Below are 72,089 nucleotides of genomic sequence, written 5' to 3'. Positions count from 1 at the left end.
AAGAAGGGGGGGGGCTGACCGCTAGGCATAGCCAGCATGCTTTAGTCATTTCAGGATTGGAGCCATTTAAGGCGTAGTAAGCTCCCCGTACTAAGTTAAACAGTCTGTGCCATCTTTGCCCAGTAGGCACTGCGGGAGGCCAAATGTCCTTCAGAGAAAACAATCAAGGTAAAGAGATATATTTCAGGGTGGCCAAATCTTGATCTCCCACAGTCCCGCCTTTGAAACTAAAAGTTTCACAGTCCTTTTGAAACTTAAAGAAGTTTCATAGTCCAGAAGCTGAGTTGGTAGATTGTTTTATCTCACTGAACACATTTCATAGTCCTGATGATAGATCAGTTCAATTGAGTTCCTTTTGGAAGGTGGTGATGCAGGTGGGCTCTCAAGGTTACGCCTATATTATGGTATTAAGTCTATCAGCTTCAGTTTGTAAGGCTTCAGGAAAAAGGGCAGGTTCAGTTCTCAGTGATTCCAAATGAAAATGATGGAAAAAATCAAAAACGTTAGTTTGGAGATCTGTAGCCAGATATTTCAGGAGACTGGAAGAAATCAGGATCCAGTCTAGTCAACAGATATAAAAAATAAAAACCTCAAAAGACAATTAACAAAACTAGGATCTAATATCTGCAAATGTATACTATAGTTTTATAGTTTTTACTGAAATATAATTTTCTTCTCTCTAAAATTACCCTCATTTTTATTAAGATAGAGTTGGCCCAATTATTAACATAAGTACAGCAAGAATAGCAATTGATCACATAGGCTCTTTTAAATCTGCTTTGCTGGAACTTTTTATAAGGAATCTCACATTGAACTTCAAAGGCCTCTCGAGGCCAGGAAAGCCAAGCCAAGGATTTTGTCATCAGACTTTGCCTGCAATACCTATAAATTTGGGTGAATTCCTCTATTCTGAGGTTTCCCCAAAATATTTCAAGGTTCCTTGTACCTGCCAGATAAGTGACATTCTTTACTTATCCTGGTAAGTGCTGCTTGGAACACAAGGTACCAGGCCAATATTTCCACGTGGCTTTATTCCATAAAGTCCAATCTTCATTCCTCAAAAGCTGTATGGTTATATCGCAAATATGATGTTCCAGTCATAACCTTGGTAATATAACCAGTTTTTTCCAATTGTGTCCTGTTACAAGGAGAACAGATTCTTATTGAACTTATGCAAATAACTATATTGCCATGAAAACAACAATACTCACTGAGTTTCCAAATTCGAGGGATCAGATAGAGAGAAAAAGATAAACATTTCAATTTTACTTACAAAAGTATTATTTACCAAATTGCTATAAGTCATAGCTAGCTCAGGAGAAAAGAGAAAAAGTTTTTCTTAAATCTGAAAAAACAAAACATTAAAAATTCAGCAATACTTCAAATGAAAAATCATAAAAATTATAATCAGTTCATTCAGTCCAGTCCTGTGTAATCCATTCTTGATCCCAATCTTTTGTTAGCAGCTTCATGAAGTTATCAGTCTCTCCAACAGATTTCTGTAATTTCTTATCAAGTTCAGTTTTATGATCAGAAAGTTTATCAGAAGCCTGTACTTCAGTGTAAATGTCAGAGTCCTTTCTATGAATTTTTCTGAAGTTGAAACATTTTGCAAAAGCATTAGAGCAAAGAAATAAGTCTGTAAAGAACAAGACCTCAAAATGGCAATTGACAGAGAAATTTGGTTAATTTTGTGACATACAACATTTTAAAATAATAATAACCAGAATTATGACTGATAATCAGGACAGATCAGCATTTCAGTAATGTTGTACAATTTTAAAACACCTATATCAATAACATTTACCCACATAATAGCACCTAAGCAGACTTATCATCACTTGTCTGACAATCTTTTCCATGTAATTTAACATACTGAATCAGCCTAATAAGTTTAGTATCTTTCCCCTTATAGGAAGAGAGCAAATTCCTTTGAGAAGTTCCAGGGCCCTTTGAAAATTCTCAAAGAAAAAGTAAAAAAAGACTTTACGATATGAATTTTGGGGGAGCTTGTCAAAAATATAAACAGTCAAAGCAAACATAGCATTAACAGTCCAAAAAGCCTTAATAGAGAGACCTCAGTCTTTTGAACACAGGAAATTATTTTAACAAAACATAGAATTTTTGTCTTTTAGGTAGACACTCAAAGGTAAAGAAAATCTTTTGTAACCTCTTTATCAAGTTTAAGAAAATTATCTTTAAAGAAAAATAAGACCAAATTATAATTTTGTACCAGCTTATTTTTGATATTAAAACTCATTTATTTAATTAAATTTATTTTAATCTTAGCCAACTTGACCATGTAAAAACTCTTTTTCCAGAATTTCTCTTTCACAAACTTATAACTTTCTTTTTACATTCAGAATTTGTCCCATGTCTTTCTTTTCCCTTCTAGTACTTGAGGACAAATTTATCTTTTTTAATCGACCAAACAAAACATTTCCATTCTTTGTTCCTTCTTTATATATCTTACTTTTCTTGTACACAGACATATTTTTCTTAATTTTTTAGTAGCTTCAATCACATATATTAATTAGAAATTTTAACCCTTATAGACTTTGACTTCTAAGTAAAAACTAAGTAAGCAGTTATAAACTTTTTTACATTAACATTTTGTGGATTGGAAAATTTATGAACACTTTATAACTTCTAGAAATATGTTACTTTATAGTACAATCTTTTAATAAAACACATGTTTACCAATAGACCTAAAACATCTTTTAGTTTTCCTGTAATGAAAAGCCAAAAGTAGACAAATGTACATTTAGCAATCAATGTCTAATATCTTATTTTATTTGGAAATGATGATACTCAGAGAATTTCCATCATAAAATTTAGCAAAACTCTAAAGTTTTAAGTTACCAGAAAGAGTTTGGAAGCTGTAACCACCATAACACATAATTATTGTATAAAGTTCATCCAACGTTCATCTTTTTACAACTATTTAGTTACATATTCCCAATAATTATTTAGATTGACTACAAGACTTCATAAGCCTTCAGATAAAATTAGCCATCATTTTTTTTCCTACAAAATTTCATGCAGTTTTCATCACTTCTTATACCTTTAAACACAGTCATCACTAAGATTTTTATCAATAGGTCTTGGTCTTATAATCTTGGACCAGGGGAGCATTCCCAGTCAGACATTTTAAAACATATTCAGGCAAGGTTGATGCAACCTCTCTATACAAAATCAGCTCAAACATTCCAACCTTTATAATCTCATCAACATTTACACTTTTACATGTTCTCAACTCAATTGTAACCTGAGTCAAGGTCTTAAGACTAGTCAAATTTTTTCCTTCCTTTTTCTAGCCTTAATTTTTAGGTACCAATTAAGCAATTATGTGAGAGCTCTCAAAACACTTTTTTTCCCCCAATTTAGAAGTTTTTCCAATTCAAAGGATCTGTCGTCTGGCCATTGACGAGTGGGATCTTTACTTGTATATTTATTCTAATAGTGACTTGAACCAATAAGCCTTTCTAAGGAAAGACCCGGAGGTAACTTTTCACGCTTAGAATAAATCTTTTCCATGGACGCAAGAGGCATCCCTGGTGAGGGCACAGATGATGTAGCCCCCATGATCCACAGAATTCACTCCCAAAGATATTCAGACTCCCCTGAGAGCTTGGCACAGCCGGACAGAGACAGTTCGGAACCCCAGTGTACTCGACTGGCCACCAAGGTGCACCCCGGTAAATGCACCTTCTGTATGGTGGAGACCAAGGAGAATATTCTCACTGGTCACAAAGCCAAGTTTTCTCAGGACACAGAACAAGACAGAAGGAAAAACCTCATCCGGTTTTTTTTTTTTTTTCTTATGTGCACAATGACAGCTTTAGCCACGCCTTAGGTCTCTTGGAGCCAGAATAATACCTGGGGGGGGAGGTGCCGCAGGGTTGGGGACTGTGTGCTTTTACAGAGTACCTCGTCGTTGCACGGACATTTTTCTTGCAGTTGGCGGGGGAACCTGTGTCATCTACCCCGTTCCGTGACCCAACTTATCCTGTCACGGGAGTCTTCTGAAACTGGCGAGCGCCCTAATGGCTCTTAACTGCTCGACCCGCGCCCACTTAAATTTGCGGCCTTTTTGGCTTCCAAGATGCCCTCGGCAATGACCTTCACTTCATGTGCATAATAACCCACAGCAAAGTTTGTAGACGCCGGTCTGGTGAGACCCGCAAACTCACCAGTCTGTGGGGCCGGCCCGGACAGCAGGCTAATAGGGCCTATGCCTGCGTCCTACCCTATGGTATTCCCTTCTTATGACAAAAGACACAGACAAGAGAAAAACAGAAACTACCTTTGGGAGGAAAAGGGATCAAGATCAAAAACCAAGAGTACTCTACCAAATTTAAACCAAGAGTCACTAAAAGCCCAAGAAACTAGTTTCCCAAATATTTTCTCCTGCCAATCTAAATTTAGAAAGAGAAAAGAATTCTCACCATTTCCTTCCGCCGGACTCTGCAGATAGAGATTCCGGGAGGCTGACGTGGTAAGAAATCTTACCTTTTTGCCGGCTTTTGTCAGGCGTTCCCGTATCTCATCATCTGCAGTAGTCCAGGGAGAAGGCAGGTCCTCCAGCTGTAGGATCTCATCCCGTCAAATGAGGTCCACGTGACGAACAAAAACAGAACAATGAACATCAAAGACACACCAAAACAAACAATCTCGCCCGGTTGGCGTCTCTACAAACCAACCGAAGGCGGCTTCAGATGGGAGGGGTTTCCGCATCCTCCCTGGGAAAAAGAGTGCCGTTTCTTTTTCCACCTGAAGGGTGGTGGTCAGGCTTTCCTGACTCCCCTTGTCCCTTGGGGCATCCCCCAGGGTTGCAGCCTGCAGTTCCCAGCACGTCTGCCACTGCAGCCGCTTGGCCCTCACAGCCCGAAGCGGCGGCTGCCCAGATACCGAGACCAAAATAATGCTTCGCGGCGCCGCACACACTCACACACCCAGTCACTCAGGCTTACCTCCAAGGGGTCTTCGGAGTCTGGGGTGACCGCGCCGATCCCGGACGAACCCCCAAATGTAGGATTCCAAAAAGGAAACCCCAACTCCAGTCTCGGGAAGGCGCGGACCCACAGACACAGGAGACCGAGCTTGATGCAAACGCAAGAGGTGTATTAAGCGGAGCTCCGGGTCGACACATATCTCTCGCAGGAGACAGAGGAGTCGACCCCGGACCTTAAAGGGCAAACTCTTATATAGGGTTTGGAAGCACAAAGCGGGAAAAGGTTGGCGCGGTCTTACATGATTGGCTAATTTAAAACATTTAAACAGTTACATTTTATGGCGCGAATTGCTATGGCGCGAAGCGATTATCAGGTTACACACACGCGTCCCCATCTGGACCCCCTCCACCCCGACCCTCCCAAACTTATCCCTCTGGAGCACTCTCTTGTTCTCAATTCTTCCCCGAACAGTTTAGGGTGGGTCTTTCATGAATAGAGTCAGTCAGGGTCGATAAACGTTCCCCCTTATACCAGGAATCCTTAGGGCGTGGAGGTGCCTGTCTCTAAGGTAGTAACTTTTAAATTTTTAATATAATTTACTTCCTTCAGGACTAATCTCGTGTGCTGAGAAATGAGGGTGATTGTTGATTTAGTACCAAGGGATTAGTTACTGTCAGGGCTTCTTCAGGGATTGTTTCTGCTCCATCTGAAAGTTTGATCTCTTTGAATTCAAGTTATATAGACTCAGGTATTGAACAAACAGCACTACTAAAGAGAGGAAAACTATCTTCTCAGGTGTTGAGATGGGAGATGGAGGTTGGAGGATCTGGTTTCCATGTTTGGGAAGTGTATTTACAGAGTTAAAAAGTGCCCAGCTTCCTGCAAGCTGATGCTAGACTCTTACCACCTGCTTCCTCCACTTGGGGAGGCAGCACTTCATGAAAGGAGGTGTGCTGTGCAGCCTGAGTCTGGCCTTCTGGGGACAGGGAGTGTTGGCAGAGGTGGAGGGAAAACCACAATAAGTCCTCATTAACCAGTGCTGCTTGGAGTCCTCCCTGGAGGGTTCAATAGGTAACTTTTTAAAAAAACGATGCTTACTTTTCTGTGAAAATGAAAGCAGTCAACAGGGACCTTATATTGAAAGAATCATACTTTTTCAAAGAGCAGGCTAATGAGAACATCTCAGGAGGATAAAACCCTGTGGCTTGCTAGTAGCCAATTCACTCAAAATGGATCATATTTATGTTTATATGCATACATACATATAGCATATATATGGTCTCATCTAGCACCAATGAACTCATCTTTAATACAACTTACCTCATCTTCCTCCCTTTTTCCCATAAAAACCTCAAGCCCTTCTCCTGTAATTGAGACACTGCTTGGGTTTCTACTTGAATCTGTCCTCCAGGAATTGCAATTCTTTGATCCCAAATAAATGATTTGCCTCTTAAACTGTTTTTGTTTTTGAAGGTTGACAAGTGCTAGATGAGGTAAGGCTAGATTTGTGCTGCGTAGATTGGCTTGAGATTCTGTCATCAGGCAAAAGTCTAGACTGGTCCTTCATTGATTGGTTAGTGATTCAGTCATCAGCAAAGTCCAATTTCATCAGTCATTACAAACAGGATATTCTCATTCTTAGTGACTTCTTCTAATGTTGTTGGTTTTGTCCAGTTTGGAAGATAAGACATACAAAGCAATTCTTCTGAAATTGTTACTGCACCAGGTCTGTTTTTACCTGCTGCCCAGAAAGCCAAACACTGAGATGACGAGATTGCAGTAGATGGAGAGGGTTTATTAATCACAAGGCAGCCAAGTGAGGAAATGGGAGAATGAATCTGAAATCTGCTTCCCTGAGTATAGAGGCTCAGGGATATATATGGGGTCTGGGAAGAGGTAGTCTGAAATTATTGGAGGTGAGGGGATATGAGGTAATTGATGATCTGTGCAAGTGTAGTCAGCTTCATGCCTCTTCGTAGGATGCATGTTCACAGAATGGTGGCATTAGCATGCCCTGAGGGTGGAATTTTAACCTCTTGGTGTCAAAAGGTTGCTTATCAGACATATGTCTGCGTGGGCCCAGTTGATGGGTTGGTGGTCTCAACCAGCCTGAAGTGGACAGGGGGTTCCAATTCCTGAAAAAAGTAGCTCAAACACCCATTACCATGGTAACCTCAGCTGAAGGGAGATGTTATGTACAGGAACCTAGTGGGAGTCAGATAGCGTATTGCCTAAACAGCACAGTTAACAATGGGTAAGTTTATCATGCAGATTTAGGTCCTCTCCTTTCATTCTGATAAGTTTCTGGGTAATGTCGTCCTCCCCTTCTTCCTGGTGCAGGGAAGAAGAAACCTTTACAAATGGAGATTTCCTTTATGAATGTAAATGTCTCTTACAAAGGGTAACCAGAACTAAGAATGGGCTTAGCAAGGACCCTCCCAGATACCTGGAGGTGTCTATTGTGATGGCCTGTTCCGGGGGCAGGCCTTCCATCCCAAACTCTTTTGGTCAGTTAGTGGGGGTTGGAGTCAAGGTGTCTTTCAGGCAGAGAGATATTTTGAGGTGACCAATTCTGATCCCTCGTAGTTACTAGCTGCTTAATCATCAATGGCTAACTATTTGCAAGTTTCAAAATGGCTGCTCGTCTCTGTTTTAATATGGGTCCACTCATGTCATCTTTCACACCAGGAATGCTCAATATCCTATAATCAGAGTTGCCAGATTTAGCGAATAAAAATACCTGTGGGTAGGATCTCCAGATGAAATACAAGACTCTCAGTTAAAATTTAATCTTACAATAACACCGTTGTTTATCTGAATTTCAAATTTAAGTAGGTGCCCTGTATTTTATCTGGTGATGCTACCCATAATGAGACAAGAGGTTTTCACATATTGGGGTATATGGGGTAACTATTCAGGTTCAAAACTGATAAAAGCCTGACTTATGGCCAATCAAACATACATTGTACATCTGCTTAACCATTAAAGTAAAGAATACACTCTTTTAAGATAAGAATGCATAGTTCCCCTCCTATGCCCTTGTGGGAGATCAAGATTTGGCCACCCTGAAATCTATCTCTTTACCTTGGTTGTTTTCTCTGAGGACATTTGACCTCCCTCACTAACTGCCTAAAGAATTTGACATGGTGGCTCCTTCCTGGAACAGATCTATCACAATGGCTGTAAAGATAATGTAGGATAAATGTTACAATAGGAAAGGCACCAACAAGCCCATCTTATTGGAAGTTCTGTCTCTCTGGCCGCATTCTCTGGATGGCCCTGCGAGGAGTTGCCAGACAATCATTTACATTTATAAGGGAAATCTCCATTTGTAAAGTTATCTCCCTCTCTGTTTTGGGAAGGGGGGGGATGGCCTCATTTCTAGAGACTTATCAATGTGGAAGTTGAGGCCTTAAATCTGCATAATAACCTTACTCTTGTTTACTGTGCTTTAGTGGTAATCTCCTGTAACTGACTCCCCCCACCCCCAAAATCCTCCTTTGTCATTGGCTGAACATGGTATTTAAGACGAGAATTTCTGCTATTGTGTTGAGAAACGCAGTGTCCCTGCTTTCTCCCATGTATACATGTTATTAAACTTGGTATTATTTTCTCCTGCTAACCTGTCTTGTTAAGTATTTGGCCAGCCATAAGAACCTTAAGGGAAAGGGCAGAGGGAGATTCTCCCTCTTCCCCCAACACCCTATTGGTAATGCCTGGATTAGTCCCTTTCCTGACATCATGGTCATATTGACCTGCTAATTTGCAACTGAATACCTCTTTGAAATTTTGATAAAAACGTATCCTGGATGTGTTTAATGTATGTTCCTTGTTCTAAAAAGATATAAAACTGTACATGCTTCTCCAAAATGCTTTCTAAGGCCATCCTGGGTTATAATCCTCACTCTGGCTCAAGTAAACTCACCGATTTCTCTTATCTATAGCATGGTTATTGGTTATTTTGTGTCAACATTTCTTGGCGTAGTCATGGCAGGATTTCAGAGAAACCCACTGGAGACCACCTGGAATCTACACTGAACTGGCATTTGGGCCCATTGTGATCCCCCCGGATCATTGCATTCTTCAGATGACCCTGGTGAGTTCTCCTGATGGAGCTCCTTATTTTTAGTCGACAGTCCAGAGTTTATTTGAGCTGTTTCAAACCTTAAGACTAGGTGTCTTAAGGGGGTACCTGAACATACCCTAGGTCAGAGGAACCTAGGGGGGGACTTCCTAGAAAAGAAAAAACAGGGGGAATTTCCTAGGCCAGGGGAGTCTAGGGGGGAAATTTTGGAGTTAATGGGGCAGGCTGACCTTTTTAATTTGGCTTTAAATTGGAAAGAATTGTGTTTTTAAAGTCTGAACCCACCACTTGATAGAGAAATGAGAGTCTGAACTTGTTCAGCTCTGCAGAGAAGGAACACCAGCTCCTCCCAGGTGAAAAGCATTCTCAGGTGACTGAGAACCTAGTGGGAGTGTCTGAGGTTGAGCCTTGAGATGTGCAGTGGTCCCATAGGGAACTCCACTATCATTCATGTTAATTACTTAAAGGTTCATCTGGGGAAGCGCCTATGAGGGTTGGTCACCCATGCACTCTGAGCCCCCACAGCTGTCTTAGATTGCCAGTGGGAGAAACTGAGGCACATAAGAGAGTGTTTACAACCTTTCTTTAGGGCATAACACTCACAAGCAGCACACTTCTGTCCCACTACACTGTCCTTAGATGTCATTCAGACTTTATAGCAAAAGAAAACTCAAAGAAAAGCAGGAAATCAAGCTTCTAAAAGCACAAACAGTTCCCAAATGGCCAGCCTTCCCTCCAAACTCTGTAGACTTGCACAAGTGCTTAACAAAAGGGGCCTAAGACTGAAAGAAAGAAAAAGAAATGGGAAAAGAATCTTTTGCAGATGCAAACTGCTAAAATTTTTAAAACAGAGGCTATAAAATCTTTATTGCATCTGTCTGTTGTTTATGTGTGTGCCTATATGTATGTTATACGTGTGTGATATTTTACCTCCGAATGGTATGGCTAAAATTAAGAGCTTTGTTTAATTGGCTTAAAGTAAGTGCTTACAAAAATTATTCCTAAATGCAATTGACCCAAATGTCTTTTGAGTTAACATGATATGAAATAATCTTTGGTAAATAACAACTTGTTTAAGTTTGTTGGTTTGACTAAAATAGGCATGTCCTCAGTTATCAGCATTGGATATGATGCAGACCTGCAGGCTTTATTCTACCTTTATGGGTTAAATAAGCTGATGTTATCTCCATTACAAAACTGGTTAACAAAAATAATAGCTTTAAATGATAGCTAATTTTGCCTAATGTCTCATGAAGTTTTCATGGGAACAAATGATTTAGATAGATGAAAATGAGTAAGAGTTTTGGGGTATGATGGTGCTCAGGGCAAGCTACCCCAGGAGACACCACTCTGGTATGTGGATTATTTCGAGCTGAAGACAATAAGGACTCAGAGAACTCAGAAAGAATATTTGAGTTTCCCCTCCCAAACTGCCTAAAGAATTTAAAACAAAAGATCTGTTTCAGGAAAGAGTTGTTATCATGATGGCTATAAAGATAATGTAGGATAGAGGTTACAATAGGAAGGGCACCAAGCCTCTTTTATCAAAAACTCTATCTCTCCCTGACCACATTATAGATGACCCTGAAAAAAATTGTCTTCCTGCCCTCTGAAGTCCCAGGCCACTACCCACCCCCAACACATGCCTCACCTTTAGCTGCAATACTTAAGCAAGCAGCTTAGACAGAGGGACGAGTTGCTCATTTCTGAGTTTCTCCCATGTATACATGTTGTTAAACTTGGTATTATTTTCTCCTGCTAACCTGTCTTGTTAATTATTTGGCCAGCCATAAGAACCTTAAGGAAAAGGGCAGAGGGAGATTCTCCCCCCGACAGGTACAATAATTATGTCTTATGGTCTGTATATTTGAGAGAAACAATATAGCTTTGAAAATCTCTTTGGTAACAGAAACTTTGAAGTTTTGCTACATTAAATTAAATGATAAAAATTCATTAAGTATTTAGACCATTTTCAAATAAGATAAGATATTAGATAATAACTACTAAAGATAAGATCACCTACTTTTGGCTTCTTATTACAGAGAAACTAAAAAGTGTTTGGGTCTATTAGTAAGCACGTCTTGTTTTATTACTATAAAGTAACATGTCTCTACAAATTATGAAAAATGTGTATAAATTTGTCAAGCCACAGAACGCTAATGTAAAAGACAGCTTATATTTGCTTACTTAGTTTTTGCTTAAAAATTAAGTTTTCTGAGGGTTACAATTCTACTATGTAATGAATGCTACAAGAAATTAATAAGGAAAAGGTGTCTGTGTTCAAGGAAAGTAAGATATGTTTTTAGTAAAGAAGGTATGAAGAATGAAAATATTTTTGTTTGTTTTGTTAAGAAAGATAAATTTGTCCCAAAGTCTTAGGAGGAAAAACAAGAAAGAAAGGCATGGGACAAATTCTGAATGTGAAAAAAGGTTATAGAAGGTTTGTGAAAGAGGAATTTTGAAAAAAGAGTTTGGTACATGGTCAAGTTGGCTAAGATTAAAATGGATCTAATTAAGTAAATCAGTTTTAGTGTCAAAAGTAGGCTGGTGCAAAATTAGAATTTGGTTTTTGTCTTTCTCTTAAAGGGATAATTTTCTTGAACTTGATAAAAAGGTTGTAAAAGGTTTGTCTTTACCTTTGAGTAAGTCTACCTAAAAGACGGAAAAACTATGTTAAAATAATTTCCTATGTTCAAAAAGACTGAGGTCTCTCTATTAAGGTTTTTTTTTTTTAAAACTGTTTTAATGCTCTGTTTGCCCTTGACTGTTTCTGTTGTCACTTTGAATGGATAACTAAGCATTGTTTCACTGTGACAAGATCAGCAGCCCCTTGATCTTGTCTGACCAAATGTTTTAAAACCTTTTGATATTTTTGACAAGCTCCCCAAAATTCATATCCTAAATAAAGTCTTTCTTTTGACTTTATTTTTTGAGAATTTTCAAAGGGCCCCAGGACTTCTAAAAGAAATTCATTCTCTCTTCCTATGAAGAGGGTGATACTAAACTAATTAGGCTTGTTTCATATGCTAAATTGCACGAGAAGCGTTGTCAAGTAAATGATAAACCTCCTTAGGCTATATTGCATAGGTAAATATTATTCACTCTTTTAACCCCGCTACCTTGCTTCCAACATCACAAGAGGAAAAGACCACGACTGAATTCTATTTAATTTGGTTTACAGATGGGTCTGACTTAAATGATAAGCAAGACATTATCAAGCTGGATATACTATCCAGCCTCGAGAATGCCTACTACTTTCTATTAACTCTGCTAACCCAGTAAAAGATTTCTTTCTACAGGCTCAAGAAATCACCACGAAGAAGAGAAACAGACACGACATTCAAAAGGGGGAATTTTTGAGGCCCCCTCACAGATGTGGTTTGGGCCCAATAGGAAACCCATAGTACCTATTGGAGCACAATTGCCACTGCTCCAGGATATACGTCAATTAACCCATTGGGCACCTGAAAAGGTAATTTTGTGGGGAAAGCAATACTTTTGAAAACTCTCCCACAGTGGCCCATACAGCCTATACTCGTTGTGTTATATGCCCAAAATATAATCTAGGGAGACTATTTCATGAGTCACAAGGCCACTTTCCCCTTTCTGGGGTACCCTTTGAGGTATGGCAATTGGACTTTGTCCCAATGTCACCATCTTAAGGATATAAATGTATTTTAGGATGATCTGTGTGTTCTCACATTGCGTTAAGGTCTTTCCTTGCAGAAGAGTGATGGCTTTAGACAAATTATTAATGGAGAGAATAATTTCTGTTTGGGGAATCCCTACTGAGTTACATAGTGACCAGGGGACTCATTTCACAGGACAAATAATTAAATCTATTTGTAATATTTGGCCAATAATGCAGCATTTCCACTGCGTTTACCATCCCCAATCCTCAGGATTGACGGAAAGAACTAACAGCACAATCACAACTCAGTTGACAAAGCTTTCAGAAGCATTTAATCTCTCATGGCCAAAAGCTCTTCCGCTAGTGCTCCTCTGTCTTAGATCTACACCCTTTGGTAGACATCAGCTGTCTCCTTTCAAGATAATAACTGGACTTAGAGGAAGAAATGTATGAACCAACTTTGCTTAAAGGAAATATCTTAATTGCTCTCAAGGTCTCATTGAGACACTTAAAAAAAAATGATGAGAGGTTAGTAGCCGATTCTTTTCACAGAGAGCTCCTGGACCTTAAGGATCATGGACCTGGAGAATTTGTTTATCAGAAGAGGCATCAAATAAAAGACTCTTCGCAGCCCTGTTGGAAAGAGCCATACCAGTACTTTTAACCAATTTATGCGCTGCAGAATCAAAAGGCATAGACTCATGGATTCACATTTCTCGTTTTAAAAAGAGGCTTTTCCACCTGAGTGAGTTTCAGTTCCTATTTCTGATGCCTGCCTTCAACTGACCAATGCAAATATCTCCAAACTAGGATGAGAAGAAGATGGCATCTGTTGTATACAGCTGTCCCAAGACTCCAGACCAGGCCTGTATTCCCAACATTAAACCTCCTCATTTAAACCTTTGTTATGCTTAAACTGTATACGTAGTCTATACTTGTTCCATTCAAGGTTTTCAGAATACTATCATACTTAAAGGAAGTGATTGATTTGGAAGAGGCTGGTCTCAAAGGCCAGGCATTTATGGGGTGGCTCCTAATGGAACTCAACAGCTATGTGGAACAAATCTCTGGCCTTGGCTACTGCGTCGATGGCTCAAACACTGCACCCTGAGCTGAACTTCCCTTGGATGCACGGAAGGATTCACTGAGCTAACATCTGTTCCCAATCTTTCTCTCTTTAAGGCCAGGTGGGCTCATTCAGTGTTTCACTGGTATGACCACAGGGCAGCTAGCTATATTTATTGCTTCTTTGGGGCCAGAGGATGTCATATCCCATACAGAAGCCCTTAACAGTTGACAAGCAGGAATAGCCTTTTTAAATACTAAAATGTCTTTAATGAGGAAGGCAGTCCTTCAAAATGGAATGGGCTTAGATATTCTTACAGCATCCCAAGGTGGTACACATATATCATTCAAAGTGAATGAGGTGTTTTTATACCTGATGAGTCTTCCAATAAGTCATCTCTGAATGACTTGAGCGATCCTATACCTGGTCTTGATTTGTTTAGTTGGATCCCTCCCGGTGTTGGCTTCCATTTGCGACCCAATTGCAATTCCTATTTCTATTGTTCTTTGGAATTCTTGTATTAGTCATAATATTCAAGTTAATTACTCTTTTCTTTACTCAGTGTTGTAAGACTGGCATCCAGCAAGAGTAACGATTGCTCAGTGATGTGAGATGGTTGATGGATCTTACAACCCTGGATGAATCTCATTTTCTTATTAAGGCTATGCCTAAGAATTCATTTTTAAGCTAATCATTTCAAGTATTGGGTTACCTGTTCTATAATTGTTATAAACAATATAACTATAGGAAGTCATGTAAAAGCACATGTGCAATGTTTGTGTGATAATCTAAAAATAATTGACAAATTACGTAACCTATGAAACATTTCCCCTGTTAATATACCCCTCTATTCTTGTCCACTATATCTGACTACTTTCCCCCAACATGGATAACTGGGCAAATTGATGAAACAAGAGCCTAGCACTGAGGGACATGCTAGCCCCAGGACAGGCAGCAACCACCCTGGCAGCAAGGGACAATATTTTGATCAGCAATGTTTTCTATTGAAATATTATTGATCGAAAAGTGCAAATTACAAGACATTTTCACATATTGAGGTATCTGGGATAACTATTTGGTTCAAAATGATATCCACTCAAGACAAGTTTGACATAAGGGAAGCCATACTGTAGAAAAGAAACCCTATTATAACTTTGAACGACCGCTGACAAACTAACCCAGCTGGATATGCACCCTCCAGGAGATCACACTGCTTTGTAGATTTAAATGACCCCTGCCTGTGCACGTACCTCTCAGCTGCAATAAGATGATAACTTTGTTCTTTTGAGTTCCTTAGAAATGTGATGACCCCCGAACAGAATCTATGCTGATAGCCATCATCAATGAAAACTGAGAGATCTGGTGTGGCACTCCCAATTGTAACACCTGAATATCAACATTCTTAACCCCCTCCCCTATAACCCAGCGGCCTATATAACTGCTGTAAGAATTTGTGCCCCCTTAGGTGGTTCTTTGAGACATTAGTTGGCCATCTTCCCCCTTGCTAGCAAGCTGTAATAAACTGCCCTTTCTTTTCCACCATCTTGCCTGTTGCCGATTGGCTTTTGTCTCATGGTGAGCAGATCGTGCCCTTTGTGTGGGAGCAGAAATCTGGTGACTCTGCTGGGATGTTAAGACCTGTTTGTGGCCAGCCAACCTTGGATGAGTGACCTGTCAGGTAAGTCCATAGCGGCTGCCAAGGCTTTCTTTGTCTCAGGGATCTGCCCCACCTACTCTCCCATGCTGATGCTGGCTCCCTCCTAATGCTCTCTATGGTGGAAAGAGAAATGGCTACTTCTGGTAGGTTGATGGGCTCACATGTGGAGTAGGGTAAGTTGCCTAGGTGGTGCACCACCGAGAACTTTCCTCCCCCTCCATCTGGGGCCTCCTCTTTGAGAAGGGGGACCATATGGTAAATAGGGTGCCCTGCCAGAATGCAAAGAGGAATAGGACTTCATCTGGAATCGAGGAACTGGTGTCTAGTTCGTCTGTGTTGTATTTGTGTCTGTAAAGAGCTCCAGGATCAGACATCTTTTGGATTTGGGTGAGTGACCTCACTAAAATGTGCCTGTACCTAAAATTGTCTAATATCTCACCAAGATAGTGGGTTAGAGGCACCACTGATGAGATTTGATTGCTGGGTTAAAGTGTCAAGGCTAGAATTTTGGGAGACAATATAAAGGTTACAGCTGCTGGGGCACTCAAAAGAATTGGGTTAGAGGCCTGATCTCTGGGTTAGAGTCCCAGAGTACCCTGTATTAGAGTCCCATAATGTTGGATTTTGGTGTCTGTTCATGTTTTTCTATGTCTGACTGTTTTATTTGTTAAAATTGGCTGTTTGGAGACTGAGTTTCTTGGTGATCACAACAAACTCTCTTTAGAAATGACCTTGTTTGTTGTGAACACCTTGGGAAAAGCTCCCTAAAATGGGGATAACTGTCAACAGCTAGCCAGATAACCAGGGATAATTTAAAATTACAGTGGGATTTTGGGCTCTTTTTGAGCCTCCAAACCAAGGAACAAGGAAAAATCTTTTATCTTTAAAGAGTCAAGGGCTCCACCTTTCAACTGAAAGTTTCCAGAAGCTGTAAATGTTTGCAGAGAACAGCAGAATCTTACCAAGCTTGTTTTGTGTCCTGAGGGCTCGGCTTGATAATTGTCAGGTTGGGGGGGTGTCCCAAAATACGGTTGGATGAAAGTATGGTTGCACCTCATTTCATGGTCAGAGATAGTCAGACAGAAATATGGGTTGCCCTCCTGTTTGTGGCTAAGAGTCCTATCAAACTGCTGTCAGCCTCAGGGGGATTACATTGGCCATTAGAAGAAAGCCTTGGCTGGGCCTTCATTGTAAGGGTCTTGATTTCGGGGATGCTTGAAATTTTCACAATCTGATTCTAGCTGCAGCATAAATATACTTTTGACCAGCGATGTCTAAATTCTGAAACAGTGGGAAACACTAATTCGATCCCCACCTGAAACCCCTTAGGCTGCATTCTCCTGAATTGGGAGACTTTCAGCTACAAGTAAACAGTACAACATACTGAGTACTCATTGGTTTATTGATCCTTCTCCCAGAGATGTTTGCTATTTTCCCTTATTTCTGTTTTTTGTGTCATTTGTCATAAAGGAAAACCCATAGAAGTTGCAGGTATCTCCATAAGCCTTTTGCCTGGGCAAGCCTGCAGTAGACTTTCCCCTAGGGTCCACCTGTGGAGTATGCACATAAGGTGGAAGCTATTGCTAACAGGGCATCTTGGAAGCCAAAAGAGCCACAATATTGGTGGGCATGGGTCAAGCAGTTAAGAGGCATTAGGGTGCTCACCACCTCAAGAAGTCTCCTGTGAAAGGATCAGTTGGTCACGGAACAGGGTAGATGACACAGGTACCCAGTCAACTTCAAGAAAATGTCCATGCAATGATGAGGTACTCTGTGAAGCATACACAATGCCCAACCCTGCGGCACCTCCCTACTAGGTATTAGTCTGGCTCTGAGAGACCCAAAGCATAGCTAAAGCGGTTAATGTGCATATAAGATGAAGTTTTTCTTTTTTTTTTTCCTTTTTGTCTTGTTCTATGTCTTGAGAGCTCGGCTTTGTGACCTCTTTGGTCATGAGGTGTCCCAGTCCATCAGGGGCCTTTGTTGTCTCAAACTTCATCGTTTGTTAGTGCACTACCACCTGTGCAGTGGAAGCCTTTGCTTTCTTGGGCTATGTTTTTGGGGAATGAACTTTCTGGATCTCATGAGGGGTATTCATTTTTCACTCTCTTTTGGGGTGCCTCTTGCATCCGTAGTTAAGCCACAAATGCTTGCAGATATTGGGATGTTAAAAATTATAAGGCAAATATCCCCAAGAAACTCCATCTTGGAGAAAACTTGAGTGGTTTCCCTGTGCTTTGTGATGTAGTTGGGTACGTAGATCAACCTATAATGTCATTTCAGTTACAACCCAATTTCTGAGAAATTAATTGTCCTTTAAAAAGACCCTTGCAAGGCTGGAAATGCAGCTCTAGAGGCAGTTCAAATTCCACCCAGATCCTTTCTCTCAAAAAAGATTATCATCTCCCCTTTCTGGGAACTGTTATCTGGCCCATCACTAATTCCTAGGACTGAAGGAGAAAAAAAAAGTGAAAAGGCCAGAAAAAAGGGCCGTAAAGTGCCCTTGCTAAAAATCTAGCATCTCAAGTGTCTTCTCCACAAATATTAGTAAAAAGGCTTAAAACAAAATTTGGATTCATAGCTAGGGAGTTTTGTATTAATTCATGGCAGTAATTTTAAAACCACAGCTGTGGAGATTCTGTGTATGTGTGTCTATATGTATGTTACATGTGTGTGATATTTTACCTCCTGATGGTATGATCAAAATTAAGAGCTTTATTCAATTAGCTGAAAGTATGCACTTACAAAAATTGTTTCTAAATGCAGTTAACCTAAATGTCTTTTAAGTTAACATGATATAAATTAACCTTTGGTAAATGAAAACTGGTTTAAGTTTGTTGGTTTGATTGACAATTGTTGGAAACAAATGATTTAGATAGATGAAAATAAGTAAGAGTTTTTGGGTACAAGAATTATGTTTTTTGGTCTATATACTTGAAAAAACAGCTTCCAAAATCCTTTTGGTAACTTAAAACATTAGAGTTTTGTTAAATTAAGTTAATGATAAAAGTTCAGCGAGTATCTGGGTCATTTTTCAAATAAGATAAAATATTGAAACATTATTGCTAAACACATCTCAGTTTATCTAATTTTGGCTTATTAGAGAAAAACTGAAAGGTGTTTTGGGTCTATTAGTAAAAATGTCTTGTGATATATTAAAAGATGGTACTATAAAGTAACGTGTTTCCAGAAATTATGAAAAGTGTTTATAAATTTGTCAAGCCACAGAATGCTAATGTAAAAGAAAGTTTATAACTGCTTACTTAGTTTTTACTTAGAAGACAAAGTCTGTAAGGGCTAAAAATTCTAATTAATATATGTGATTAAAGTTACTAAAAATTAATAAGGAAAACAGCTCTGTATACAAGGAAAGTGAGATGTATATTTTCAGTAAAGAAGGTACAAAGAATGGAAATACTTTGTTTGGTTGGTTAAGAAAGATAAATTTGTTCTAAAGTCCTAGAAGAGAAGAAAGAAAGGCATGGGACAAATTCTGAATGTAAAAGAAAATTTATAAAAGTTTTGTGGAAGAGGAATTCTAGAAAAAGAGTTTTATGCGTGGTCAAGTTGGCTGAGATTAAAATGAATTTAATTAAGTAAATGAGTTTTAATATCAAAAGTAAGCTAGTGCAAAATTAAAATTTGGTCTTCTTTCTCTTAAAAGATAATTTTCTTGAACTTGAAAAAGAGGTTATAAAAGATTTTTCTTTACCTTTGAGTAAATCTACCTAAAAGAAAAACTGTGTTAAAATAATTTCCTATGTTCAAAAGAGTGAGGTCTCTCTATTAAGATTTTTTTGACTGTTTTAACTCTCTGTTTGCCCTTGACTGTTTCTGTTGTCACTTTAATTGAATAGATAGCTAAGCATTGTTTCATGGGGACCTATGATATTGTGTGGGTGAATGTTATTGATATAGATGTTTTGAAATTATATAACATTACTGAAATTCTGATCTGTCCTGGTTATCAGTCTGGTTCTGGTTATTATTTTAGAGTGTTGTATGTCACAAAATTAACCAAATTTCTTTGTCAATTGCAATTTTGGGGTTGTCTGTTGTTTACAGACAATTATTGTTTTACTCTGATGCTTTTGCAAAATATATTTCATCTTCAGAGAAATTCAGAGAAAGGACTCTGGCACTTACTCTAGAATACAGGCATCTGATAAACCTTCAGATCATAAAACTGAACTGGGTAAGAAATAAGAGAACTCTAACAGAAGCTGCTGACTTCATGAAACTGCTAACAGAAGATTAAGGTCAAGAATCAATTACACTGGACTGAATGAACTGATGAGTATGATTGTAATTTTTATGACTTTTGTTTGAAATATTGCTGTATTTTTTAATGTTTTGCTTTCAGATTTAAGGAAAACTTTTTCTCTTTTTTCTCAAGCTAACTGTGGCTTATAGCAGTTTGGTAAATTATAACTTTGTAAGCAGAATTGAAAGATTTATCTTTTTCTCCCTACCTGATCACTCCAGGATTTGGAAACTCTTAGTGAGTATTGTTTACATGACAATATAGTTATTTGCATAAGTTCACTAAGAATCTGTTCTCTTATAACAGGACACAATTGGAAACATTGGTTATATTACCAAAGCTTTGACTGGAATATTATATTTAAGAAAAACATACAGACTCAGATATGACAAGACAGCTTTTGAGAGACAAAGATTGGACTTTGTGGAACAAAGCCATGTGGAAATATTGGCCTGGTACCTTACATTCAGAGTTCCAAGCAATCTTACCTGGGTTAGTAAGGAATTTCATTTACCTAGCAGGTGCAAGGAAACTCAAAATATTTTGGGGGACCACAAGAAGAGAGGAATTCACCCAAATCTGTAGGTATTGCAGGCAAAGTCTGATGAAAAAGTCCTTGGCTTGGCTTTCCTGGCCTCGAGAGGCCTTTAGAGTTCAAATTGAGATTCCTTATAAAGAGTTCCAGCAAAGCAGATTTAAAAGAGCCTATATGATCAATGGCTTTATTGCTGTACTTATGTAAATAATTGGGCCAGGTTTATTGAAACTAAACTTATTTTACAAACCAGTTAGTTTTAATTTGGCTATCTTTTATAAAATGAGGGTGATTTTAGAGGGAAACATATATTTCAATAAAAACTATAGTACACATTCATGGGTATTAGGTTTTAGTTCTGATAATTGTCTTTGAGGTTTCTGTTTTATATCTGTTAACTGGACTGGATCCTGAATTCTTCTAGTCTCCTGAAATATCTGGCTACAAATCCCCAAACTAATGTTTTCAATTTTTTTCCATCATTTTCATTTGGAATCATTAAGAACCGAACTTGCCCTTTTTTCCTGAACCCTTGCAAACTGAAGCTGGTGGACTTGATATAAACTTAAGAGAGATTCATATCTGTTGCTGTGTAAGCCACTCAGAAAGGTACCTGAAGACCCGAAGACATCATCAGAGACATTTCAAACCGCAAAAGACGCTTTGATTCTGACATCTAGAAATCTTTTTGACTGGCTGTCCCCTGGACTCAGAAACTGGTTTATAATTTGCTCCCACCACTAACTTAGTTTTCCTTTTTGTCTTATTAATTACCTGGTTACTTGCTTCCACAATATAGGCCTAATTTTGGGAGCCCACCTGCATTACCGTCTTACTAAGAGACTGATTCAATAATATGGACCAACAGGATATCCCTCAAGACTGAGGGATTAAACAGCAAAGGGGGGAAATTGATACTGGCTCAAAACAAGGTTGATGTAATTGTCACCACACCAGGTCTGTTTTTGCCTGCTGCCCAGAAAGCCAATCACTGAGACGACAAGATTGAAGAGAAAGAGTGTTTATTAATCACAAGGCAGCTGAAGGAAGTAAAATTGTATTAAAAATTAAAAAGTTACTACCTTAGAGACAGGCACCTCCACGCCCTAAGGATTCCTGGTATAGGAGGGAACGTTTATCGATCCTGACTGACTCTATTCATGAAAGACCCACCCTAAACTGTTCGGGGAAAAATTGAGAACAAGAGAGTGCTCCAGAGGGATAAGTTTGGGAGGGTCGGGGTGGAGGGGGTCCAGATGGGGACACGTGTGTGTAACCTGATAATCGCTTCGCGCCATAGCAATTCGCGCCATAAAATGTAACTGTTTAAATGTTTTAAATTAGCCAATCATGTAAGACCGCGCCAACCTTTTCCCGCTTTGTGCTTCCAAACCCTATATAAGAATTTGCCCTTTAAGGTCCGGGGTCGACTCCTCTGTCTCCTGCGAGAGATACGTGTCGACCCGGAGCTCTGCTTAATAAACCTCTTGCGTTTGCATCAAGCTCGGTCTTCTGTGTCTGTGGGTCCGCGCCTTCCCGAGACTGGAGTTGGGGTTTCCTTTTTGGGATCCTACACAGCCAAGTGTGGAAATGGGAGAAGGAATCTCAAATCCACTTCCCTGAAAATCGGGACTCAGGGATATTGATGGGGTTGGGGCAAGGTGGTCTGAAATGATCAGAGGTGAGGAGAGATGAGGTAGTGATGATGATGATCTGTGCAAGTGTAGTCAGGCTTCATGCCACTTCATAGAATGCACGTTCACAGAATTCCAGCCTTAGCATGTTCCGAGGTAGAGTTCCAACTTCTTGCTGTCAAAAGGTTGCTTATCAGACATATGTCTGTGTGGGCCCAGTTGGGTGGGTGGTCTCAATCTGGCCTGAAGTGGACAAGGGGTTCAATTCCTGAAAAAAATAGCTCAAACACCTATGACCATGGTAAGCCCGGCTCCAGGGGTATGTTACCTATAGGAACCTAGTGGGAGTCAGATAGCATATTGCCTAAACAGCACAGTTAACAATGGGTAAGTTTATCATACAGATTTAAGTCCTTGCTTTCTGTTCTGATAAGTTTCTAGGTAAGGCCATCCCCCTCTTCTTCCTGGTACAGGGAAGAAGACACCTTTACAAATGGAGATTTTCTTTACAAATGTAAATATCTCTTATAAAGGGTAACCAGAACTAAGAATGGGCTTAGCACAGACCCACCCAGATACCCGGAGATGTCTATGGTGATGGCCTGTTCCGGGGGCAGGCCTCCCATCCCAAACTCCCCTTGTCAGTCAGTGGGGGTGGAGGCCAAAGTGTCAGTCAGGCAGAAACACATTTTGAGGTGGCCAATTCTGATTCCTCATAGTTACTAGCTGCTTAATCATCAATGGCTAACTGTTTGCTGGTTTCATAAGGGAAGTGATATTGTAGAAAAGAATATTGTAACTTTGTAACTTTGAATGACCTCTGACAAACTAACCCAGCTGGATATGCACCCTCCACGAGATCTAACTGCTCTGTAGATTTTATGACCCCTGCTTGTGAACGTACCTCCCAGCCATGATATGATAAGATAACTTTGTTCTTTTGAGTTCCTTAGGAATGTGATGACCCCTGAACAGAGACTCTATGCTGATAGCCATCATCAAAGAAAACTGAAAGATCTGGTGTGACACTCCCAGTCACTAACACCAGAAGATCAACATTCCTAACCCCCTCCCATAAAGCCCACTGGCCTATATAACTGCTGTAAGAATTTGTGCCCCCTTAAGATCGTTCTTTGAGATGTTAGTTGGCCATCGTCCCCCTTGTTAGCAAGCTGTAATAAACTGCTCTTTCTTTTCCATCATCTTGCCTCTTGCCGATTGGTTTTTGTCTCAAAGCGGCGAGCAGATTGTGCCTTTTGTGCAGTAACAAAAACTGATTTGGCTTGAACAAAAAGCTTGACTTATGGCCTATAAAACATGTTGTACATCTCCTTAACCATTAAAGTAAAGAATACACTCCTTTAAGATAAGAATGCATGCTTCCCCTCCTACGCCTTACTGGTAATGTCTTATTGGTGTGGGAGATCAAGATTTGGCCACCCTGAAATATATCTCTTTACCTTGATTGTTTTCTCTGAAGGACATTTGACCTCCCCCACTAACTGCCTAAAGAATTTGACATGGTGGCTCCTTCCTGGAACAGATCTTCTATCATGATGGCTATAAAGATAATGTAAAATAGATGTTACAATGGGAGGGGCACCAAGCCCCTTTTATCAAAAACTCTGTCTCTCACTGACCACATTATCTATAGATGACCCCGAAAAGAATTGTCCTCCTGCCCTCTGAAGTCCCAGGCCACTACCCACCCCCAACACGCTCCTCGCCTTTAGCTGCAATACTTAAGCAAGCAGCTTAGACAGAGGGATGAGTTGCTCATTTCTGAGCTTCTCCCATGTATACATGTTATTAAACTTGGTATTATTTTCTCCTGCTAACCTGTCTTGTTGATTATTTGGCCAGCCAGAAGAACCTTAAGGGAAAGGGCAGAGGGAGATTCTCCCTCTTCCCCCGACATTGGTAACGCCTGGATTAGTCCCTTTTCTGACATCATGGGCACGTTGACTTACAAATTTTCAATTGAATATCTCTTTGAAATTGTGATAAAAATGTATCCTGGGTGTGTTTAATATTATGTTCTTTGTTCTAAAAAGATATGACTGTACTGAAAACCACGCTTCTCTGGAACCCTTTCTAAAGCCTTCCCAGGTTATACTTCTCACTCTGGCTCAAGTAAACTCACCTTATTTCTCTTATCTATACAATGGTTATTGGTTATTTTGTGTCGACAAATGTACAGGACAGGCCCCTACAACAACGAATTATCCAGGCCAAAGAGTTCAGAGTGCAGAAGTTGAGAAACCCTGCCACAGAGCAGATGGTTTTCAAATGTTAGTTTGCACCAGAATCACTTCTATTGTTGGACCTGCCCTCAGAGTTTCTGATTCAGTAGGTCTGGGGTGGAGCCCCAGGATTTGCATTTCTATCAAGTTCCCAGGTGAAGCAGCTATTGATCTGGGGCCTCACTAGGGAACCACCCTGCTAGAGAGAAAGGCTTCGTACCTTCCCCAGGAAGAGCGAGTAAAGCGTCTAGGCTACCATGCATGGTAGCAGGTTGAGTTGAGGTGCCAAGAAGGGGGGGGATATTTCTGCCCTGCTGGCCCCTGCACCCGAGGCACTTCTGGGTTCCCTCTAGGCTCGGTGGAGGTCCTGGCGTCTCGATGGTCGCTCGGGTGGGGGGCGTGGCCTGGGCGGGGTGCGGTAGGCGGGCCGAGGCAAGCCGAGCGCTCTCGTGCCGCACGTTGCGCGGCCGCGACGTCCGACGCCGGCGGGGAAGCGGGGTTCCAGGCACAGCGTTGTGCCGGGTGTCCAGCTCAGATCCGCACAGCTCGGGCCCGACCACAGCAGGTAGGCGTCGTCCAGCTCGCGCCACCGACCCGGCCCAGCTCGGGTGCGGGAGCGGCGGGGCCTGGCGTTGCGTTTTCTCAACGGTGCCCTAGGCATTGGCTCTTAAAGCCGCGCGTGGACGGTGGGCAGGCGGGACCTGGACAGGGACAATGGGCCTCCGGACGCCCAGCTCCGAGGGCCGCAGGGGGCGCTTCTGCTGCGGGGCGGGGACACGGGGCGGGGGCCGAGGCGGGCTCAGCCCGGAGTTAGCGGGGATGGGGTGGGACCGGGGGCGGGAGCCTTTGGGCGGGGCAGGGGACGAGGCCAGGGGGCCAGGCTGCGGCGGGCCGCGCTAATGCAGATATACGGAGAGCCGAGCGGCCCGGACCGGTGGGCCGAGTCGGGGGCGGGGCCGGTTGAGAGGAAGGGCTGTGGGCGGAGTTGGGGCCGGGGCAGGCTGTGTGGCAGTGCGGATCCCCCGCCACGCCCCTTTGGGAGAGGCTCCGCTGGGGGTGCGCTGGGTGCAGGGCATTTCTGGCGTTTCTGCCTGCTTCTGGGATCGCTGAGGTTCCGGAGGGTGTTTGTTTTCCCGTTTTCCTCACTTTCCTTTGATATTGAGATGAGGAAGAGAAGAAGGGAGGGGGGCCTATATATCACAAAGGCCTTTCTTTCTTGAGCCGTTTTACACTCTGCTCCGTTTTGAGGTATTTACAAAGTGTCTTATTTGAAAAATCATTTTGAAATAATTTCAGAATTAAAAAACTGTAAAAAAATTGGACAGAGAATTCCCACATTCTACTTACCTGGTTCCTCAAATGTTAATATCTTATTTAACAGAACAATTAGCAAAACCAGGACACTAACATATACAAATCTTATTCAGATTTGTCTGGTAGTCTCACCTATTTCTTTTTTGTAGTATAGGATGCAAGTTAGGATTTAGTTGCATTTAGTTGTAGTGTCTCATTGGAAAAATTTACATTTTGAGCAGTAGAGGCCCCCTTCCCCCTCCTCGCCCCCAAGACCCTTCAGAGTGGTCCTGGGAGCGCCAGGTTTCAAATCAAAGAGTCTTTTCTTCCTGGGTGCCAGGGCCTGTTGAGAATGTCCAGCTGGGCCTCTGGGCGGCTTTGGCACAGGAGGTCACTCTCTGTGACCCACTGGCCCTGGCCACTTGCTCAGCCTCTCCTTGTTCTCCCCCCTCTCAGGCCGACCTCCTTCTGCCTTTAGATCTCTGAAGACATCGTCCTTGGCCATCTTCTCTTTCAGTCTGGGCTTCCTCCTTGGTGATCTCTTGTGGTTTCTAGGATTCTTGCAGCTTTGAGCATTCCATGAATGCTCAGGAATCTCACTCGTTTATGACTCCAGCCCAGGTCATTTCTCTGTCCCAGACTCGCAGAACTTGTGGCCTACCTGATGCATTTCTGGGTTATCTCAAAAGCATTTCCGGGTCATCTCAAAAGCATTTCCTTCTCAGTATCTGCAGACACAGCTCAAACTTGCCCACATGTGGTCCCCTTCTTGTGCTCCCAGCCTCTGTGAATGGCACCACCCTACCCCAGCCACTTAGCCTGAACCCCAAGATCAGCCCTTCACCTACCCCTCAGTCAACTCAGACTTGTTGGTTTACTGTTTGAATCCCCCCTGGGCCGGCCCATTTTTCTCTGTAGGCACCACCATCCTGCCTTCCTATCTCCCTGTGCCTGCTTTGGTGCTCTCACTCAGTTGTCCACACCACAGTCCGAATAAGCTTGTTGATACAAACTTGATTGTGTCATGCACTGCCTGTAATCTTTTTTAATTTCCTTTTGCTTTAGGATAAAGACAAGTCTCCTTAACAGTGCCTTCAAGGCCCTGCAGTGCTGGTCCAGCCTCTTCTTGTACCCCTTCTTCCTTGGGTTCCCTACTCTAGCCTGACTGGCTTTGCTTTCCCCCTCATTTGTTGTTCCCTCTCCTGGGATTCTGTTTCCTGCCCACTTAGGGAATTCTTACGCTTCCTGCAGATCTCTGTCTCGTCTTCCCTTCCTTAGGGAAGCATTCTGTGACCTCCCTGACTAGGTCTGGGTGCTGTTTTGTGGGTCCTGATCTCTCCTCTCTTTGGTAACCCTGTTACAGTGGCAATTTTTTACATACATGCTTGGCACCTAGTAGACACTTAGGATGTTTGCCAAGTGAATGAAGAAGTGATGGGGTACTTAATATAGCTGCCCAGCAGCCTCTATCTGGACATCACTCCCTTTGGGAATTTGCTTAGCCTGTAGGAATTTGCTTGCTTACTCTTGTCCCATTCCTCTGTTGGTTCTTTTAGGCAGGGCAGGAAGGATGGAGGGGCACACCAGAAGGGATGGAGGGCCTGGGGAGCATAGCCCAAGGACCACTGAAAGGGAGAAATGGCTTTTGCTGCCCTTCCTGCCTAGCTACTCCTTCCATCCTGGTTGAATCTGCTGTATTAATTGACTCTCCATTGACAGACATTTCCTATGCAGGGTTTCAGAGAATCTTTAGGAAGATATTTTGGTTAGTGTCAATCATATATCAAGAGTTCTTAGTTCTATTCTAAATAGCTATCTCAAAGCCAAAAAGTGAAGGTGAAAATGAAGGCCTGCTGCAGGATGAGGTAGATGGGGTTCCCTGGACTGTGGCCATTTGCTCTGCAACATGAGTTGTTCAGTTCAGCAAATATTTATTGGGTGCCTATTGCATGCCAGGAGCCATGTTGTCTTCTGGGGATACAAAGCTGAATAAATTCTACACCCGTCCTGCCATCAGAGGGCATGTGCTGGGGGTCAACATGCAGTAATCAAGGTGAAACCTGTGATAGAGGAAGCCTGGGCTTGGAGAACGACATTACGGGTCATGGGGTGGCCGGAGCTGAGGCAGCGGCTGGTCAGGGGAAGGCTGGGGACCAGGCTGTGAGTGGCCTTGACCTTATTTCAGGGCTTGTGGGGTTGTGACCCAGGGAGGTTCTGCTCAGGCTGTGAGGATAGGCTAGTGTCATAATGACTGGTTGAGGGCTGTCACTGAAAGTTAGTGGATGAGGGACAGCCTAGGGCACAACAGAGGAAAAGATGATGAGATGAACTGCTGAGGGTAAGGGTGACTGTGAAGTGGTAACACAGGCCTCTGACCCAAACCTGGCCAGACACGAGGAAAAAGAATGTTTGAATTTTGTCAGAGTCATACTGAAGCACCCTTTAATCAAACATAGAATTTTTGCAGCAAGATGTATTGATATCTACAGTAAATAATATAAATAGAGATTATAAAGAGCCTCAGATCATTTCTGACTTTACTGCCAGAGTTTGTTGCCAAATTTTGAAAAATTGTTCATTTTTCACAGCATTTTTGACTTCTGAAAATTGTGGGTAAGGGATTGTGGATCTGAAATGATAGCTAACACTTGTAGAGCCAGGTCTGTTGTGTGTGTTTCACATGCATTGACTCTTGTCCTCACAGCAACCCTACGAGAGTCAGTACCATGAAGATGCTGTTTTACAGGTGAGGAGATGAGGGCCCAGAGAAGGTAAGTGACTTGCCCATAGTTGCATAGCTTGTCACTGATGGCTCCATAGTCCACATTCTTGCCGGGCAGCAGACTTGTGATTGGCAGGGGAGGTTGCTGAAGGACCAAGGTCTTTCTCCTGCATTTCAGACACCTGGCTTCTGCAGCTAGCCTGTCTGAGTGCCAAGGAAGGTCAGAAGAGAGTGAAGGTGGGAGCCCCACAGAGGTCATTGTCACATACTCTGATTCACTGAGGGCCTGTGGGGACTCGTTTCCATAATGCCTGGATCTTGTGGTCTGGTTGGGCAATGAGCTTTTCTTACAAGCTGTAGGGGAATGTAAGTGCAATGTCAAGTGAACCAGAGGAGGAGGTGTGTGGTTAGAGGTGCCATCTGGACAAGCTGGGACATGGGCTGGCTGGGCTTTGAGAAAATTCAGGTAAACAATTTCATAAAGATTATATAAGGAGATTCTTCATGAGACTGTAGAGTGGAGAGATGACTGTATTCTAATTTTCTTCCTTTAGTGGCGCAAGATATTTGTGTTTTGGAACACTGCAGACGAACGCCTTCTGCTTGCCACTCCCTCATCACTGCAGACGGCAGTCTTCCCAAGGGATGCTGAGTGGATCAGCTTGATAGTATTTGCTCATTTGTGTGCAAGTATCCCTGTGCTTTTCTGTGTGCATGTGTGAGTGTGCCAAATATGCATTCAAAAATATATAAAATGCATAGGAACAGTTTTTAAAGAATTATGAAACAACTTTGAATATTGTGTCAGTTTAAGAAATAGAACCTTATCAAAACGTTAGAAGTCCCCTGTGTGTCTGCCTTAATTGCATCTTTTCTCTTCAAAGGTAACCACAATCCTGAAGTTCCTCTTAATCATTCTTTGCTTTTCTTTTATAGTTTTACCATGTGTATGTACGTATCTCCAGATTATATGTATATATTTTAGTTTTGTTTGACTTTTTGGTTCTGATAAAATGAAATCACGTAGCAAGTTTTCTGAGTTTTTTTGCTCAGTATATTTTTGAGATGTGTTCAGTGGTGCATGTGGCTGAAGTTCTTCATTCTCTTTTTCTGTTGTATTCCACTGTATCCTTTCTATTGATGGCCATTTTGGCTGTCTCTAGTTTTTGCTACTGTAGATAAACAGCGCTGTAGTGGATATTCTGGTGCCAGTCTCCTGGTACACAGGTATAGTAGTTCTCAAATGGTGTTGGGGAGGTATCGGGGTGAGAGGAGGAAAGGAGACGCTTTTGGTTGTCATAACTGGGAGGTGGGGTGCTACTGTCTCTAGTGCGTAGAGGCCAGGCATGCTGCTAAACATCCTGCATTGCACAGGACACCCTCCCCACCCCTTCCTCCAACCCTTCCACACACCAGAGAACTGTCCAGCCCCAAATGCCAGTGCCAAGGCTGAGGACTCTTGCTCTAGGGTAAATACTTGGGGTGGACTGCTGGGTGGAAGGGGAGTTCAACTTGAGTAGTTACTAACGCACTGTTTCCACTTCTTTCAGCAGTGTATGGCCTCTTGCATTACTGGTTGTCCTCTCCAGCACTTGGTAATGCCTGCCTTTAAAATTTTTGCCAACCTGATATATGTGAAATGATATCTTATTGTAGTTTTACTTTTCATTTCTTGATGGTAATGAGATTGAGTGTCTTTTCATGTCTGTTTGCTGTTTGTATTTCTTTTGAGAAGTGCCTCCTAATATCCTTTTGCCAGTTTTCCTGTTGGGTTATTTGTTTTTCTTAATTGCTTTTGGGATTTCCTTCTATATCATAGATTCTGTATGTATTCTAGATACTAAGCCCTTATGTTTGTTGCAAATAACTTTTCCCACTTAAGACTTTTTTCTGATGAACAGAAAGTTCTTAATTTAAATGTGGTAGAATTTATCAATCATTTTCTTTATGGTTAATGCTTTTTGTGTGCAGATGTTCCTGGCGGATCCCCAGGTGGACGAGACTGCCTCTGGGACCCCACTTGAGCAGGGCGGGAGCCGGTCACAGGGCTGCTTCAGCGTCCACAGCTGGGACTAAGGTCAGCAGGCCTGCTACTGGGGCTCAGATGGACGTGTCTCCCATTGGTTTCCTGGGAAGGCGGGACTTCCTCTAGACTGAGGCAGAGTGGGGCTGAAACAAAGTGTCAGGGCCACTTCAGGTTCCACAGCCGGCACTGAGGTCGGCAGGCCTGCTACCAGGGGCATGAATGGCTGTTGCTGGGTCCCTGGGTGAGCAGGCCTGAGAGCAGGATTAGAGTCAGGTCACAGGGCTACTTTAGGATCCGTAGTCTGGTCCAAGGATTCGGTTCTGTTACCAGGGGTATGGACAGCGTGACTCCTCCTGGGTCCCTTGGCAGATGGGACTGGTTGTAGCATCATGGCCAGGCCGGCCTGGAGCTGAGTCCTTCAGGAGTCAGGGCTGCTCTCAGTTTGCAGGCGGAACCACGTTGGCTGAGCTTGCCACCAGGGTGCAGGTCTGCCTTTTTGAAGCAGCTCTCCTTGGTCTTGGGGTTCGATGGGGTTTTGCACCCTCCTTCTTGGATCCCAGAGCTCCCACAAAGACACCTTTCTCCGTGGTTGGCTGCTAGAGCGTTGCTGGTGCAGGGAGATGCAAGTGGGCACTTCCTGTCCCACTGTCCTGCTGCCGTCACTCCCGTCTCTCTCTATTTAGTGTGGATCAGACGTGTCCACTTGATCAGTAATCACTGAAAGAGGTATGTCGTAATCTGTCACTACTATGATGGATTTGTCAGTTTCTATAGTTCTGTTAATTTTTACTGTATTTTGAAGTTATGTTATTAGATGCATGAAGTTTAAAATTATTGTATCTTTCTGGTGAGTCAAAACTTTTTCCTCTGTGAAGTGACCCTGTTTTTCTCTGATAGTTTTTCTGTTTTTTGTCTTGTTTTATGTTATTTTTAATTGTAAAAACACATAAAATAAATATAAATAAAATAAAATTTATCATCTTAACCAATTTTTTTTTTTTTTTGTGAGGAAGATTGGTCCTGAGCTAACATCTGTTGCCAATCTTGCTCTGTTTGCTGGAGGAACATTGCTTCTGAGCTAACATCTGTGCCAGTCTCCGTCTGCTTTGTATATGGGATGCTGCCACAGCATGGCTTGAGGAGTGGTCTGTTGGTCCAAACCCACCATCCCTGGGCCGCCAAAGTGGAGCACACAAACCTAACCACCACGCCTCTGGGGGCCCCATCTTAACCACTTTTAAGTGTACATTTCAGTAGTGTTAAGTATACTCATATTGTTGTGCAATCTCCAGAACTTGATCTTGCAGAACTGAAACTATATCCATTAATCAGTAACTCCCCATTTCCTCCTCCACCTACTCCTAGCAAACACCATTCTATCTTCTGTTTCTATGAATTTAAATACTTTAGATACTCCGTGTAAGTGGAATCATACAGTATTCGTCTTTTTGTGACTGGTTTATTTCATTTAGCATAATGTTCTCAAGTTTCATCCATGTTGTAACATATGACAAGATTTCCTCCCTTTTTAAGGCTGAATAATATTCCATTGTAGGTATATGCCACATTTTCTTTATCCATTCATCTATACATGGATATTAGGGTTGCTCCCACCTCTTGTCTATTGTCAGTAGTGCTGCTGTGAACATGGATGTCTCTTTGAGACCCTGCTTTCAATTGTTTTGGTTATATGCCCACAAGTGGGATTACTGGATCATACAGTAGTTCTATTTTTAAGTTTTTGAGGAACCACCAGACTGGTTACACCATTTTACATTCCCATCAGCAGTGCACAAGAGCTGTAGTTCTTCCACATCCTCACCAACATTTCTTATTTTCTGTTTTTCTGATAGTGGTCATCCTAATGGGTGTAAGGTGATATCTCATTGTGGTATTGATTTACATTTCTCTAATGATTAGTGATGTTGAGCATCATTTCATATGTTTATTGGCCATTTGTATATCTTCTTTGGAGAAATGTTAATTTAGGTTCTTGTACAGTTTTTGAAATGGGTTACTTTTTTTTTTATCAAGGTCATAATAGTTTGTAACATTGTGAAATTTCAGTTGTACGTTATTATTTGTCAGTCACCATATAAATGCGTCCCTTCACCCCTTGTGCCCAACCCCCCAACCCCCTTCCCCTTGGTAACCACTGAACTGTTACCTCTGTCCATGTGTTAGTTTATCTTCCACATCAGTGAAATCATATGGTGTTTGTCTTTCTCTTTCTGGCTTATTTCACTTAACATAATACCCCCAAGGTCCATCCATGTCATTGTGAATGGGACAATTTTGTCTTTTTCTATGGCTGAGTAGTATTCCGGTGTATATATACACCACATCTTCTTTTTATTTATTTATTTATTTATTTATTTTTTCCCCCAAAGCCCCAGTAGTTGTATGTCATAGCTGCACATCCTTCTAGTTGCTGTATGTGGGACGTGGCCTCAGCATGGCCAGAGAAGTGGTGCATTGGTGCACGCCCGGGATTTGAACCCGGGCCGCCAGGAGCGGAGCACGCACACTTGACCGCTAAGCCACAGGGCCGGCCCATACACCACATCTTCTTTATCCATTCGTCAGTTGATGGGCACTTGGGTTGCTTCCACATCTTGGCTATTGTGAATAATGCTGCAGTGAACATAAGGGTGCATAAGTCTCTTTGAATTATTGATTTCAAGTTCTTTGGGTAAATACCCAGTGGTGGGATAGCTGGGTCATATTGTATTTCTAGTTTTAATTTTTTGAGGAATCTCCATACTGTTTTCAATGGTGGCTGCACCAGTTTGCATTCCCACCAGCAGTGTATGAGGGTTTCCTTTTCTCCACAACCTCTCCAACATTTGTTATTTTCTGTCTTGGTGATTATAGCCATTCTAATGGGTGTAAGGTGATATCTTAGTGTAGTTTTGATTTGCATTTCCCTGATGATTAGTGATGTTGAACATTTTTCATGTGCCTATGTGTATTCTGCTGTTTTGGTATGGAATGTAACTGTTAAGCCCATCTGATCTAGCATTTCATTTAAATCCACTATTTCCTTGTTAACTGTTTGTCTGGATAGTCTATCCATTGATGTAAGTGGGCTGTTGAGGCCCCCTACTATTATTGTGTTGCTGTGCATCTCTCCCTTTAGGTTTCTTAATAGTTCCTTTATCTACTTTGTTGTTCCTGTGTTAGGTGCATATATATTCTTATTGTTATGTTCTCTTGGTGCGATTTCCCTTTTATCATAATATACTGCCCCTCTTTGTCTCTCATTAACTTTTTTATCTTGAAGTGTGCGCTGTCTGATATAAGCACGGCAACATCTGTTTTCTTTTGTTTGCCATTTGCGTGGAGTATTGTCTTCCATCTCTTTACTCTGAGCCTTTGTTTGTCTTTAGAACTGAGACGTGTTTTTTGGAGGCAGCATATTGTTGGGTCATGTTTTCTGATTGATCCTGCCACTCTGTGTATTTTGATTGGAGAATTCAATCCATTTCCATTTAGAGTGATAAGTTGATATATGAGGGCTTAATGCTGCTAATTTTATCACTCGTTTTCCAGTTCTGCGTTTCCCTTGTTTCTCATCCCAAGTATTTTGGACTACCGATTCAGTTTAGTAGTTCTCTATGATGGTTTTCTTAGTTTTCTATTTATTTATTATTTGTGTCTCTGTTCTGATTGTTGGTTTAGTGGTTACCATGAAGTTTGTATTAAAAAATCTCATAGATGAGATAGTCCATTTTCTGATAGCCTGTTATTTCCTTACACTAAGCCGATTCCATCCCCTTCCTCTTCCTCTTCTAAGTTATTATTGTTACAACTTATTCCATCTTGTGCTGTGACTTCGTGGTTAAAAGGATGAGGTTATATTTATTTTTGATGTTTTCCTTCCCTTTATCTTTAATGTTATAATTGTTTGCTAACCTGTTCTGATAGAGAGCTACAATTTTGTGACTTTGTCTACCTATTTATCTCCTTGCTCAAGGCTTTGTAACCCCACCTTTTTTTTTTTTCTCAGGTGTGAGGGCCTTCTTGAGCATTTCTTCTTGGGGGGTCTTGTGGGGATGAACTCCCTTAGCTTTTGTTTATCTGCGAAAGTTTTTATTTCTCCATCATATCTGAAGGACATTTTCGCTGGATCGAGTATTCTTGGCTGCAAGTTTTTGTTTTTCAGAATTTTGAATATATCATACAGCTCTCCTAGCCTGAAGGGTTTCTGCTGAGAAATCTGCTGAGAACATGATAGGGGTTCGTTTGTAAGTTATTTTCTCCTGCCTTGCTGCCCTTAATATTTTTTGTCATTGACTTTTGCCAGCCTTACTACTAGATGTCTTGGGGAAGGTCTTTTTACCTTCATATAGTTAGGAGTTCTCTTGGCTTCTTTCACTTGCATTCCAGCTCCTTCCCCAGATTTGGGAAGTTCTCAGCTATTATTTCTTTGAACAAGCTTTCTGCTCCATTTTCCTTCTCTTTTCGCTCTGGAATACCTATAATCCTTATGTTGCATTTCCTAATTGAGTCAGATATTTCTCAGAGAATTTCTTCATGTCTTTTTGCTTTTAGTTCTCTCTCCTCCTCCATCTGAAACATTTCTATATTTCTGTCCTCCAGACTGCTGATTCTCTTCTCCATAATATCAGCTCCTCCAGATTTTTCTTTGTCTAATCCATTGTGTTTTTCATCTCCAACATTTCTGATTTGTTTTCTTTATGGTTTCAGTCTCTTTTGTGAAGAAGTTCCTGATTTCACCAAACTGCTTATTTGTATTTTCTTGTAACTGCTTGAGTTTTTTTATGATAGCTATTTTGAATTCTCTGTATTCAGATTATAAATTTTTGTGCCTTCAGGATTGATTTCTGCGTGCCTGTCATTTTCTTCTGGTCTGGAGATTTAATATATTTTTTCATACTGTTTGACAGCGTGGATTTGTGCCTCTGCATAATGATCGTATCTGGTTGCAGCTTCTACCTGCTGCCAGTAGGTGGGGGTCAAGAGTTGTGTATTCTGAGCCTCCTCCGACCCCAGCTCACTTGCGTACAGCTGCTGCTTTTCTAATATATGCACAGGTGCTCTGGGCAACTGGCTGAGCTGGAGCACTGGGCAGGGGAGGGGCACTTTCTTTTGCCTGCATGATCTTGGGGCCATTGCAGCTCTGCCCTCACTATCTGCTCTCCTGTGGTGCTGGCTTGATGAAGACAACCCCCGTAATAGCTTAGTCACCTCCGTGTGAAGCTTTCCCATGGGCTGTGAGGGAACTTTGAAAGTGAAAGTATTCCTGTGGAGGGCCATCCCTCCCCTCTCTGTTCCCGAGCCACACGTGCAAGGTCCAGAGCCTGGGGTACCTGGCATTGGGGAGGGAGAGGAGATCCCTTTACCTCCTTCCACATCCTGCAGGGGAGTGCAGCACCTCCACCTTCAGATGTATGGCTGTGTAGGTGTCTCAGACGTCTTTTGTGTTGTGTGAATGTCCTCTGTTGGTATATGAATGTCCTTTTTATTGTATCTTATGGAGGAGAGTCTAAGGGGAGAGCTCACTTTGCTGTGATGCTGACATCACTGGGCCTGGGTTACTTGTTTTTGTTCTTAAGTTGGTGAGAGTTCTCTATATATTCTAGATTTTAACTCCTTATCAGATATATGATTTGCAAATATTTTTCCCCATTCGGGGAATTGTCTCTTCATGCTTTTGATTGTATCCTTGGATGCACTTTTAAGTTTGATGTAGTCCCATTTGTCTATATTTGCTTTTGTTGCCTGTGCTTTTGGTGTCATATTCAAGGAATCTGCCAGATCCAATGTCATGAATCTTTTCCTGTTTTTTCCTAAGAATTTTATTTTTAAGTCTTTTGTTTGGGTCTTTGATACTTTTTGAGTTAATTTTTGTATATAGTGTAAGGTAAGGGCCCAGCTTTATTCTTTTGCATGTAAATATCCAGTTTTTCCAACATCATTTGTTAGACTGTTCTTTCCGTATTGAGTGGTTGTGGCATCCTTTTTGAAGATTACCTGACCATATACATGAGAGTTTATTTCTGGCTCTCTATTCTAATTCACGGGTCTATATGTTTTTCTTTATGCCCGTACCACACTGTTTTGATTTCTGATGCTTTGTAATGTGTATTGAAATGAGGAAGTGTGAGTCCTCCAATCTTCTTCTTTTCCAAAATTGTTTTGGCTCTTTGGGGTCCCTTGATATTTCATATGAATTTTAGGATGGATTTTTTTATTTCTGCAAAAAATGCCATTGGAATTTTGATAGAGGTTGTGTTGAATCTGTAGATTACTTTGGGTAGTATTGACATCTTAGCAAAATTAAGTCTTCCAATCCATGAACATTAGATGTCTTTCCATTTTTTTGTTTTTTTTTTGGTGAGGAAGATTGGCCCTGAGCTAACATCTATTGCCAGTCTTGCTCTTTTTGCTTATGGAAGATTGTCACTGAGCTAATCTCTGTGGCAATCTTCTGCTATTTTGTATGTGGGATGCTACCACACCATGGCTTGATAAGTGGTGTATAGGTCCATGCTTGGGATCTGAACCTGTGAACCCTCCACTGAAGTGGAGTGCACGTACTTAACCACTATGCCACTGGTCTGGCCTCTTTTTTGTGTTTTTTTTTTTAATTGGTTTTATTAATGTTTTGTAGTTTTGTGTACAACACTTTCATCTCCATGCTTAGAATTGTGTCTAAATATTTTATTCTTTTCAGTGCTGTGGTAAAGAGTTGTTTTCTTAATTTTCACTTCAGATTGTTCATTGTTAGTGTGTAGAAATACAACTGATTTTTGTGTGTTGATTTTGCTTTCTGCAACTTTGCTGAATTTGTTTATTAGTTCTAACAGTTCTTCTTTTTGAATCTTTAGGGATTTCTTTTTGTGTGTGTGTGTGTGTGAGGGAGATCAGCCCTGAGCTAACATCCGTGCTAATCCTCCTCTTTTTGCTGAGGAAGACCGGCTCTGAGCTAACATCTATTGCCAATCCTCCTCCTTTTTTTCTTTCCCCAAAGCCCCAGTAGATAGTTGTATCTCATAGTTGCACATCCTTCTAGTTGCTGTATGTGAGATGCGGCCTCAGCATGGCCAGAGAAGCGGTGTGTCTGTGCGCACCCGGGATCCGAACCCAGGCCGCCAGTAGCAGAGCGCACGCACTTAACCGCTAAGCCACCAGTAAGGGATTTCTGCATATAAGATCATGTTATCTGCAAACAGAGATAATTCTACTTCTTCCTTTCTAATTTGGATGCTTTTCATTTATTTTTCTTGCCTAATTGCTCTGGGTAGGACTTCTAGTACTGTGTTGAATAGAATGGCCAGAGTGGGCATCCTTTTCTTGATGCCATTCTTAGAGAAAAAGCTTTCAGTCTTTCACTGTTTCATGTGATGTTAGCTGTGATTTTTTTTCATATATGTGCTTTCTTATGTTGAGGTGGTTTCCTTCTATTCCTAGTTTATTAAGTGCTTTTATCATGAAAGAGTGTTCAATCTTGTCAAGTACTTTTTCTGCATTAACTGATAGGAACATATGGTTTTTGTCTTTCATTCTGTTCATGTGGTATATTACATTGGTTGATTTTTCACATGTTGAACTATCCTTGCATTCCAGAAATAAATCCCACTTGGTTGTGGTGTATAATCCTTTTAATGTGCTGTTGAATTCACTCTGCTAATATTTTGTTTGGATTTTTGCATCAATATTCATCCAGGGTATTGGTCTTTAGTTTTCTTGTGGTGTCTTTGTCTGGCTCTGATATCAGGGTAATGCTGGCTCAGTTATTGTTCTTTTCTACTCCAGAATTTCTGTTTTGTTCCTTTTTAAAGTCTGTTTGTTGATGTTCTCATGTTGTTCATGCATTTCCTGATTTTATTTAGTTGTCTATCAGTACTCTCTTCTAGTTCATTGACTATGTTTAAGAAGTTGTATTGAATACTTCGTCAAGAAATTCAGTCGTTCTTTAGGATCCATTCCTGGAGTTTTATTTTGTTTCTTTGATTGGGCCGTGTTTTCCTGTTTCATTCTATGCTTTGTAATCTGTTGTTGAGATTTGACCATTTGAAAAAGTGACCTCCTCTCCCAGTCTTTATGGGCTTGCTTGGTTCAGGGGAATACCTTCACCAGTCAGTCCATGTAGAGGTTTGGGACGTTTCCAACATTTTCTGGTGATGTCTTCTCTGTATTTGTGTGTACTTTTAACTGTCTCAGTTTCTGTAAGCTGCTTGCCCATTTCTTCTCAGGAGCTTGAGATCTCTTGCTCTCTCTGGCATCTGCCTGTAGAACTGCAGAATCTCTGCAGCTCTAGTGTGCTGTAGCCGCTACATTTTCAGTGGTTTCCAAACTGTGCCACCTTTTCCATCAGTGCTCCAAGTCTGGTGAGACAGAAATCTGTCCCTCAGGCAGCCCCTAGACAAGTCAGAATGTTGGACACACGATCCATTTTTGTTTTCCATCCCAAGGGAGGAGCTCCCATATGGGAGATTTACCCCAGTTGCACCTACCTACACTGAGTAGGGGGAGATGCATGTGTGTGCAAAATGCCATGAACTTTCCTACCCTTTTCTATGGAGTCCCATCTTGGTTTTCTGTTGGCCTGGTACTACACCGTCACAGGCTGTCTCTAGAGTTCTCACAAAAGTATTCTGGTCCATATATTGTTGTTAACTTGCATTTCTGTGGGGAATCAGGGCCTGGAACTACCTAGTCCACCATTGGCTGACATCACTTCCCCCATATGTGCCTTTTGATTGGATAGTTTAATCATTTACATTTAAAATAATTACTGATAAGGAAAGACTTACTTTTTCCATTTTACTGTTTGTTTTCTGTATATCTTATAGCTTTTTTGTCTCCCATTTTCTCCGTTACTGCCTACATTTGTGTTTAGTTAATTTTTTGTAGTGACATCTTTTGATTTCCTTTATGCATATTCTTTAGATCTTTTTTGTGGTTACTATGTATTACATAGAATATCCTAGTGTTGTAACTATCTAATTTTAGCTTATACCAACTTTACTTCATTTGCATACATAAACACTTCCCTTACAAATTTTTGTCCTCCTTATGTTACTGATGCCACAAATTAGATCTTTAATTTATCATCTTTTTCTGCTTTTATCTTTTAAATCTTATAGAAATAAAACGTGGAGTTACAAACAAAACGACAGTAATACTTTTTTTATATTAGTCTGTGTATTTACTTTACTGGTGAACTTTATATTTTCTTGAGTATGGCTTTGCGTTACTGTTTTGTATCCCTTCATTTCAACCTGAAGGACTCTCTTTAGCATATTTGGTATTGCAGGTCTAGTGGTAGTGAATTCCCTCAACTTTTATTTGTCTGGGAATGTCTAAATTTCTCTCTGATTTTTGAAGGACTGTATTGCTAAATATAGAAATCTTGGTTGACAGTTTTTTTCTTTCAGCACTTCAAATAGAGCAGATCACTTTCTTCTGGCCTTCAAGCTTTCTGATAAGAAATTGGCTGAAGACCTTATTGCAGATCGCTTGTATTTATGAGTTACTTCTCTCTTCCTGCTTTCAAGATTCTTGCTTGGGCTTTTGGCAGTTTGATTACAATGTGTCTTAGAGTGGATGTCTTTGAGATTCTCCTACTTCAAGTTCATTGAGTTTCTTGGATTTGTAGATACATGTCTTCCCTCAAATTTGGAAAATTTTTGGCTATTACTTTTTCAAATAATCTCTGTGCTCCTTTCTCTTTTCCTTCTGATTCCCAAAATGTGTATGTTGGTACACCTGCTGGTGTCCCACAAGGTTCTTAGGCTCTGTTCACTTTTCTTCATATATTTTATTTCTGTTTGTAAGAGTTGATAATTTTAATAGTCCTGTGTTCAGTTCTTTTTTCTACTTGCTCAACTCTGCTATTGAACTTTTCTTATGAATTTTTCATTTCAGATTTGTTCATATATTGTTTGCCTGTTTCCTTTCGTTTTTTGTCTATGTTTTCCATTAACTCTCTGAGCATATTTAAGACAGTTATTTTAAAGTCTTTGTCTGGTATGTATGATGTCTAGGCTTCCTCAGAGTTGGTTCTGTCTATTTTGTTCCTTCGAATGAGCCATACTTTCTTGTTTTGTTTGTTTTTGTTGAAAATTATGCATTTTTCTATTATAATGTGGTAACTCTGGAAATCAGATTTTTTTCCCCTCTCCCAGGGTTTGCTTTTTTTTTTATGGTTGAAGGCTCTAGTAGTCCCTTTGTTTTCAGACTTTTCCAGACTATTTTTTACCAAGACTATATCTTGTCATGTGTGATCACTGAGGAGTCTTGCTATAGTTCATGTTCAGCTAATTTCTTGACAGAGATTCCCTTGAATGCCAGGAGCTGAAACAAAACACTGAAAAAAACAAAAAAGAACAGCTACTTCTCCCCGTCTTTGCATATTTGCTCTTTGTTGGGGCACTCCTTCATCACTTAGCTAGGATTGTTTTTTTGATTTTGGTTTATTGTTTTCTTATTGAGGTAATGTTGCTTTAGGATACTCGTTTTCTTTTTGTGAGGAAGATCAGCCCTGAGCTAACATCTGTTGCCAATCCTCTTCTTTTTTGCTGAGGAAGACTGGCCCTGGGCCAACATCCATGCCCATCCTTCTCCACTTTATATGGGATGCCGCCACAGCATGGCTTGACAAGTGGTGCATCGGTCCGCGCCTGGGATCTGAACCTGCGAACCCCGGGCTGCTGAAGCGGAGCATGTGAATTAACCGCTACACCACCTAATCTTGTGATTAGCCCAAGGTGAAAGTTCAAGGTCTTCTCAGGAATTTTCAGAGCATGTGTCTTTCCTGGGCTTGCGTGTGGTTTATTAAATTCTCCCATCTACATGGCTGCTTTGGAATGTCCTATATTCCCAAATAGTCTCATCTGAGCTTCTCCTTTGGGCCCTAGATGGTCTATTATAAGTCTCCACCTGTAATCTCTTGCTCCAGATACCTGTGGATTTATATTATACCTCATGCCTTTTACTAGTAGTACCTGGCGCTTTTCCCATGTCTGTTCCCAGTTATGCGAAACAGGGACACGTGTGTTATCAGTCTTTCAGGTATCCTCAGGGCAGCTTAGAACAGAAATACACAATAATTTGCAAATAAGGTTTGCTCTGCTCCCTCTGGTTTGAGGAGAGAACTGGGAACTTGGCTTCCACCTACTCAAGACTAAGATTGCTGTAGTGCTGGGGAAGGGGTAGGTCAAGAGTGAGTAAGAACTCTATAAAACTTTCATATTGTTTTGAAGATGGCTTTTTATTTATTTTCAGTTTTATTGAGATGGAACTGATATACTGCTCTGTGTAAGTTTAAAGTACCACAGAATGACTTGAAGTACATATATTGTGGATTGATTGCTATAGTAAGTTTAGTTAACATCCATCTCCCAATATAGTTACAAGGAAAAACGCTTTTCTCCCTCGGACTGAGAACTTTTAGGATTTACTCTCTAGCAACTTTCAAATATACCATATAGCAGTGTTAACTATAGTCATCATGTTGTGCATTACTTCCCCAGTACTTATCTTATAAGTGGGCATTTGAACCTTTTGGCCACCTTCATCTAATTTCCCCTCCCTCCACCCCCTGTCTCTGGTAACCACAACTCTGATCTCTTTTTCTATGTTTGGGTTTTGTTTTGTTTTGTTTTTTTTAGATTCCACATATAAGTGAGATCCTACACTTTTTGTCTTTCTCTGTCTAACTATTTCACTTAGCAGAACGCACTCAAGGTCCATGCATGTTGGCAAATGGCAGGATTTCCTTCTTGTTTATGGCTGAATAACATTCAGTTATATATAGACCACACTTCTTTTTTGCTGAGGAAGAGTTGCCCTGAGCTAACATCTGTTGCCAATCTTTCTCTTTTTGCTTGAGGAAGATTTTCCCCGAGCTAACATCTGTGCCAGTCTTTCTGTATTTTGTATGTGGGTCACTGCCGCAGCATGGCCATGGATGAGTGGTATAGGTCCACACCTGGGAACCGAACCTGGGCCACTGAAGCAGAGCGTGCAGAACTTAACCACTAGGCCATGGGGCTGGCCCCTATTACCACACTTTCTTTATCCATTTATTTGTCAATGGAAACTTAGATTGTTTCCGTGTCATGGCTATTGTAAATAATGCTGCTATTAACATGGGAGTGCAGATATCTCCTTGACAGTGTTTTTCTTTCCTTTAGATCTATTCCCAGGGGGAATAGGTGGATCGTATGATAGTTCTATCTTTAATTTTTTGAGGAACCTCCATACTGTTTTTTGTAGTGGCTGTACCAGTTTATAGTTCCACTAACAGTGCACCAGAATTCCCTTTTCTCCACATCCTTGCCATCATTTGTTATCTCTTGTTTTCTTGATGATACCCATTCTAATAGGTGTGAGGTAAAATCTCATCGTGGTTTTGATTTGCATTTCCTTGATGATTAATGATGTTGAGCATGCTTTCATGCCCCTGTTGGCCATTTGAATATCTTCTTTGGAAAAATGTCTATTCAGGTCCTTTGCCCATTTTTAAAGTGGCTTGTTTGTTCTTTTGTTGTTGAGTTGTATGAGTTCTTTATATATTTTGGATATTAACCTCTTATCCACTATATGGTTTGCAACTATTTTCTTCCATTCTGTAGTATGCATTTTCATTTTTTTGATTGTTTCTTTTATTGTGCAGAAGCATTTTAGTTTGATGTAGTTCCCCTTGTTGATATTTGCTTTTGTTGCTTGTGTTTTAAATGTCTTATCCAAAAATAATTGCCAAGATAATTATTGGCATATAATAATAAATGTCAAGGAGCTTTTCCTATATGTTTTCTTCTAGTTTTATGATTTCTGGTCTTACATTTAAGTCTTTAATCCCTTTTGAATTATTGAGTTAAGTTTTTTGAGTGGTGTAAGAAAGAGGTCTAGTTTCATTCTTTTACATGTGAATATCCAATTTTCTCAGCACCATTTGTTGAAGAGATTCTCTTTTCTCCATTGAGTGTTCTTGGCTCACTTGTCAAATATTTGTTGATTGTATATGCATGGATTTTTTTCTGGTCTTTTGATTTTGTTCCAGTGGTCTATGTGCGAGTACCATACTGTTTTGATTAGTATAACTTTATAATGTAGTTTGAAATCAAATAATTTTGATGCCTCCAGCTTTGTTCTTCTTTCTCATGATTGCTTTGGCTATTCAGGGTCTTTTGTGGCCCCATATGAATTTTAGGATGGTTTTTATTACTTCTATAAATAATGCCATTGGAATCTTGATAGAGATTGCATTGAATCTATAGATGGCTTTGGGTAGCTTGGATATTGTAATGATATTAGTTGTTCGAAGCCATGAACATGGGATATCTTTCAGTTTACTTTAGTCTTCTCCAGTTTCTTTCATCAATGTCTTGTAGTTTTCAATATAGAGATCTTTCACTTTTTTGGTTAAATTATTCCTAAGTATTTTATTGTTTGATGCTATTGCAAATCGGAAAATTGTCATTATTTCTTTTTCAGATAATTTGTTGTTAGTGTATAGAAACATTACTGATTTTTTTATGTTGATTTTGTATCCTGCACCTTTAGTGAACTCATTAATTAGTGCTAACAGTTTTTTGTCTCTTTAGGGTTTTCTATATTTAAAATCATGTCATCTGCAAGTAGAGACAATTTTACTTCTTTCTTTCAAATTCTGATGCCTTTTGTTTCTTTTTCTTGACCTCTTGCTCTAACTGGGACTTCCAATACTGTATTGAATAGGAGTGTTACAAGTGGGTATCCTTGTCTTCCTCCTGATCTTAGAGGAAAAACTTTCAGCCTTCACCATTGAGAATGATGTTAGCTGTGAGTTGTCATATATGGCCTTTATTATGTTGAGGTATGTTTCTTCAATACCTAATTTGTTGATAATTTTTATCATGAAGGATGTTGAATTTTGTCAAATACTTTTTCTGCATCTTTTGAGATGATCATATGATTTTTATCTTTCACTCTATTAATGTGATTTATAACTTTTATTGATTTACATATGTTGACCCATCCTTGTAGCCCAGGGATGAATCCCACTTGATCATGGTGTATGGTCCTTTTAATGTGCTGCCAAATTTGGTGTGCTAGTTTTTGTTGAGAATTTTTGCATCTATATTCATCAGGGATATTGGTGTGTAGTTTTCTTGTGATATGCTTATTTGGCTTTGGTATCAGGGTAATGCTGATCTTGTAAAATGAGTTCGAGGATGTTCTTTTCTCTTTGATTTTTTGGAAGAGTTTGAGAAGGATTGACATTTAATTCTTCTTTAAATGTTTGGTAAATTCACTAGAGAATCCATCTGGTTCTGGACTTTTTTTTTTTTTTTATTGGGAGATTTTTGATTACTGATTCCATCACCTTACTTGTAATTGGACTGTTCAAATTTTCTGTTTCTCCTGATTCAGTCTTGGTAGGTTATGTATGTTCTGAGAGTTTATCCATTTCTCCTAGGTTGTCCAGTTTGGTGCCATATAATTGCTCATAGTAGCCTCTGTGTCCCTTTGTGTTTTTGTAGTATCAGTTATAATGTCTCCTCTCTCATTTGTAATTTTGTTGATTTGGGTCCTCTTTTTTTCTTGGCTAGTCTAGCTAGAGGTTTGTCAATTTTGTTCATCTTTTCAAAGAACCAGTTCTTAGTTTGATCTTTTTTATTGGTTTTCTGTTCTCTATTTATTTTTGCTCTAATCTTTTTTTTCTTTTCTTCTGCTAAGTTTGGACTTGGTTTATTCTTCTTTTTCTAGTTCCCTGAGGTGTAAAGTTAGTTTTTTAAATTTGAGATCTTTCTATTTTCTTTATGTGTTTATAGCTATAAATTTCTTAGAACTGCTTTTGCTGTATCCCGTATGTTTTGGTATGTTGTTTCTATTTTTATTTCTCTCAAGATAGTTTTTTATTTCCTCCTTCATTTCTTCTTTGATCCATTGGCTGTTCATGAGAGTGTTGTTTAATTTCCATATATTCATGAGTTTTCCTCCTGTCATTGAGTTCTCTTTCATACTGTTGTGGCCAGAAAAGACACTTGGTCTGATTTTAGTCCTTTTGAATTTGGTAAGACTTGTTTTGTGGCCTAACATATTATCTATCTTAGAAAATGTTGCATATATGCTTGAGAAGAATGTATATTATGCTGTTGTCAAATAGAATGTTCATTATCTATCTGTTAGGTCCCTTCAATCTATAGTGTTAAGATCCACTGTTTCCTTATTGATTATCTGTCTGGATGATCTGTCTATTGTTGAGAGTAGGGTGTTAAAGTTTCTATTATTGTATTGCTGTTTATTTCTCATTTTTGTTCAGTTATTATTTGCTTCTTATGTTTAGGTGTTCCTATGTTGGGTGCAAAAATATTTACAGTTGTTACATCTTTTGATGGATTGACCTCTTTATTATTGCATAGTGACCTTTTTTTCTCTTTTTACCATTTTTAGTTTAAAGGCTGTTTGTCTAAGTATAGCTACCCCTGGTTTTTCTTTTTGGTTACTATTTGTTTGAAATATCTTTTTCCATCTTTTTACTGTCAGTCTACGTGTGTCTTTAAAGGTCAAGTGAGTAGGCAGCATTTTTATCCATTCAGACATTCTGTGTCTTTTGATTAGAGAATTTAATCCATTTACATTTAAAGTACTTATTGATGGGGAAGGACCAACTGTTTCCATTTTATTAATTGTTTTCAGACTGTTTTGTATATCCCTTGTTCCTTTCTTCTTATCCTGCTGTCTTCTTTTGTGATTTGATGACTTTTTGTATTCTTAAGCTTTGACTCCTTTATCATGCTCTTTTGTGTAACTACTACAGGTTTTTCTTTGTTGTTACCATGAGGCATGTATAAAATAACTTAAAATTATAACTCTCTATTTTAAACTGTTAAGAATTTGTTTGATAGCATTCCTAAACTTTACATTTTTATTTTTCCTCCCCTTCACATTTTAGGTTATTGGTGTTACACTTTACTTATTTTTTATATGTGTATCCAATAACAGATTATTGTAGTTATGGTTATTTTAATGCTTTTTACTTTGCTGAGGAATATTTTCCCTGAGCTAACGTCTGTACCAGTCTTTCTCTACGTTGTATGTGGGTTGCCACCACAGCATGGCCACCGACAAGTCGTGTGGGTCCGTGCCCGGGAACTGAACCCAGGCCGCTGAAGTGGAGCACGCCAAACTTAACCAGTAGGCCATGGGGCCAGCCCCCAATAATTTTTTTTTTAACTCTTAAACTGGAGTTGTAAGTGAATTCAGTACCACAATTGACATATCAGAGAATCTGACTTTGACTATATATTTATCATTATAGTGAGTTTTACATTATCTTCATATGTCTTTGTGATGTTAATTAGCATCCTTGTACTTCTATTTGAAGAATTCCCTTTAGCATTTCTTGGCAAGCAGATCTAGTGGTGATGAACCCCCTCAGCTTTTGCTTGTTTGATAAAGTCTTTATATCTCCTTCATTTCTGAAGGACAGCTTTGCTGGGTATAGTATTTTTGATTGACAGTGTTTTCTTTGAATATTTTCAATATGTCCCATTCTCTCCTGGCCTGAGAAGTTTCTGTTGAGTAATCTGCCTTTAGTCTTATGAGGGTTCCCTTATATGCAACTTCTCTCTTTTCTCTTGTTGCTTTCAAAATTCTCTTTGCTTTTGACTTTCGCTAATGAAATTATAATGTGTCTTTGTATAGTCCTATTCGGGTTCAAGTTATTTGAGGTCCTTTGGGCTTCTTAGATCTGGATATCTATTTCTCTCTGTAGGTTTGGGAAATTTTCAGCCTTTATTGCTTTAAATATACTTTCTATCTCTTTCTGTTGCTCGTCTTCTTTTATGATTCCCATAATTTGCATATTATTTCTTTTGATGGTGTCCTATAAATCCTGTAGACTTTCTTCACTCTGTTTCATTCTTTGTTCTTGTTGCTCCTCTGATTGGATAATGCCTGTCTTCTCGGTAAATTGCTTCTTTCTTCTTCATCGTTGAGGCTGCTGTTGAAGCTTTCTGTTGAATTCTTCAGTTCAGTTTTTGTATTCTTTAGCTCTAGGATTTCAGTTTTTTTTTTTTTTTTGATGGTTTCTATTTCTTTGTCAAACTTCTAATTTTATTCATGCATTGTTTTCCTAATTTTGTTTAGGTGTCTGTATGTTCTTGTAGTTCATTAAACTTCTTTAAGAGGATTACTCTGAATTCTTTGTCTGACATTTCATAGATTTACATTTGTTTAGGGTCAGTTATTGTAGCTTTATTAGTTTTCTTTGGTGGTATCATGTTTATCTGATTCTTTGTCATCCTTGTTTCCTTAAGTTGATATCTATGCATTTGAGTAAGCGGTCTCCTCTTCCAGACTTTACAGGTTTGCTTTGACAGAGTCAGTCCTTTCCACTTAGGTCATCTTGGGGTTTTGGACACGATAGCTGGTAGCATCTTTGGGCAGGTGGGGCTGGCTATCTGTGTCTCTTTTTGGGTGAGGCCACTGACTGAGCTCTGAGGTCAGGGAATGGGGAATGCTGCTGGCTGAGAACAGTTGGATAGGACTGCTGGCTTGGTTCTCTGTACAAGTGAGGCTGTACGTTGGGCTCCATGGTTGCCTGGGTTCTCCAGTCAGGCTTCCTAGATAGTTGGGACTGTGTGCTGTACTTGACAATAAGCAGGGGTATGAGTTAGCTTTCCTACTTGAGTGAGGCAGCAGAATGGGCCCCAAGGCCAGCATAGCTTATTGTTTGGGGACCCAAATTAGGTAGGACTGTGCATTGAATTACTTGGCCAGATGGGGCCACCAGTTTTGCTATGCAGACAGAGTTGTGCTCTCTGCTCTGGTGCAACTGTCAGTACACCTTGTTTTGGTTAGATTTCCTGGTCATGTAGGCTGAAGACTGTATTCAGCAGTGACTGGGCTACAAAGAGGTTTTCCTGCCTGGGCAGTGCCAAGATGGCTTTTTATTGATTGAGCATTTGCTGGTTGCCCTAAACCTTTGACTGTTTTCAGATCTCCTATAAGGTTGGTTCAGACAGCTTCTGGTTGTTTTTTCAGTGTTGCTGTGGGTGGGAGAGCTTGGAGCTTTCTAGTGCTTTGTTTTGCTGATGTCACTCTTGTTTTTGAGTTTTTAATATGCTATTATGTATTTTTAAATTTCCATTTTGTTTTTGTTTTTATTTGGTTCTCTCTTTTTATTTTGATTTTCGTTTTTCTTTGTTTGGTTATTTGGTATTTTGGTATTTGTTGGTTATTTGGTATTTTTATTTTCCTTTTTTTGGGTGGTCTTTTTTGTTTATTTTCATTTTTGTTTTTGGTTTATTTTCTTTTTATTTGTTTTTGGCTTTTTTCCTTTTAAAAATTATTTGGTTCTTTTTAACTCTAGTAGACCTTTTTATTTCATTTTAAGTTTATTGTTTCTTGACTGTATGTTTCTTGTAGCTTATTAAACATACTTATTTTGTATTTCTGGTATTTATAGTATCTAGAGTCTGGGAGTCTGATTCTGCCATCTGTTGTTTCTGCTGGCTACCATTCATGGTGCTTTGTTCCCTTGTTTGTTTTGTGATTTTTTTTTTTCTTTTTTCCAAGATTGTCAGTTCATACTCTTTGGAACTGTTGTCAGTGGAGCTCTTTGAAGTTTTGTTTGGGATACATTCCTCCTGAGAGGTTGGTCTGTCTCTACTCTTCCCCTAGAGAGCATTACTACTGATCATTTTCAGTTAAAATTTTCACTTGAGGTTATTGGGACTACTAAGAAATGTGAATTGACCTCATAAACTTTCATGGTTACAAATTCTTAGATCTCTCCCCACCCCACCCTGCTTCTATGCAGTGTAAGCTCAGCATGTTTACTTTCTGACCACTTTTGCACAATGGGATTATCTTTTTTTTTTCTTTTTTTTGCTGAGGACGATTCACACCAAGCTAACTTCTGTTGCCAATCTTCCTCTTTTTGTTTGAGGAAGATTTGCCCTGAGCTAACATCTGTGCCGGTCTTTCTCTATTTTGTATGTGGGTCCCCACAGTGTGGCCGCCACCAAGTGGTGTAGGTCTGCGCCTGGAAACTGAACCTGGGCCGCCAAAATGGAGCGTGCCAAACTTAACCACTGGGCCATGGGGCTGGCCCCCTCCACTGGGATTATTTATCATTTATCTTTATAGCTTGAGTGCAGCAATTTGGCAGGGTCTTTATGCAGCCCTGTTCCATTAGCCCTTTTTGTAGGTCTGGTTCTAGTCTCCTCTTAGACTCTAGATTCCATGTAATCCTCAGAATAGAAGCTCAGTGTCACCAGGGTTCGTGAGAACTCCTCAGGGTAAAAGCTAGGTAATGAAGTAGCTTGCCTATTAGGGTTATTTAGTTTTTTCTCATTGTTTTGTGGGAATTCTTTATATATTGTGGATATTGGTTTGTTGCTGGTTATATGCATTGTGAATATCTTCTGACAGCTATGGCTTTGACTTGATTTTTGGTGCTTTGTTGTATAGATGTTATATTAGTTATCTACTGCTGCATCACAAATGACCCCACAACTTAAATTCTTAAAACAACAAACATTGATTATGTTTCAGTTTTCTGCCAGTTAGGAATCCAAGTGTGACTTAGCTGCGTTCCAGTGACTTAGTGTCTCTTATGATGTTGCAGTCAAACTGTCAGCAGGGGCTGTGGTCTCATCTGAAGGCTTGACTGGGGGGGGGTTGTTCCTCATGATTCAGTTCATTGTGGGTTGTTGGACTGAGGGCTCAGTTCCCTCTGGCTGTTGGCCATGGAACTCCCTGAGTTCCTTGCCTCATGGGCCTTTCTGTTGGATAGCTCAGAATATTGTAGCTGGCTTTCTTTGGAGTCAGTGAATGAGAGAATGAGAGAGATGGCATGCACAAGATGGAAGTCTCAGTCTATTTGCAGCCTAAACTCAGAAGAGACATCTCATCACTTTCACCATATTTCGTTTGTTAGAAGTAAGTCACAAGGTCCAACCCACTCAAGGGGAGAAGATTACACAAGGGCATGAATACCAGGAGGTAGGGATCTTTGGGGGCTGTTGTAGAGGGTGCGTACTATAGAGTTGTTGCAAGTTTGATGTGGTTAAATTTATTCATCTTCCTTTAAGTCTTAGTGTTTTCTACAAAAAAGATTTCCCTATTCTGTCTTCCTTAATATAATTTAAAAGTTTAAAAGTTTAAAAGTTTTGGTTTTGGTTTTTTTTTTTTTTTTTTGTGAGGAAGATCAACCCTGAGCTAACATCCGTGCTAATCCTCCTCTTTTGCTGAGAAAGACCGGCTCTGAGCCAACATCTATTGCCAATGCTCCTCCTTTTTTTTTCCCCAAAGCCCCAGTAGATAGTTGTATGTCATAATTGCACATCCTTCTAGTTGCTGTATGTGGGATGCGGCCTCAGCATGGCTGGAGAAGCGGTGCGTCTGTGCGCGCCCGGGATCCGAACCCGGGCGGCCAGTAGCGGAGTGTGCCCACCCAACCACTAAGCCACGGGGCCAGCCCCGTAAAAGTTTTGGTTTTTCACAATTAGTTCTTAAACAGCTAAGACTTCATCCTCTAAAACAGTAGCCATCAGCCAGCCACATGTGACTATTCAAGTTCAAATTAATTAAAATTACTTAAAAATTCAGTTTCTCTGTCACACTAACCATATATCAAATGCTTAATAACCACATGTGGCTCATGGCTATGATATTAGATAGCGTTGATACAAAGCATTTACAGTAATTTCTATTGGTAGCACTGATCTTGAACAGTAGTTGTCAACCAAGGGTGATTTTGCCTCCTGTGGGCACTTTGCAATGTCTGGAAACATTTTTGGTTTTCACACCTAGGGAGCTGGGTGTTCTACTGGTATCTAGTGGGCAGAGGCCTAGAAGCTGTTAAACATCACGTGGTACACAGGACAGTCTCACACAACAAAGACTCATCCGGCTCAAAATGCCAATAGTTCTAATGGTAGGAAACTGCCCTAGAATGTATTTTGCTGTGAAGTGTGAGATGGAGGAGCTTGTTCTTTTTCCCTCTGACTAGCCAGTCAACTTGATAGCATTTCCTGTGTTTCTCATTTCCCTCTGGTTGGTGGTGAACCTTAAGCTGGAGATGTTTTCCCCTTAAATGGTAGAGAAGATCCTATTGCTTAGCTAATTAAGATATGATCTTTAAAAATTGATTCCTGTTGTTGTAACAGATTCTTAGACTCTGCACGTAAAGATGACCCCATGTTCCGAGTTCATCATGGCTTCACCCTCAAGGTAGGAATGCTGTTTGATGAAAGGCTTTTTGCAGGTAATTACTGTTTTTGAAAGGCCAAGCCCATGACATTTTTAGCCCTTAGTCTTGCTGGCCTCACTAAGCGCTTGGTGTCTAAGAAGCAAAAAGGAGGAAGAGAGAGAAGACAAAGGAGAAGATTAGAGAAAAGATGAGGCAGACAAGGAAGTGTATGTGGTACGGGTACAGCTGTGTAGCTCCAGTGTCTATACTTGATCTAAAAATATGATTTACTTTCCTCATTTTTAAGACACAAGACGGTTGCCACTGGGGCTGCCTCAGTCCCTGCGGGCTTTCTCATGCCATGGGTTTGAACAGCAACGTGCAGAAGGTGTTTGAAGGCCTGGTGTGTGAGCAGCAGCTTGGGTGGTGAGGCTAGCCGAGACCCCGGCGTGGCAGGCCTGGATCTGCTGCTATGAACCTAGTGAGGCTGGGGGAGGTGTGAAGATGGCTGCTGTCCTCTGAGAACCTGTCTCAGTCCAGGGTCCATGGGAAGGGCTTTGGGTTTCCTGCCTCTTAAAGACCGGGCTCTCTTCCTGGCTCATGCAGAGCTTAAGGAATACCTTACCTGTCCAGAGATCAGACCTCCTGCACCTTAGCCTCTAGCACAGGGCTGGCAGAGTCAGTGTCTGGGAAGAGAGGTTGGAGTGAACCTTTAATGCAACCTGAACTCCCAAGTCTAAGGCCCGGTCTACAGAGAAATAGTCTTCTGTGGTAAAGCCTATGTCCTCCCTGGACGGGGCTCTTCTGACATACAGGTCAGGCTCAGAAAGGGGAACAGGGTAGCAGTAGTGCCTACCTTCCCTGTCTAGTCCATTCTAACAGTCAGAGTGATGTATCTGACCCCTCACTGCCCTGCTCCATCACCCTGGAGGACTTCCTGTGATAGCTGAACACAACCAAAAGTCCTGGTCAGGACCTTTGGAGCCCTGTGGGACCCGATCCCAGCCACCTCTGCTCTGCTGTCCTCCCCCTACTGCATCTACAGCCTTACCAGCCTCCTTGCTGTTCACAGATATCAGTTCCCCTCAGGCTCAGCGCCTTGTGCTGTAGTTTTTTCTCTTTGCTTGGGACACAGTGTCTCCAGCTGTCTGCAAGGCTCACTTTCAGGCTGTCTGCCCTGTGAGCCTTCACTTACAGTCTGAAATAGCACCCCTAGCCCTACTCCTTCACTGCATTCTCTGTCCCTTATCCAGGATGGCCCTCATCACTACCTGATGACATCCTGCATAGCTACTTGATTTTTGATCTATCATCTGTCTCCTCCAGTTAGAACAAGTGCTGTGCAGGTCAGGAGTGGAGTGTGCCCACTGCCAGCCCCTGGCCATCCCCTACTCATGGTTGGTGCTCATTAAATACAAGTATCTCTTGCCATCCATTTGGTTACCATGTGAACAGGGAAAGTTGGAATAGCAGGGTTTCCATGTTTCCAAATATGCTCGGCTCCTGAATGCAGTTGTTGTGCCATAAGATATCAGATATGGATGGAGCCATCTGAAGATCTGTCTGAATTTGTTCAGGTCCTGAATTTGGGTAGTGAGTTCAAGTGGGGAGAGTTTGAAAATTTGAGAAACGAGGAAACTTACATTTGCCAAATGAATAAGAGAAAGGGAAGAGACAGGTAAGACAGAAGAATGAAAGCACATCTGCTAGGGCCTCTGAGTCAGGAGACATCAGTAAGTGTACTTGAGCGGCCCAGACTTTCCATTAGTGGTATGACAATTAATAAGCAGAAACCTCATTTAAAATGGAGTCGAGAGGCCAGAAGAGAGAACTCTTATGTACGTGCCACTCAATAGACACTGCGGACCCCAACAGGAATAGGCTGTACCTTGAGTCTCCGATAGGGCCTGATACTACTTACTACCCTAGCAGAAGGAAGGAAGGAATTCCTTCTTGCCCAGAAAGAGCTCAGCCAATGGGAGACTGCCATAACTCAGCCAGTGAAAAGCCACTACACTTTGAACTCCCAGTCTCTTCCAATGGGCTCTTCATTTACAGCAACCCCTCCCAACTTCATAAAAGAACGTTTTTCTCCATTGTTTTGCTGGACCAGCATGTATTTTGCCATAGACTGCATGTCCCAAATTGCAGTTCTTTGCCATTCCTGAATAAACCCATTCTGCTCTTAAAATAACTGGCTATTTATTTGTTTTAGGTCATCAGTAGTTACTGTTATCCGGGTGATGACAGTGGCACCTGGATTCATCACTAGAGGGGATCCTCTATTCGGAATACTTTATTTAAGAAGGAAAGGAAGTATGGAATGCCTCTTTGGAATACCTCCCAACATTAAAATACTTCTGAATTTAAAAAAGTAATCTGTGTTTGTCTGAAAAATTCACTCACCTGGCACTGTGCCCAGTGAGGACAGGTCCAAGATGCTGTTGCAGCAGGCGCGCCCTCCTCTTGGGAAGTGCTTTAACGGGGTTTTCTGCTGAAGTGCTGGCTCTCTTGCATGGCCTCTCCCCATTCTGTTTCCTGTCATTGCAGCGGCCTCACTGCCAGGAGAGGTGCTGGCTCAAAGCTGAAGTCCACGAAGCTGCTTGAGGTTCTGCATGCCCTGGAGGAGGAAGAGTCTGGCCGCAGCAAGGAGGTCTTCATTGCACCGCCCGACAATGCTGCAGGTGACTTCACTGATGAGGACTCCGGTGATGAAGATGGCCGGCAAGGGGCCCACCTTCCTGGCACTGTGCTGCATGCCTCCGTTGTGCCTGAGGACTCCAGCACTGGGGAGGAGGATGATGACCTGCAGCTGCAGCCAGCCACAAAGAGGTGGAAAGCAGTAGAGGAACCTCAGCGTGTTTGGACCAAAAGAGATATCCAACCAGACTTCAGCAGTTGGACAGCGTCAGATCCTCATATGGAGGATCTCAAAAGCCAAGAACTGAGTCCTGTAGGCCTCTTTGAATTGTTTTTTGATGAAGGAACAATTAATTTCATTGTTAATGAAAGCAATCGTTACGCTTGGCAGAAAAACGTCAACCTGGGTCTCACAGCCCAGGAATTGAAGTGTGTTTTGGGCATTTTGATTTTAAGTGGGTATATCTCCTATCCACGGAGAAGGATGTTTTGGGAAACATCTCCTGATTCACATCATCATCTTGTGGCTGATGCAATTAGAAGGGACAGGTTTGAACTGATCTTCTCATACCTGCATTTTGCAGATAACAACAAGCTGGATGAAAGTGATAGGTTTGCCAAGGTCAGGCCTCTCATTGTCCGGATGAACTGCAATTTCCAGAAGCACGCACCCTTGGAAGAGTGCTACAGCTTTGGTGAGTCCATGTGTGAGTACTTTGGACACCGGGGGTCCAAGCAGCTGCCTGTGGGGAAGGCTTTGCGCCTGGGCTATAAGATCTGGTGTGGTACGACCAGCAGGGGATATTTGGTGTGGTTCGAGCCCTCGCAGGGCACGCTGTTCACTAAGCCAGACAGGGGCCTGGACCTAGGAGGCAGTATGGTGGTAAAATTTGTGGATGCGCTTCAGGAGCGCGGCTGTCTGCCGTACCACATATTTTTTGACAAGGTTTTTACAAGTGTCAAACTGATGTCCATTTTGAGGAAAAAGGGGGTGAAGGCCACAGGAACTGTTTGTGAGTACAGGACTGAGCAGTGTCCCCTCAAAGATCCCAAAGAACTGAAGAAAATGAAGAGGGGTTCATTTGATTACAAAGTTGACGAGAGAGAGGAGATCATTGTGTGCCGCTGGCATGATAGCAGTGTGGTCAGCATCTGCTCCAATGCCGTAGGCATAGAGCCGGTGGGGCTGGCCAGTCATCACTCAGGAGCTGCCAAAACGCGGACCCAGGTCCATCAGCCATCCCTGGTGAGACTATACCAGGAGAAGGTAGGGGGTGTTGGCCGGATGGACCAGAACATCGCGAAGTACAAGGTGAAGATTCGCGGCATGAAGTGGTACTCGAGCTTCATTGGCTACGTCATCGACGCTGCCATTAACAACGCATGGCAGCTGCACAGGATCTGCTGCCACGATGCCCAGGTGGACCTTCTGGCCTTCCGGAGGTATGTGGCCTGTGTGTACCTGGAGAGCAATGCTGACACGTCGTCCCAAGGGAGGCGAAGTAGGCGGCTGGAAACCGAGAGTCGCTTTGACATGATTGGGCACTGGATCATCCACCAAGACAAGAGGACTCGGTGTGCCCTCTGCCACTCACAAACCAACACCCGCTGTGAGAAGTGCCAGAAGGGCGTCCACGCCAAGTGCTTCAGGGAGTACCACATCCGGTGATACCCAATGGACAGAGTGAGCTCTGTGGATGTTTGGTTTATAATGAGATGTTCTAATTACATATAGTAGTTGGAGCACTGGAGTTTTGTTCGTGTTGGAAAAAAGAAACCTGAAGCCCTGATGATTTGGTTTTGTATTTTCTCCCCACCTCCATTACAGTTATCTTTTTATTGTCTTCTTTTATGACAAATTAATATGTTAGTATTTATATTAGTAATGGTAACTATTTGTAAATCTATGTTTTATTCCGTTATTTATTTCAACTTATGGGCACCTTTTTATTCAAATAAAAATCTTGCTTTGGGTTATAGCTGAGTCCTAGTAAGGATAATGAAATGTAACCAGAAACTTTAGAGAAACTTTCATGAACAGTAAAAAGGTTTTACAGTTGTATTTTATCAATTATAATCTAAGATATAGGCAATAGTATATAAATATTGTGTCAGTATGATGAAGGATATCTTAATCATTTATTTCACTTTAATCCAATGCTAGCAAATTGTCCAGGGATAGATAACCTGCCTTGTGTTTATCCAGACAACTAGATTTGTAGAGTTTGTATTTTCTTGATAAAAATATTTTCTTAATACCCATGTATCCATGTGGAATCCGTTTTTATAAATAGTGTGAGGTAAGGATCTGTTTTTTTCTCCAAATGGGTGCTCAGCATTTTTTATTAAAAATTATATATATTTCCCCACTGATTTAAACTCTATCTTTATAAATTCCTGAACTTTGGGGGAAAGTATTGAAACAAAAAATTTTATGTGGGAAAGCCTAGTGGAATATAATCCTGAAAAGTAAAAGAAATACATGTAAAAATTTGGACCTATCAGAAATCTAAGACAGCGTGTTGAAAATCTTCTCTTTATTTAGGAAAGAACTTTCTACAACAGCACAAATAAAAGAGGACCACAACAATATATTTAACTATATGAAACTGTAAAATTGACATTCATTATTAAAGTTAAAATGCAAAGAATTTGCGAAAGTACATTCCAAATTATTACATTTGTAGTGATGTCCTTAGTTATTGAAGATCTCATAAACACATGGATGGTAAGGGTGAAATGGACAGTGTTATATTAAAAGATGGAAGATGAAAAACAAATGAAAAGTGAACATAGGTAAGAGGCTCCGCTCTGGTGGCAATAAAATGCCAAGAAAAGCAATTACTAGATATCTTTTTTTAGTAAAATGAATTTGTTATTTGTACTTAAGTAATGTTGGTGTGGCTGTAGAAGGGTGGCCGACTCATGCAGTACCTGAGGCAGTGGAAATCTGTGCAACCTTTCTGACCATTTGATAAGGTCCATCCAGAATCTTAAAAATTGTTCATACCTCACAGAATAAAGCAAATGTTTAGTCCATAGTTATATAAATATGTAAAAGGGAGAGGAGGGACAGATCCTCCCTTCAGCAGAATGCTAACTAATAAATGTAGAAGGAAGGATGGAAATAAAATACTTTTGGCAAATACCGCAGTAATAATTTTACAGGCAAGAAGTATCAGTGGATGCTAAACTTAGTGGGGCAAAGCACTTCCTCACAAGATACCCATTAATTACAAAGGGAATAAACAGTAACTCCTCAGTGGATAAATCAGGCAGGTACCACCTCAACCAAGTAATCAATACCACCAATAATGAGACCTGTAGACATGTGTTTCATCCCTACTCGAAGTATGGCACACTGGTATTCCTGCCCAGAATATGCAACCTGAATTCCAAATTGTGAAAAATCATGAGACAAACCCAAATTGAGGGACATTCCATAAAACAGTTGGCTAATACCCTTTGAAAGTATTAAGGCTGTGGGAGACAATAATAATGAGAAACTATCCAAGATTAGATGAAACCAGGGAGGTATGACAAAATGCGATGTGTGATCCTGGCCCAGGTTCCACAAAAAAGTTTTTGAAAAAGGACATTAGTGGGAAAACTGATGAAACCTGAATAAGGTCTGTAGATAAATTTTGTTTTATGAATATTAATTTTCTGGCTTTGACGACTGTTCTGTGGTTATGCAAGATGTCAGCCTCTGGGGAAGATGAATAAAAGGAACCATGCATACTATTGGAACCTTTTTGTAGGTCTGAAATACTTTCCAAGTGAACATTAAAAAAATATTCAGACTTTTGGTGCACCATTTCCATCTTTAGAAATCTAGCCGGGTCACTTTAAAATGTTTGTTCTAAGAAGTTTGTTGAACAAATTCTTTCTACTTTTCAGTTTTCATCCCCTGCATCATCATGATCCAGAAATATTAGCAGATACTTACCAGCTATTTTTTACCTTACTGATGGTCCAAAGGAATTCATTGAAGTGGTTGTGAAAAACAGTCTGTAAAGCTTCCAGAAGCTTACAGAATGGCCAATTGTGACTCCTCTCTTAAGAGCTAAGGAAAGTACTGCCACTGGGACAGATGTATAATTTCAGGTTGTAAAAATAGATGTAGGAGTATGTGCAGTCTTTCCCAGGCCACTAACTGAAGCCAAAAGTAACATTCAGTAGAAGACTGTGTAGGCAATGTCAAGTATCATAGCTGGCTGTCAAGGCCAGATGACATTCCTTGCTGGCACATTCTCAAAGGAAGGTTTTAAGGTACCAAATGAAACTATGGGTGGTCACTAACCCTGCAGGTGGGGAAACACTTGAACAGATGGTCTGTCTTGTCTACTCTAATGCCACAGAACCATTCATGAATCTTTTAACTGGAAAGAATATGAAAGTTGTCCTGCTTATTCTGGATGACCTTTTGTTGTAAGAGGTTCTGTGGATTTGATCGGAGACATGAAAAGAAACTTTCCAACCCAGACGGATGGACTGAATGTACATTTTATGATATAGGGAAGGGTAAAGGCGAAAGTCAGCAAACAGATCCAAATAGGTCAAATAAAAGGAGGAAACAACATCAGGTCGACCGAAAAGGGAAACATCAGATCGACTGAGACAGAACAGATTCAAATAGGTCAAATAACAGGGAAAAACATCAGGTTGATGGAAAAGGGAAATGTCAGACCGACTGAAGGGAAATAACATCAGATGGACCGAAAAGAGAAACGTCAGATTGGGTATTCATAACATCCACGCCCTTACACAGGGAGAGTCCCTTGAGTTAACACAGCTAGGCGGGAGTGCCAATTGGCAGAGGTCCTGGGCAAGACGTCCCCGCCACAGGCGAGACTCTTATCAGGTTTCAGTTTCCAGCAGTTTATATAGCATGAGCAAGTTCCAGAGTAAGCATTTGTAAAGTAAACATTTGGTGTTCCCATGCACAAAAAATTATCAGTTGTGTACGTGCATTGAGCCCCTTGGGTATCGTCCCAGCCCGGCATGGATGGCCAGTCCATTCCCGGCTGTGACTCCCATGGAGTCTTGCAATCTTACAAATTGCAACTATCTCTGTGGGAGAAAGGCTGATTCCCACCACACAGAAAGCCACTTTATATTTCTTTGTGTGCTGGTGGCTGTAGGTTCATGGACTACAAACATGGCTGTACTCATGTCAAGACACCTTTTAAGTATTTTTTCTAGTGGCTAAGAAACTAGACATAATGAAAAAACTTAGTATACCAGACTGTAGAAGCCTGGACAACATTGAACCTCTTCAAAACCATGAAAATGACTGTCTACAAGCCTTCATTGTCTTTTTTAAAAAAAATTTTGGTAAAACACATAAAATTTGCCATCTTCGCCAGTATTAAGTGTATAGTTCAGTAGTGTGTATTCACGTTGTGCAAAAGATCTCTAGAAATTTCTCACCTTGCAAAACTAAAACTCTATATCAATTAAACAACTCCTCATTTTCCCCCTTCCCTCAGGCCATGGCAATCACTATTCTGCTATTTCTATGAGTTTGACTGCTTTAGAAACTTCATATAAGTAGAATTTGTCTTTTTTGTGACAGGCTTATTTCACTTAACATGTCTTGAAGTTTCACCCATATTGTAGCATCTGACAGGATTTCCTTCTGTTTCAAGGCTGAATAATCTTCCACTGTATGTATTCATCGGTTGATGGACACTTGAATTGCTTCCATCTCTTGGCTATTGTGAATAATGCTGCAATGAACACAGGTGTGCAAATATCTCTTCCAAATTCTGCTTTCCATTCTTTTGGGTATATAGCCAGAAGTGAGATTGTTGGATCATATGTCAGATTTGATGTACATATTTTTAATTTATTTTGAGGAACCCTCATACTGTCTTCCATAGCAGCTGCATCATTTTACATCCCTTCCAACAGTGCACAAGAGATCCAATTGAAGAAGGCATATAGTAGGTTCTTCTTTTTAATCCATTTAGCTACCCTGTGTCTTTGGATTAAGGAGTTTAGTCCACTTACATTTAAAGTAATTATTGATAGGTAAGTACTTACTCTTGCCATTTTGTAAATTGTTTTCTGTCTGCTTTGTAGTTCTCTTGTTCCTCCCTTCTTCTCTGGCTGACTTTCTTTGTGGTTTGATGATTTTTTTGTGTGTGTGTGGTGGAGTGCTTTGATTCTTTTCTATTTGTTTTTTGTGTATCTGCTGTATTTCTTTTTTGTGTGTGTGGTTACCATGGAGTTTGCATCAAATATTTTATAGCTATAGCAGTCTGTTTTAAGTGGATAACAACTTCAATCACATACAGATATGGTACACTTTAATCTCCCCACTCATTTTATGTAATTGATGTCAGGTTTTCTTTCTATAATGTGTTCCCATTAACACATTTCTGTTATAATTATTCTTACTACTCTGTCTTTTTTATTGAGGTCATATTGGTTTATAACATATAAATTTCAAGTTTTAACTTCAGTATAGACTGCATCATGTTCACCACCAAAAGTCTAGTTTCCATCTGTCACCATACATATGTGACCTTTTACCCCTTTCACTCCGCCCCCACCCCCTTCCCCACTGGTAACCACCAATCTGTTCTTATCTATGTGCTTGTTTGTGTGTTTATCTTCTACACATGAGTGAAGTCATATGGTATTTGTCTTTCTCTGTCTGACTTCATTTAGCATGATACACTCGGTCCATTCACATTGTCGCAAATGGCATGATTTCATCTTTCTTTTAAGGCTGAGTATATTGTATGTATATAACACATCTTTATTCATCCATTGATAGGCGTTTAGGTTGCTTCTAAGTCTTGGCTATTGTGAATAATGCTACAATGAACATAGAAGTGAATGTATCTTTTCAAATTAGTGTTTTCATCTTCTTTGTATAAATACCCAGTAGTAGGATAGCTGGATCATATGGTATTTTTATTTTTAACTTTTTGGAAATCTCCATACTGTTTTCCATAGCGGCTGCACCAATTTACATTCCTACCAGTGGCGTATAAGGGTTCCTTTTTCTGCTTATCCTCTCCAACAACTTATTTCTTGTCTTTTCAATAGTAGCCATTCTGATGGATGTGGGTGATATCTCATTATAGTTTTTTTTGTGTGTGTGAGGAAGATCAGCCCTGAGCTAACATCTTATGCCAATCCACCTCTTTTTGCTGAGGAAGATTGGCTCTAGGGTAACATCCGTGCCCATCTTCCTCTACTTTATATGTGACGCCGCCACAGCATGGCTTGACAAGCAGCACAACAGTGCGCGCCTGGGATCCGAACTTGTGAACCCCAGGCCACAGAAGCAGAGCATGCACATTTAACCACTAGGCCACCAGGCTGGCCCCCTTCATTGTAATTTTAATTTGCATTTCTCTAATAATTAGTGAATTTGAACATCTTTTCATGTGCCTGATAGCCATCTGTATATCTTCTTTGGGAAAATGTTTCTTCATATCCTCTGCCTATTTTTTCATGGGTTTTTTTGTTGTTGTTGAGTTGTGTGAGTTTTTTATATATTTTGGATTTTAACCCTGTACAAGATATATAATTTGTAAATATCTTTGCCCAATTGCTGGATTGTCTTTTCACTTCGTTGATGGTTTCCTTTGCTGTGCATAAGCTTTTTAGTCTGATGTAGTCCCATTTGTTTATTTTTTCTTTTGTTTCCCTTGCCTGAGGAGACATGATATTCAAAAAGATACTTTTAACACTGATGTCAAATAGTGTACTGCCTATGTTCTCTTCTAGGAGTGTTATGGTTTCAGGTTTTACATTCAAGTCTTTAAGCCATTTTGAGTTAATGTTTGTGTATTGTGTAAGGTGAGGGTCTACTTTCATTCTTTTGCATGCGGGTGTCCAAAAATGGTTTTTCCAACACCATTTATTGAAGAGACTTTCCTTTTTCCATTGTATGTTCTTGGCTCCTTTGTCGCAAATTAGCTGTCCGTAGATGTGTGGGTTTATTTTTGGGCTCTTGACTCTGTTCCATTGATCTGTGTGTTTGTTTTTGTGCCAGTACCATGCTATTTTCATTACTATAGCTTGGTAGTATATTTTGAAGTCAAGGATTGTGATACCTCCAGCTTTGTCTTTTTTCCTCAGGATATCTTTGGCTATTTGGGGTCCTTAGTTGTTCCATATACATTTTAGGATTCTTTGTTCTACTTACATAAAAAATTTCATTGAGATTCTGATTGGGATTGCATTGAATCTGTAAATTGCTTTTGGTAATATAGACCTTTTAACTATGTTTATTCTTCTAATCCATGAGCACAGAATATTTTTCTGTTTCTTTATGTCTTCTTCAGTTTCTTTCAATAATGTCTTATAGTGTTCAGTGTATAGGTCTTTCCCCTCTTTGGTTAAATTAATTCTAGGTATTTTTTTGTTGTTGTTGCAGTTGTAAATGGGATTGTATTCTTGATTTCTCTTTCTCTTAGTTTGTTGTTAGTTATAGAAGTGCAACTGACTTTTGTATGTTGATTTTGTACCTTGATAGTTTACTGTTATTTACTGGTAATTATTTCTAATAGTTTTTTGGTGGATTCTTTAGAGTTTTTAATATATAGAATCGTGTCATCTGCATATAGTCACAGTTTTACTTCTTCCTTTCCTATTTGGATCCCTTTCGTTTCTTTTTCTTGCCTAATTGCTCTGGCTAGGACTTCCAATACTATGTTGAATAGGAGTGGTGAGAGTGGACATCCTTGTTTTGTTCTCTGTTCTTACAGGAATAGCTTTCAGTTTTCACCATTGGGTATGATGTTTGCTGTGGATTTGTCATATATGGCCCTTATTATGTTGAAGTATTTTCCTTCTATACCCATTTTATTCAGAGTTTTTATCATAGAGGGATGTTGAATTTTCTGACATGCTTTCTCTGCATCTATTGAGATGATCATGTGATTTTTAATCTTTTTGTTAATGTGGTATATCACATTAGTGGATTTGCGAAACATGGACCATCCCTGCATCCCTGGAATAAATCCCACTTGATCGTGGTTTATGATCCTTTTAATGTAATGTGGTATTCAATGTCCTAATTATTTTTTTGAGGATTTTTACATCTATGTTCATTAGTGACAGTGGCCTATAATTTTCCATTTTTGTGTTGTCCTTGTCTGGTTTTGGTATCATGGTAGTGTTGGCCTTGTAAAATGAGTTAGGAAGTGTCCCATCCTCTTCTGTTTTTTGGAAGAATTTGAGAAGGATAGTTATCAAATCTTCTTTAAATATTTGATAGAACTCACCAGAGAAGCCATCTGGTCCTGAACTTCTGTTTTTTTCCGGAGGTTTTTGATTATTATTTCAATCTCTTTATCTGTGATTGGTCTATTCAGATTCTCTATTTCTTCTTGATTCAGTTTGGGAGATTATCTGATTCTCTAAAAATTCATCCATGCCTTCTGGGTTATCCAACTTGTCAGTGTGTAGCTTTTCATAGTATTCTCCTATAATCCTTTGTATTTCTGTGGTATTTGTTGCAATTGATCTTCTTAAAAGATCTTCTGATTTTATTTAGTTGAGCCTTCTCTCGTTTTGTCTTAGTGAGTCTAGCTAAGTGTTTGTCAATTTTGTTTATCTTTTCAAAGAACCAGCACTTAGTTTCATTTATCCTTTCTCATATCTTTTTAGTTTTGATTTTTTTTTTTAATTTCCTTCCTCCTACTGACTTTGGGCTTTGTTCTTCTTTTTCTAGTTTTTTAATGTATAGTATTAGACTGTTTATGTGAGATTTTTCATGTTGCTTGAAGTAGGCCTCTATTGCTATATACTTCCCTTTTAATACTGCTTTTGCTGCATCCCATAGATTTTGTTATGTCATATTTTCATTTGTCCCCAGGTTTTTTTTTTTTTTTTTGTGAGGAAGACAGCCCTGAGCTAACATCCGATGCCAATCCTCCTCTTTTTTGCTGAGGAAGACTGGCCCTGTACTAACATCCATGCCCATCTTCCCCTACTTTATGTGGGATGCTGCCAAAGCATGGCCTGCCAAGCGGTGCATTGGTGCACGCCCGGGATCCAAACCGGCGAACCCCAGGCCGCCGCAGCAGAGCGCACACACTTAACTGCTTGTGCCACCGGGCTGGACCCCTGTCCCCAGGTATTTTTTGATTACTTCATTGATCCAATAGTTGTCCAGTAGCATGTTCTTTAGTCTCCACTTATTTGTGACTTTTCCAGCTTTCTTCTTGTAGTTGATTTCTAGTTTCATAGAATTGTGTTTGAAAAAGATGATTGATATGATTTAAATCTTAAATTTATTGAGGCTTGTTTTGTTTCCCAACATATAGTTTATCTTTGAGAATCTTCTGTGTGCACTTGAGAAGAATATGTATTCTACTCTTTTGGATAGAGTGTTCTATATATATCTATTAAGTCCATCAGGTCTAGTGTTTCATTTAAGGCCAGTGTTTCCTTCTTGACTGTCTGGATGATCTATTCATCGATGTTAGTGGGATGTTAAATTCCCCTACTATTTGTATTGCTGTCAATTTCTCCCATTGGGTCTGTCAATAGTTCTTTGGTGCTCCTATCTTAGGTATGTACGTATTGATAAATGTTATGTCTTCTTGGTGGAATGTCTCTTTTACCATTATATAATGTCCACCTTTGTCTCTTGTATCTTTTTGACTTGAAGTCTATTCTATCTGATATAAGTATAGCTGTACCGTATTTCAGTTGCCATTTGCTTAGACAATCATCTTTCATCTGTTCTTTCAGAGCCTATGTTTCTCTTTGGAGCTGAGATGGGTCTTTTGGAAGCAGCATATTGTTGGGTCTTGTTTTTTAATCCATCCAACCACTCTGTGCCTTTTGATTGGTGAATTCAATCCATTTACATTTAGAGTGATTTCTTTTTATGTATGAGGGCTTAATACTGCCATTTTTCCTTTTGTTTTCCAGTTGTTCTGTATTTCCATTGTTTCTTTTTTCTTGTGTTTCTGTCATATCAGTTTGATGCTTTCTGTGATGCATTTCTCACTTTCCTCTTTTTTAATGTTTGTGACTGTGCTCTCTTTTCTTTTTTGTTTTGTGATGACCATGAGGTCGTATAAAAGATCTCATAGATGAGATAGTCCTTTTTCTGCTGATAGCATCTTATCTTCATTTGCTTTTGCAGAGTCCATCCTTTTCCTCTTCTCCATCTATGTGTTTGTTGTCACAAATTATTCCATTTTGTATTGTGAGTTTTTTACCAAGTTCAAGTAGTTATAGTTATTTTTGATGCTTTCCTTCCCTTTAGCTTTTATGTTATAATAAAGTGTTTAGTAACCTATTCTGATATACCATTGCAGTTTTCTGATTCTTTTCTTTTTTTAGTTTGTCTTTTTAAAAAATTTCATTTTTTTAATCAAGGTAAAGTTGCTTACTAACATTATATAAATTTCAGGTGTACATCATTATATTTCAATTTCTGTGTAGACTACATCATGTTCACCACCCAAAGACTAATTACCATACATCACCACAGACATGTGCCCAGTCACCCCTTTCACCCTCCTCCCCTCCTTCCTCTCTGGTAACCACCAATCTAATCTCTGTATCTATGTGTTTGTTTGTTACTGTTGTTGTTTTTATCTTCTATTTATGAGTGAGATCATATGGTATTTCACTTTCTCCATCTGGCTTATTTCACTTAGCATAATACACTCATGATCCATCCATGTTGTCGCAAGTGGCAAGATTTCATTCTTTATTATAGCTGAGTAGTAGTCCATTGTGAATGTATACCACATCTTTTTTATCTATCCATCCCTTGATGGGTACTTGGATTGTTTCCAAATCTTGGCTATTGTGAGGAATGCTGCAGTGAACATAGTGGTGCATATATCTTTATGCCTTTGTGTTTTCGTGTTCTTTGGATAAATGCCCAGTAGAGGAATAGCTGGATCATATGGTAGTTCTTTTCTTAATTTTTTTCCCTAGTAACATTATTGAGATAATAATGGTTTATAACATTGTGAAAATTCGGGTGTACATTATTGTTTATCGTTTTCTGAGTAGACTTCATCATGGTCATCCCAAGTAGTCTAATTATTGTCCATCACCACACATATGTGTCCCTTTACCCCTTTCACCCACCTGCCACCCCTCTTCCCCTCTGGTAATCACTAATCTATTCTCTTTATCCATGTATTTGTTATATTCCATATATGAGTGAAATCATGCAGTATTTGCCTTTCTCTGTCTGGCTTATTTCAGTTAGCATCATACCCTCAAGGTCCATCTGTGTTGTTGCACATGGGACAATTTTGTCTTTTTTTTTTATGGCTAAGTAGTATGGCATTGCATATATATGTCACATCTTTATCCAACCATCAGTTGATGAGCACTTGGGTTGCTTCCACGTCTTGGCTATTGTGAACATAGGGGTGCATAGATCTCTTTGGATCATTGATTTCAAGTTCTTTGGATAAATGCCCAGTAGTGGGATAGCTGGATGGTATGGTATTCCTATTTTTAATTTTTTGAGAAATGTCCATACTGTTTTCCATAGTGGCTGCACCAGTTTGCATTCCCACCTGGAGTGCATGAGCGTTCCCTTTTCTCCACATCCTTTCCGACATTTGTTGTTTTTTCTCTTGGTAATTATAGCCATTCTGACTGGTATAATATGATATCTCATTGTAGTTTTGATTTGCATTTCCCTAATAATTAGTGATATTGAACATCTTTTCATGTGCCTGTTGGCCATCTGTATATCTTCTTAGGAAAAACATCTGTTCCTATCTTCTGCCCATTTTTTGATTGGGTTTTTCTCTTTTTGTTGTTGAGTTGAATGTGTTCTTTATGTATTTTGAAGATCAACCCCTTATCAGATAGGTGATTTGCAAATATTTTCTCCCAGTTGGTGGGTTGTCTTTTCATGTTGTTCATGGTTTCCTTGGCCTTGCAGAACCTTTTTAGTCTGATGTAGTCCCATTTGTTAACTTTGTCTTTTGCTTCCCTTACCCAGTCAGACATGTTATTTGAAAACATGCTGCTAAGATCAATGTCAAATAATGTACTGCCTATATTTTCTTCTAGGAGTTTGATAGTTTCAGGTCTTACATTCTTTAATCCATTTTGACTTAATTTTTGTGTATGGTGTAAGATAGTGGTCTACTTTCATTCTTTTGCATGTGGCTGTCCAGTTTTCCCAACACATTTATTCTTTTTAAGTAAAACCCATTTATCTATCTATCTATCTATCTATCTATCTATCTATCTATCTATCTATCTATCTATTAATTTGTTCATTTGTTCATTCATTTGTTCATTCATTCATTCATTCATTTATTGCCCTAGGCTAACATCTGTTGCCAATCCTCCTCTTTTTGCTGAGGAAGATTGGCCCTAGGCTAACATCCGTGCCCATCTTCCTCTACTTTATATTCTTGTACTTTATATAGGATGCCACCACAGTGTGGCTTGACAAGTGGTGCATTGGTACACACCTGGGATCAGAACCTGTGAACCCTAGGCCACCACAGTGGAGCGTGTGAACTTAACTGCTGCACCACTGGGCTGGCCCCTTCCCAGCACCATTTATTGAAGAGACTTTCCTTTCTCCATTATATATTCTTGGCTCCTTTGTCAAAGATTAACTGTCCATAGAAGTGTGGTTTTATTTCTGGGCTTTCAATTCTGTTCCATTGATCTGTGTGTCTGTTTTCTTGCCAGTACCATGCTATTTTGATTACTGTACCTTTGTACTATATTTTGAATTCAGGGCTTGTGATGCTTCTAGCTTTGTTCTTTTTTCTCAGAATTGCTTTGGCTATTTGGGGTCTTTTGTTCTTCCATATTAACTTTAGGATTCTTTGTTCAATTTCCACGAAGAATGTCATTGGGATTCTAATTGGGATTGTGTTGAATCTGTAGATTGCTTTAGGTAGTATGGACATTTTAACTATGTTGATTCTTCCAACCCACGAGCATGGAATCTTTTTCCATTTATTTGTGTCTTCTTTATTATTAATTTTTTGAGGAATCTCCATACTGTTTTCCATAGTGGCTGCACCAGTTTGCATTCCTGCCATCAGTGTATGACAGTTCCCTTTGCTCCACATCCTGTCCAACTCTTGTTATTTATTGTCTTGTTAATTATAACCATTCTGACAGGTGTGAGGTGATATGTCATTGTAGTTTGATTTGCATTTCCCTAGTAATTAGTGATGTTGAACATATTTTCATGTGCCTATTGGCCATCTGCATATCTTTGGAAAAATGTCTGTTCAGATCTTTTGCCCATTTTTAAATTGGGTTGTTTGTTTTTTTGTTATTGAGATGCATGTGTTCTTTATGTATTTTGGATATTAACCCCTTATCAGATATACAGTTTGCAAATATTTTCTCCCAGTTGGTGGGTTGTCTTTTCACTTTGTTGATGGTTTCCTTTCCTATGCAGAAGCTTTTTAGTTTGATGTAGTCCCATTTATTTTTCTTTTTGTTTCCCTTGTCTGGTCAGACATGGCATTTGAAAATATGCTGCTAAGTCCAATGTTGAAGAGTGTACTGCCTCTGCTTTCTTCTAGAAGTTTTATGGTTTCAAGTCTTACATTTAAGACGTTAACCCATTTTGAGTTAATTTTTGTGTATGGTGTAAGGTAATGGTCTACTTTCATTCTTTTGCATGTGGCTGTCCAGTTTTCCAAACACCATTTATTGAGGGGATTTTCTTTTCTCCATTGTATATTCTTGGCTTCTTTGTCGAAAATTATCTGTGTATAGGTGTGTGGGTTTATCTTTGGCCTCTTGACTCTGTTCCATTTATCTCTGTGTCTGTTTTTCTGCCAGTACAATGCTTTTTGATTCCTATAGCTTTGTAGTATATTTTGAAATCATGGAATGTGATACCTCCAGCTTTGTTCCTTTTTTTCAGGATTCCTTTTGCTATTCTGGGTCTTTAGTTATTCCATATAAATTTTAGGATTTCTTGTCCTATTTCTGTGAAGGATGTCATTGGAACGTTGATAGAGATTGCATTCAATCTTTAGATTGCTTTAGGAAGTATAGACATTTTAACTATATTAATTCTTCCAATCCCTGAGCATGGAATAGCTATCCATTTTTTTGTGCCTTCTTCAATTTCCTTAAAGAATGTTTTGTACTTTTAGTGTCCAGGTCTTTTACCACTTTGGTTAAATTTATTCCTAGGTATTTTATTCTTTTTGTTGCAATTGTAAATGGGATTCTATTCTTTAATTTCTCTTTCTGCTACTTCGTTGTTAGTGTATACAAATGCAACTGACTTTTGTATGTTAATTTTATATTTTGCAACTTTACTGTTATTTATTATTTCTAACAGCTTTTTGGTGTATTCTTTAGGGTTTTCTATATATAAAACCATGTGATCTGCGAAAAGTGACAGTTCACTTCTCCCTTTCCAATTTGGATTCCTTTTATCTTGCTTTATTGCTCTGGCTGGAACTTCTAATATTATGTTATATAAGAGTGGTGGAAGTGGGCATCCCTGTCTGGTTCTGGTTGGTAAAGTGATAGCTTTCAGTTTTTCTCCATTGAGTATGATATTAGCTATGGGTTTGTCATTTATGGCCTTTATTATGTCGAGGTACTTTCCTTCTTTACTCATTTTATTAAGAGATTTATTCATAAATGGATGCTGTAGCCTGTCAAATGCTTTCTCTGCATCTATTGAGATGATCATGTGAATTTTATTCCTCATTTTGTTAATGTGTGTGTCACATTGATTAATTTGCAGATGATGCACCATCCCTGCCTCCCTGGAATAAATCCCATTTGATCGTAGTGTATGATATTTTTAATGTATTGTTGTATTCAATTTGCTAGTATTTGTTGAGGATCTTTACATCAATGTTCACCAGTGATATTGGACTGTAATTTTATTTTTTTGTGTTGTCTTTGTTTGGTTTTGGTATCAGGTTAATGTTAGCCTTGTAGTATGAGTTAGAAGCTTCCCTTCCTCTTCAATTTTTTGGAAGAGTTTGAGAAGGATAGGTATTATGTCTTCTTTGAGTGTCTAGTAGGATTCACCTAGGAAGCCCTCTGGTCCTGGACTTTTATTTTGGGGGGAGGGTTTGATTACTGTTTCAATTTCCTTACTGGTGATTGGTCTATTCACATTCTCCATTTTTTTCTTGATTCACTTTTGGAATATTGTATGATTCTCACAATTTATCCATTTCTTCTAAATTATCCAATTTGTTGATGTATAGTTTTTCATAGTATTCTCTTTTAATCTTTTGTATTTCTGAGGTGTCTGGTATAATTTCTCTTCTTTCATTCATGATTTTATTTATTTGAGTCTTCTCTCTTTCTTTCTTGGTGAGTCTAGCTAAAGGTTTGTCAATTTTGTTTGTCTTTTCAAAGAACTAGCTCTTAGTTTCATTGATTTTTTAGTCTCTATTTTCTTTTATTTCTGCTCTGATTTTTATTATTTCTTTCCTTCTACTGATTTTGGGGTTTGTTTATTCTTTTTCTAGTTCCTTCAGGTGCACTGTTAGATTGTTTATTTGAAATTTTTCTTGTTTGTTGAGGTAGGCCTGCATTGCTATAAACTTCCCTGTTAGTACCACTTTTGCTGTATCTCATAAATTTTGTCATGTCATATTTTGATTTTCATTTGTCTCCAGGTATTTTTTGATTTCTCCTTTGATTTCTTCATTGACCTGATAGTTGTTTAGTAGCATTTTGTTTAATCTCCACAGATTTGTGACTTTTCCAGTTTTCTTCGTGTAGTTGATTTCTTCTTTCATATCATTGTAGTCAGAAAAGATGCTTGGTATTAGTTCCGTCTTCTTAAATTTATTGAGACTTATTTTGTGGCCTAATATGTGATCTCTCCTGGAGAATGTTCCATGTCCTTTTGAAAAGAGTGTATATTCTGTGGTTTTTGGAGGGAATATTCTGTATATATCTACTAAGTCCATCTGGTCTAAGGTGTCATTTAAGGCCAATGTTTCCTTATTGATCTTCTGTTTGGATGATATATCCAGTGGTGTAAGTGGAATGTTAAGGTCCCCTACTATTATTGTGTCACTGTCTATTTCTCCTTTTATGTCTGTTAATAATTGCTTTATATATTTAGGTGCCCAAAGTTGGATGTGTAGATATATGCAAGTGTTATATCCTCTTGTTGAATTGTTCCCTTTATCACTTTATGGTGCCCTTCTTTATCTCTTATTACAGTTTTTGTTTTAAAATCTATTTTTTATGATATGAGTATTGCTACCCCAGCTTTTTTTCCATTGCCGTTTGCATAGAGTCTCTTTTTCCATCCCTTCACTTTCAGTTTGTGAGTGTCTTTAGGTCTGAAGTATGCCTCTTGTATGCAGCATATATATGGGTCTTGTTTTTTTATCCAGTCAGCCACCCCATGTCCATTTAGTCCATTGACATTTAAAGTAGCTATTGGTAAAGATGTACTTATTGCCATTTTGTTACTCTTTTTCTGGATGTTTTAGTAGTTCTTCTCTGTTCCTTTCTTCTTTTCTTGGTCTCTTCCCTTGTGGATTGGTGGCTTTCTTTAGTATTATATTTGGATTCCTTTCTCTTAATTTTTTGTGTGTTTATTATAGGTTTCTGGTTTGTGATTACCATGAGGTTCATATAATAACCTATGTAAATACCAATGTATATTAAGTTAATGATCTCTTAAGTTTGACCTCTTGCTGAAAGCTCTACTCTTTTCCTCTCTTCCTCCCACATTTTATGTTTTTGATATCATACTTTACCTCTTTTTTCTGTGTATTACCTCTTATCATGGAAATAAATAATTTTAGTACTTTTGTCTTTTGACTTTCATATTAGTTAGCTTCATAGGTGGTTGATCTGCTACCTTTAACTTTATATTTGCCTTTACCAGTGATTTTATTGCTTTTTAAAAAAAATAATTTTCTTATTCCTATTTGTAGTCTTCTCTTTTCCACTTAAATAAATCCCTTTAGAATTTCTTATAAAGCTGGTTTCTTGGTAATAAACTCCTTTAATTTTTGCTTGTCTAGGAAACTCTTTATCTCTCCTTCAATTCTGAATGAAAACCTTGCTGGGTAAAGTATTCTTGGCTGTAGCTTTTTTCCTTTCAGCACATTAAATATATTGTGCCATTCCCTTCTAGTCTGTAAGGTTTCTGCTAAGAAGTCAGCTGACATCCTTATGAGGTTTCTCTGTAACTTGCTGCCTTTCTCTTGCAGCTTTTAGGATTCTCTCTT

The 72,089-nt window shown here is 39.8% G+C and overlaps 1 protein-coding gene across 18 annotated transcripts; it reads left to right on the top strand.

Annotated features, from left to right (window-relative positions):
- The first annotated feature begins 24,253 nt into the window (after positions 1-24,253).
- PGBD2 (piggyBac transposable element derived 2) lies at positions 24,254-56,168 on the top strand. Of its 18 annotated transcripts, XM_087443390.1 has the most exons (9): positions 24,272-24,634; positions 28,067-28,108; positions 28,639-28,802; positions 29,248-29,311; positions 29,501-29,553; positions 29,638-29,679; positions 30,056-30,161; positions 51,248-51,311; positions 53,821-56,168. In XM_087443390.1, the coding sequence occupies exons 8-9, from the start codon at positions 51,271-51,273 to the stop codon at positions 55,577-55,579; spliced, it is 1,800 nt and encodes a 599-aa protein (XP_087299516.1). In that variant the 5' UTR covers positions 24,272-24,634; positions 28,067-28,108; positions 28,639-28,802; positions 29,248-29,311; positions 29,501-29,553; positions 29,638-29,679; positions 30,056-30,161; positions 51,248-51,270; the 3' UTR covers positions 55,580-56,168. The 18 variants fall into 18 exon arrangements, 17 of the variants coding, with proteins under 17 accessions (XP_087299516.1, XP_087299520.1, XP_087299515.1 ...); XM_087443394.1 differs by lacking the exon at positions 29,501-29,553 and having other exon boundaries at positions 28,639-28,770; XM_087443389.1 differs by having other exon boundaries at positions 28,639-28,770; positions 29,501-29,679.
- The last annotated feature ends 15,921 nt before the right edge of the window (positions 56,169-72,089 follow it).

The sequence above is a fragment of the Ceratotherium simum genome, chromosome 18 (genome assembly GCF_057802395.1).
Source record: "Ceratotherium simum simum isolate JZ-2026a chromosome 18, ASM5780239v1, whole genome shotgun sequence".
NCBI lineage: Eukaryota > Metazoa > Chordata > Mammalia > Perissodactyla > Rhinocerotidae > Ceratotherium > Ceratotherium simum.
Note: the sequence above shows the minus strand (reverse complement) of the source record. Positions and strands in the feature narration are given on the sequence as shown.

Bases quoted from the DNA above. Each gene is read 5' to 3' on its own strand.
- PGBD2 (XM_087443395.1), top strand. From the start codon at position 51,271: ATGACCCCATGTTCCGAGTTCATCATGGCTTCACCCTCAAG. The intron at 51,312-53,820 runs GTAGGAATGCTG...CTGTCATTGCAG, and splicing joins ATCATGGCTTCACCCTCAAG to CGGCCTCACTGCCAGGAGAG.